This window comes from Ambystoma mexicanum, chromosome 6q (genome assembly GCF_040938575.1).
Source record: "Ambystoma mexicanum isolate Mex_15411 chromosome 6q, UKY_AmexF1_1, whole genome shotgun sequence".
Taxonomy (NCBI): Eukaryota; Metazoa; Chordata; class Amphibia; order Caudata; family Ambystomatidae; genus Ambystoma; species Ambystoma mexicanum.
In genome coordinates this window covers 1,131,792,406-1,131,864,494 of record NC_090937.1, presented here as the reverse complement: position 1 = coordinate 1,131,864,494, position 72,089 = coordinate 1,131,792,406, and positions in this window count along the sequence as shown.

The window sequence follows — 72,089 nt, the reverse complement described above, 5'->3', positions numbered from 1 at the left end:
CAGACAACCCAATCCGGGAGAGGGGAGGCCAAGGGTGGAGGGTTACCAAAATTCACAATATCCAGGGTACTACGGCCAAAGGGATAGTTGCCATTCCTGTGATCCAACTAGATCTGAACAAAGGCCCCCATATCAGCCGGAATGGGTGTCCCAACTGGAGCGTCAGGTCCAGAACCTTACACAGGATCTGGGTTGCATGTTGAGGGCTCAACAGACCCCTCAGATGAACATGGTGACTCAGAACCCCACAAACCAAGGGTCAGGCACCCCAGAACAATGACAGGGAGAGAATCCTGGCAAATCACCAGTTCCAGAGGAGCAGGCACTCATAAAAAGCCCCTGGACATCCAGGAACAGGAACAAAAATCTCCAGCCCCTGAAAATCTGCAACTCAGGGAACAGAGGGTGGGTAGGAGAAATAAAGACCTCAAAAAGGCAAATTTTGTGGAGGAAGTTAGTGTCCTCCAGTTTGAAGGGGAAGAATCCTTAGAGGATTCTGGGAAAAAGATCTTCTCCTTCAGGGACGGGGGTACTCCTTCCAAAGAAAAATGGGTCAGAATGTCAAAGTTTGCTTTCAGATTCCCTAACTCCAACACAGAATTATGCCCAAACTACCCCTGTGTCGGAGTCCCAAATAAGGAAATTGACCACCCAACTTGCCCAAAATGCACATTACCTTTGCCCACTTTAGGAGAAAGAGGGTAGATTTTATGCCCCTGTCCAAGTGCAAGGGCAATGTACATTTACTGCGCTGGTGGACACTGGATCCCAAGCTACTCTTCTGTCAAAAAGGGCCTTTGAGCAGCTAAATTCAGGAAGTGGGAGAGTTACCAGATTCCTCTCACCCCTCTTCCTGGACAACTCCAGAACTTCGACAGGAATGAAATTCCTGTTAAGGGGACTGCAGATTTGAAAATAAAAATTGGGCGACACAATGTGAAACACCCGGTCATAGTCGTGACTCCAAAGGGCACACTCTGTCTACTTGGGAATGACATCCTGTGTAGGTTGTCCACCCTAATAGACTGTGTGAACAAGGTCCTCTGGATTCAGACTAAAAGGCCAATAAAATTAAAACAGTGTGTCAATCATGTTAGTTTAAATGGCACATGCCACATGGTTGAACAAAAACCTGATGATATTGAGTTTAATTTCCAGAACAATCAAATACCTGACGTGACAGTAATTCCTGTAGGACAACAAACTGGTGATGGGAACTCCTCTCCATTCCTGAAAATCAACCTTCCTCCCAGTTTCAAGTGGCATTCCACACTGGAAGGAAATACTTTGAAATTATAAACCAATTCACAATCTGAAAATCCCAATTCTATAGTCAAAAGTGATGAGAAACCAGCTCAAAGTGTAGCTGATATTCAGAAAATTAGAGAACAGTTGTCAGTTGAATGAGGGGAAGGAGTCTGTTCTTGCCCGAGTGTGCATGAACAAAAGAGCTTCATCAGTGAAGGCATGTTCCAAAAGCATCCAAAAGATCCAGCCACTCCCACGTTTAAATTGATAGATAATTGGGGAATGGACCTGGAAACTCCCAATTCCAAATATCTCCTGCCTAGCAGGTGTATGCTAAAAATGTCTATAGGAAATAAAAGCATAGAACATAATTGTTTGGTCATGCGAGATGTCCCTGTGCATTCTATTTGAGCAGTGACATTCTCAATCGTTTTGCCATTAATTTAGACCTGATAAATTACAAAGCCTGCTTCCCGACTAGGAGGCAATCCCATGGAGTTTGATGATTCAGAAAAAGCATTTTGGTCAGCCCAATTGCTTCCGTATACAGTTGAAGTTCAAATTGGAGAGGGGGTCACCATCCCAGGACGGAAACGACTATTCCCAGTTGAATTAAAAATTAAAAGAGGACACAAACTGCAAAATCCTGACGCATATGTACCGCTCAATGCCCATCTCCAACAGCAGGGGCTGAGATTAAACCCAACCCCATTAGTCAATGTAGAACACAACACTATTCCAATATTGATGGATAACAGCGACCTTAGGAGTATCACTCTGGGCGCAGGCACCATTATTGGATTGGCGGTTGATGACTGACATTTTTCCATGGATCTAGGAGATTAACTGATAGGACCAATCCCCAATGACTGCTTTGACAATGATAGTGACAATGACTTACCACCAGAAAGGACATTCACCCTGCAAGGGGGGAATTTCCTGGTGTACTCTTCCTGCCCTTACGGTGAAGAAGATGTGACCTGTGACATCAGGCAGGGTGAGGTGATCTTCCAGGTCCACAATGACAGCCTTTCCTACCTGAAACCCTCTGTCCAGGTCCATACTCTAACCAGGGACCTCTCCACCCAGCTGGAGGAGGCCGCGAAGATAACAAAACCCAAAGTCTTTCCAGGCTTCAGGCAAATGGTTGAAGGGTTTATAGTGATTCCCTCGAAAAAAATGGTCGACATGCTAAAGCAACGCATACAAACAGTTGAATGTCAAAGCATCGACAACCTATATTTTATATGTAAAAGTGCAATTTCATCGAAACCAGTCCATCGAAAATATACATGGACTGGTTTCAATGGAAATGCACCTTTATATGTAAAAAGTAGCATTTCCATTCATTTTTGTGTAACTTTAAAATGTTACATGGTGATGTCTGTGTGAAATATCAGCACTGGCCAGCCCCTTGTAAGGTTTTAATTTTTTTTTTAATATTGGGGGTTTCCCCTCCACAGCCCCCCCAACCCCTGTGCCTACCCCCAACCCTAACCCAAGCCCCAACCCTAACTCTAACCCTAGCCCCAACCCTAAACCTAACCCTAATGTAACCCTTAAACTAACCCAAGCCCCAACCCCAACCCTAACCCTAATTTAACCCTTAAACTAACCCTATCCCCAACTCTGAATCCAACCCCAACCCCAACCCTAACCCTAACCCTGGCCCTAGCCCCAACTCTAACCCTAACCCTAATTTAAGCCTTAAACTAACCCAAGCCTCAACCCCAACCCTAACCCTAACCCTAGCCCCAGCCCTAACCCTAATTTAACCCTTAAAAAAACCCAAGCCCCAACCCCAACCCTAACCCTAACCCTAGCCCCAGCCCTAACCCTAATTTAACCCTTAAACTAACCCAAACCCCAACCCCAACCCAAATACTTACCATTACATGTCGATGGAACCATCACATTTTTTTCAACGAATTGGCCATTCGATGGAATGGTATTTCGATGAAAAATATTTGATGGTTTGACATTCAATGGTTTGGGTTTAGATGGAATGACTGGATACCGGTTGAAGAGCAAGTCAACCGAGCTGATGCCTGTGAGACTCCGTAGCAAAAGCGAATGTTGAAACAGGTGTTCTTAGATTTTCAAGATCTCTTTGCGGTGGACTTGTATGACTGTGGTCGACACTACACCAATTCCCACGGACCCTGGAATGACTCCAGTGTTTGTTAAGCAATATCGCTTGCCTCTTGCATCCTTGGAGTCCCTGACGGAAATCATCAAAAACTGTGTCCCGTGGGATAATTCGTCCAGTCCACATCACCTTTAATAATCCGGTGCTGGGGATTTTAAAGCCGAACAGCCAGTGAAGACTCTGTGCTGACCTTAGGGAGCTAAATAAATGGGTCCGCATGTCCCGATGGCCTCTCCCATGCATTGACCATGGACTGGCCCAGATCCAGGGGTCAAAGGTATACACTGCCATTGACCTGACCAATGGGTACTGGACTGTGCCTCTCAGTAGGATGGACCTTTACCTTCGGTGGCAGCAGTAAAAGTGGATCCGGACTCCCTTCGGATACATCAACTCCAGTAACACATTCAACATCTCCCTACATAAGGCCATGCCCAACTTGGGTGAAAGGAGTAACCTGGCTTATGTGGATGATGTCCTGATAAAAAGCTCAACTGTGGAGGAACACATAGCGGAAATCTGTTTTGTTCTGACCCAGTTGAGGGCTGCCAGAGCAAAACTATCCTTCCAAAAGGCACAGTGGTGCAGGACCTGTGTCAACTTCCTGGGGCACAAGATAACTCCTGAGGGTCTCTGTCCCTAGGAGAAGAAAGTGGAAGCACTCTTAAAACTGAAAGAACCCACAACTCTGCGTGAGCTAAGAAGCCTCTTTGGATCTATTAATTACAGTAGGAAGTTCATTGAGGATTACGCAGAGATCACAAGACCCCTGATTTGTCTGTTATAGGGGGGGGGTCCAGTGGGAATGGGGTCCAGAACAAACCGAGGCAGTAACGCCACTCAAAAGAAGCCTTTCACAAGTGCCTTGTCTAGCTTACCCTGTCCAAAACAAGGAGTTCTTCTTGGAGACAGGGTTCTCGAATACACGCTTGACCGCAGTATTATATCAAAAGCATGACAAGGTCAATAAAGTCATCTGCTATGCAAGTAAGACTTTATCCTCTGTGGAGGAAAAATTCAATGATTGTGCGAAGGCACTCCTGGCAACGGTGTGGGGAACACATCATAGTGGAGACTCCACACCAGCCTTTGCAATACCTCCAAAGTGACAGAATCTGAGCCCGAAATGTGAATAATTCCAGAATTACTTCCTGGATTCTTTCAATGCAAGGCTTTCCTGTGGAGGTCAGATATGGCCAAAAAAGAAGAGTCCCCTCGCGCAAGGTCTGGCTGACTTGCATGATTGTGCCAGAGAAAACTGTCTGAGGGAACAAAGTCTTAAAACCCAGGACAACATGAAGGCGTACCTGAATTCCCTGCACAAAGTCTATGAAGAAGACAAGTGCGAGGGAATGCCCACAGTTTATGTGGACGGGTGCTCCTACCATGTTGACAACAAGGGGGAAAAGGAACTGGTGGCCGGCATTGGGTATGCTTTGGTGAATGATGCCTGCAACACTCCGCTGGGTACAAAATCGGTCCCTGCAGTAGTCAGGTGGTGGAGTTGATGGCAATTTATCAGGACATCCTCACTGCCGTCTAACACTAATTCCAAAAACTGGTCATAATCACTGACATATTGATGATCTGGTCTCCTCTAGTGGGATGACCATCTATTGGAAGAAGATCAAGGATCATTCCACCATAGAGGGGCCAGACAAAAATGGAAACGACTTAGCTGATCAGCTGGCCAAAACCAGAGCCATCCAGGGGTATCTCCTCGAGATCGAGTCCCTGCTGGGGGAAATCAAGGTCACTGCTATCACTAGGTCCCAGACAAATGCTCACAATGAACTCTCAATTGCCCAGTGGAGTAAGGAGACCCCAGATGCTGATTTAATCACGGCACAAAAAGAGGTTTGTTAGTAAGGAGATCCATATCTGGCTGTGACCAGTGGTTGCTCCCTATCTCATTCCGAAGCCTGATGCTAAGTCACACCCATGATGCGGACACAGCCTGTCATCGGGGGTTTCACACTACTTTAGAAATCTTGAGGGAGGTTGCAAACTGGCCAAACATGGGGCAGAACCTCAACCAATATTTGAAGGGGTGTCTTGTGTGTGCACAATTTCAGCCAACTTCATTCACACACCGAGCTCCCGTCCAGAAGAGGGAGATGACACTGCATTGGTCAAATTTACAAGTAGATTTCATTGGGCCCGTGATTTGCTCCTCTAGGGGGAACAAGTAAATGTTAACCAAAACATGCTTCTTTACTAAATGGGTGGAATGTCTCGCAGCCCCAAATTGCAAGGCATAAATAGCAGCTGCCCTGATGATCAACAAGATCTTCTCACGTTTTGGCCTAGCCCCAAAGGATTGAGTCAGACCGAGGTAGTCACTTCACCAGCGAAGTGACGACATAGATGTGGGAGATACTTGGGGTAAAAATGAAACTTCACATTGCATACTGCCAGTTCTCTGGTGGTGGAGTTGAGAGGTACAATCGAAAAAACTGTGAGCATTCTAAAAAGGTTTGTGGCATATTCTGGGCTAAATTGGGACATCCGATTACATCTTGTTCTGATGGCCATCAGATCTACACCTTCTTCTGAAATGATGACTGGATGAAGGATGGTGCTACCTCAGCATCTGCTCTATAGAACACAAGAGAAGACAACGATAACCGCCTCCACAACTGATGAGTATATTGAGAATCTAAGAAAACACTGTTAACATGCTTTTGGACAGGGTATGAATGCTCGATATGATTTAAAAACAACCAAAAAGGAATACCAAGTAGGAGACAGGGTCTACTTGTACAATTTCCAAAGGAACCAGACCAAAGAACGTAAATATTTGCCAAGCCGGCGGGGTCCTTTTGAAATTGTAGAGAACATTTCACCTGTTGCCTACAGAATACGCATCCCCAAAGGCGAACTGACAGAAGAGAAATTAATCCATATTAATCAGCTAAAGAGTTGTCACTCTAGGCACACTTTGCAGCAAATTGAGGTCCCAAGGGGGAATCAAATAGAGGAGACATCTGAAGAATAGGAACCAGACAAAGAAGAACCAGAAGGGAACAGATAGATTTATGGGTATAATTATGTAACAGGGAGTATTTTTCTTCATTGTCAATTGTCATTATTGAATGCATGTGTGTCCCACTGCTGTCACAGTTAGTTGGAAAATGTGGCTTGTTTATTTTATAGATTCATACTGGTTGCGTCTATTCATAAGCAAGGAGGACCTCCCCGGGGACCTGAAAAGGAGAAGTCGAAGAAGATCTGGGCCTGTCGCTCAACACCATAAAGGAAGATCCAAGAGAAAGCTGTGGGTGTTGCTCCATACTACGAGAGACAATGGGAGGATTGTGGCGTACCGCTCCTTGATGATGAAAGGACTACACCTGATGGACCCCGTTTTGTCCACCTGATGAACCCCGCTTTGCCCCATTGATTAATTCCACTTTCCCATACTCTCCATTGATAAGGAATGTCAGTAGAGTCGGAGGAGGAGATTTGTGGGATATAGTTACCCACTCAGCAGTACTTCCCACATCACCAAGCTGCACTTCAGCAGAACCAGCAAAATGGCTGTGCTGGCTCCTGTGAGCACCAGTGCACCCAAACTTTGTTTGCAGTGACAAAAGGATGGCTGCACTGTTTTGCCAAAGTGCCATATGGCAAGTGGAACAGGGAGCACCCCGAGAAAGGTTACTAGGGTGTGTTCCTGGTTGTCTTAAAGGAATGGAAGGAAAAAGCAGTGCTGTTTTGTTGCAATCCCAAAATTCACATTGAAAATGGGAATATTTCACCTTTAAAATTATGCCGCTCTGATGCTATTTTGCCCTGTTTTCATCAAACTGCTTTTATCAAAAAGACCCTGTCATGGCAGGCCATATTCACATTGTGCTCCATCAGAAAAGAGCCTTATTCCTGAATGACAGGTTGTGCCAGCCAAACCTGAGAAAATCAACAAAAAGCTTTCCTTCAGCTATACAGGAAATGTTTCAATTTTGTTACAAAATGTCAAAAAATCACTGCTTGAAAAGAAAATCATAGTTTTCTGTGCACATGTCAATTTCATGAAGACTTCTGCCGTGTACAGACTGTTATGTAAAACAAACTGACTACTACTTCAAAACCATGTGGGAATCTAGATGAAAGAGCAACACCAAATTTGAAAGGAATATGCTAGCTTTCACCACGTGTCGGAATGGGCTTTTACAAACCAGTGGAAAAAAATGCCTGTTTTAAAAAGTACCATGTTGAATGAAAGCTTGTCCGTGCCTAGCAATGTAAAGGGGTTTGTTGCTAGGGAAACATATATGGGCTGTTTTATTCAACACGCTTGTTTTGATTCAGAAAAAGATAAAAGAAAATACAACTGTTAAACTGCATGGGCTGGCTTTTGCAAGCTCCCAAAACAGGTTATTCCAGTTGGTCAGAGCTAAGGCTTCCTCAAAAGGGAACCACCATAAACTTCCAGGACACCTGGATGATAATCGCTAGGTTGGAAAACTTTGATTGACCAATACAAAGAAATGTCACATACTAATGAGATTTGAGTCTGGGCTGAAGCCATCTTACAATGGAACTTCTAGGACATGGATGAGTGAAGTGGAAAATCACACTTCCTTGTGACTTTTACCAGAAGCTTCAAAGGAAATCTCAGTGACAACCCTGGGTTGAGGGGCTAGCCTTGGAAAGGCATGCCCATATATGGGGAACAATATTGACATTTGCCTCCAAGTAATATTTATTAATAAAAATGTTAAAGACTTTTATCGCTGCAGCAGGACTTTGCAAAAATGTGAAAGTTAACCGTTTAAATGTGATTTTATGGGCTTTAATTTAAGATGTTATAGACTTCACTGACACATGAGGAATATAAATGGCAAAGAATTGGGTATGTATAGGATGCCACTGTCAAATTGAACACTGATATGCCTAATAATAATATATACACATGTGTAAAGTTATAGAAGGTTAAGTAATATAATCCTCACTGAAAAGCGTGAAGAACTGGTAGACGGCGAAACAAGGTCCCCCAACTGTGAGGATTGGACTGCTCTGCTTCACATACAATATGTAATTTGCCCATGTGATTTGTTAAAGTGCCACAAATGGATAAATGTGTAAATTAGGTTACGACTGATTTTTCGCAAAAAGGACTGTGGGATGTTTTTTTACCTCATAAAATGCAACCTCATAAACTGGGACTCCTCCTCGAGGAGGCAACCAACATTGATTGTCCTATCTGCTTCTTGGAGGTAGGCCTAGCTCAGTTCTGCCCACCAATAATTATGTGATGTCACCATTCTCTACAAATAAGAGTGTTTGACAGAGCTTCACACATACTGTCTCCTGAATTTCTTGCGGCTGCGTTCTTGATCTGCACCATTAATCTTGCTGATTCCAGATTTCACTATAAGGCCAAAGCATTGCTGAACCTACTCCAGCAAGGCCAAAGCATTGCTGATCCTGTCCCAGCAAGGCCATTGATCCAGAAAAACCCTCTAATATCCCATTAAAAAATGGAAAAGCTGTGGTACCTTTTGCATCATAAAATCAGACCAGCTTGCTGCCCACTACCTGCATGCCCGCTGCAACCCTGCCATCCAGCTGTCCTTGCCATCCAGTGACCAGAATTGCCCAGCTGTTTGCTGTAAGGCGCGCCCACCGTTTGGTGACCAGACACAGTTGGCTGTTCCATAATTCCAAACCTAAGCGTGGAATGTGAGTATCTCCCCATCACAGAGAAACACATAGAGCCTCATTACGAGTCCGGCGGTAACTGTGCCTGAAATTCCGGCAGGTTACAGCCAGACTCGTATTACCATTCCGCCTCTGTGATTCCCGGAATTACCGGGGCATTGTGACACCGGTGACCCGCGAATTCCAGAGGCGGAATTCAGTAAATCCCCATTCCCATTGAGTCCCACAGGACTCAATGGGAATGGGGAAGTGGAAACACCAGCACCATCTCGTGATGGTGCTGGTGTTTCCACGTCCACCTGCAGGCGGGTGGTGTTAAACACGCCTGGTTAGACCTGGCAGGAATGACACCTCCCCCCTGCAGAACTCGAGATCACCCGGTCCGGAAACAACGGTGGTGGCGAGTTTACCGCCACCGTTATTTCCAGACCGGGTGACTCGTAATGAGGCACATAGTCTCCCTATCTTGACCCTTTTATCTGTATTACACTCTCTAAGAAATCCTATTTATACCCTGGTAACTTGTTAAAACTGTTAGAATTCTCTGTGCACCCTGTCCTTGATTTCTAAGTGCTAGCGCCATCTCTCTTTTCATTTCTGTCTGGTTTAAATCCTAAGCCCTTAGTTATATTTTGAGTAATCAAACTAATTTCCAGTTAAAGATGAGCTCTGCAGTGATAAGATTGACCTCGCGATTCAACCTTGGAGCTTACTGTGTTCCTCTTTAACAATATAGTCTAGATAATTTAGTTAAGTAACATTTACCTTTCTTTCAAAACCAAAGTTTTCATTTTAACTGCTCTATTTTCCTAAAACTGAATCTGATTCCACCTTGAATATCTCATCCAAATCTTCAGCTCTCACCATTCTTTCACTTTGATATTGTCCCTGTGATATACATCTGTCCTCCAAACCAAAAACCGCATTGCGATTTTCAGTATTTCACCCGTTTTTATAAAAAAACGTGTGGGTCATTTTAAACGGGAATTGAGAAAATTGCAACTTTCCAACATGTCATTCTACTGCAGCATGTGCTAACTTTCCACTCATTTTCGAGTGTATGCTTCTTGTTGATCCATTGCACAATGCAATTGCTGGTGTTTCTGCATTCCTCTTGTTGGGAGAAATCATATTTGCCTCACAAATTTAACCGTACATTAATTATTTATTTGGCCATTTCCGAGTGTCATTTTATGCCTTTGCAAAGGGTTTAAAATCTGTTTTTTCCTCACATTCTGTGAGGGAAGGTCGGATTTTGATTCTGTTTTCTGCTGCTTATTCCTGACTACCTGCTGCTTCTATCCACTCAGATTCTGAGCATTGGACAGAGCAGTGACGTGACTGAGGAGCTGCTGTAACAACAGGATTCAACCCGGTTATTACTACTACAACAGACCTCCTCAATTTAATTACGGGTGTCCAACTACACAGCCCTGGTTTGAGAAAGGCATTGTAGACTTGCCGAAACACGTGTTTCTAGAGAGGGCATTTTTTGTTTAAGATAAATCCAGAACTGAATGTAACAATAAACTACAGTTCTGGGATCACTGACCATCAAGTGTGGCGCATATATTTGCATGAGGATGTTTCCTATGTTCATTATATCTTACACAGATTACCGGAAAGGGTTAATACCTATCCATTTAATCTGTTTCTCTTGGAGCACTGTTTTGCTCCCTTTTCATTAAGACTTGGCTGGTGGCAGTGGTAACTACCCTATTTTTCCTACCGCGGTTATCTTAAATAACCTTGGTATTGTTTTAGGCTATCTTGGTAGCCTCAACTTAAACCCACTAGACCATATACTTTTTTAATACATTTCCAGCTGGGTTTATTCGCCATTTCTTTTTGAAAATGTCTTTCTCGTGTTTTACTCTGCGTGCCATACCAGGTTTCTTTCCTTTGTTCGCCGTCCTTTCGCGGGCTTCTACACAGAAGCCCTCCTTAGGTGCCTGAAAGTCTGGGTAGGCAGGATGTGAGGGAGGGGTTTTAAGACCCCTGCCATGGATTCCCTTGGTAACCCAAGTCGCACTCCTGTTTAATTGGCTAAATGACTGTCCCGTCAGGGCAGTTACCCTGCTGTGTGATTGACAGCCAGGCTGTGTGAATGGCGGAAAACTGCATAAAAAACAGGTCTCTGGGGCTGGAAAGGTAGAGTCGCCACGGGAACGAAATAACTGATGAGGAGCTGACAGAAGAGGATCCCTACAATGACTGAACCACCCGGTGAAGCCCTGCTGCAGATCCGAATCTTCAGACACCAACGACGGAGAAGATCTACCTTCTTCTTCCCCTGAGCTGGTGGACCAACCAGTTCACCCAAACTACAAGCCAGGACTCCCTCCTCTGGTTGAATTTGCTTTACAGAGCTACAGTGAACCGGATAGCTAGGAAGGTCAGACCCTGCTTGTTTTTTAAGGAACACACCTTTTATTTGTTGCTTTGCTCTGCTGCTGGATTCTTCCCTGGGCAGTGCAGGACCCTCCAGTCTTCCTACTTCATGTCAGTCCGACAGTCGCTTCAGGAACCGCGAGCCTGCAGGACCTGCCAAGAACGTCCGCCTCAACTACAGCTTCTTCTCCATTTAAAGGTACTGTGCAAATCTGGTTGTTCGTTTCGTTCACCTGCGGTGAAGGTGTGAAACCTTTCGCCAATCGAGGGCTTGTCCCTCTCTACTCTTTAAACTAACTTTTCTGCCGACCAACTTCGTCCGGAACTCTTGGCAAAGACTTAACCACGAACTACCCTGAACTGTGTGATCTTGAGCGAAAGACTTTTGTCCTATTGACTTTGGCCCTAAGCCTTTTTGATTTGATTCCCTCATTGTAGTTCCTCTTTCTAGATTGCTCTGCTTACTTACCTGTTGGTGCTGCTCAATTTTAGTCTAACTTTGTCTTTCACTCCCTTTTAAATTATTGGAGTGCCATTTTGCTCAGACTTCATTTTGAGCTTAACTTGTCCAGAATCTATTGGGAGCGTTGTGGTGTATTAAGAGTGTGATTTTTCAACTGCTTTACTTTCGTGAAATGTTTTACAACTGATGTGTAAATAAATGTATATTCTTTTACTCAGAAACCTTGAGTCAGTGTTTGTTTGAATCATAGTGATTGCTGTCCTTTGTGTAACGATTGATACTGCTCACTTGCTTTTGAGATAAGCCTGGCTGCTCAGCCATCACTACCACTTTACTGCATAGTTCAGGCTTGTACCAAAGGTGAATGTGTACTGTCACTTGTAGTCTTAATAGTGTGTGGTGTTCCCAAAGGGTACTGCATATAATTCTGCCTAACATGTACCATCTCAAATTGAATCTGCATAAAATAAAGAGAAAGGCAACTCAGTTTTGCGTTACATACTTGGCTGAGACCAAGGTGTGTGTCATCCGATTGAAATCCTTAACAATCTGCACCGTAATTCTAAGCCCACTCGTCTGCACCAATGAGTCACCGATGCAATTGAAAAACCCAATGCCTAGTAGTTGCCACCCAAGACATTGCTACCTAATAGTAATTTAGTTAATGTATACTTACTGCCTGCCTATGTATTGTAATGTAATTGTAAATGTACTGAATTATGCCAAACTTCTGTAACTATGCCGTGACACCTAAGGGTTTGGGCGTATAACAAATGCAATAAATAAATAAAACAAATAAATAAACATGTGTGCCAGTCGATCGATTAAAATCTGCCTATGAATTCATAACATTTTAATATATTGGTACACATGTCATGTAATATATTGGTACACATGTCATGTGTATATACAATGTAATTAGCACATGTTCCCTCCTTAAAACAATCAAGCTAGCAAGATTAATTTGTAATTTATATTGTCGAAGAAGGAAGCTGACAAAAAAGGTGGGATGGTTTTGGTTATAGACTTTTATTTCTGTGTGAAAAACCGTCCTTACTGTCCCTAACTTGTAGGAAGGGTTTTCCTGGCTCAAACCTAATACTAAAAGGATCTGTCAGAATGTATGTCAATGTAAATCCCACCATCCTTACCAAAAATTCCTCTTTCACGGAGAATGGCTCCCTTCTCCTTATTCTTGGGTAATGTTCAAATGGTTATCTTCTTAAATCAAAGTTACTAGGGGAATGAATCCCTTACCCTGGCTTCCAGGTTTCATCCAGTCTTTGCACATCATAACCTCAAGGAGACTGGCTCCCTTCTCTCAGTCCAGCTCCTTATACTCTTTAATAGAACTAGGGGGAATGTCTCCATTCCCCTGGTATGATTTGGTACATTTCACAAAAATGCAAGGGGGAATGACTCCCTGCACCTTGCTTTTTGATAACCTCTCTTACTTCAAGACTAAGAGAATGCCTCACTATGCTTGGCATGCTTTTGGCACAGTTGAACACAATGCCAGGGGGAATGATTCCCTTCCCCTGGCGTCTTTAGCTTACATCTCAGTTCACATCAGTGGTTTTCCTTCTCCCACTGTAATGAGGAACATTTCCTCTGATGCTTTCTATTTCTAAGTTTGGGTCTCAGACCTTTCTCTAGTTGTCAGTGGTTTCCTTTTCAAACATTGTCGTGGATGATTTCCTCTGATGCTTTCTGTTTTAGTTTTGGGTCCCAGACCCTTCTCTGGTAGTCAGTGGTCTCCCTTCTCCCACTGAAATGTGGAAGATTTCTTCTAATGCTTTCCATTTCTAGTTTTGGGTCCCAGACCCTTTTCTGATATTCAGTGGTTTTATCAGCGCCTCTGGGATTAGGAAGCATTCCCCAGATCTTCCTGCATCACTGGTTCCCTTCGTGTCCCCACCGGACCTCCTGTACCCCTTTTTACCTTCATGCAGGTTCAGGCACTGCTCCTATTTTTTCAGGGATGAGTCTTCAACTCTGCTGCTTCCAGGGGGCTTCTCCTTCTGCCAGCAGGATCCACAGCATTCTCGTGGATCTCCCACCTTTGCAATCCTGACATCTCTGTGGGATCCATTCATCCACTTGGCTAAGGTTATACCACTGCTCTTCTTTCCAGGACAGAGGGGTCTGCTCCTGCAGAGGCCCCAGTTGACTCTTGCAGTGCCTCACCGGCATCTGGTGCTTTGCCTGCTCCTGTCGGGATTCGTATCTGCTAGGTTCCTCGCTCTTTGAAGACAATGTCGAGTTCGTCTTCAGTTCCCTTTATGTAAGACTGGTCCCGCCTCCGCCTATCATCAGAACCTGAAGTGCATGATCATGGGGCACTTCATGATTCGGTGAGCCAACTTGTGGCAGTACTTGTAGGTGTAATCTTCATACTTCATACTTTCTTCCTCATCCCAATCCTTCCTACTTGGTTGGCTTCATTACAATGATATAATACATATGTTTGCTCCCTAAGCAAGATTTGAAGGTTATGTGTAGGAATAGGAAATGTGCGGGGTTGATAAGAATTCCAGGGCTGCACACCAGATAATCATCCTTCTCACCAGAGGGGAATTTCCTCCCCATGAGGTCCTACAACATTAAACTACCCCTAAGGGGAATATTGAGTAGCAGCCTCACCTCCCTAGCCTCATGAGAAGGGGCTACCCCTTGGAGAAGTGACTCCACCTTGTGAATCATCACAATATGCACTGTTGATCATGTTGTTTGTATATACATTTCAGATATATGTGTTAACGTTGGTATGTGTGAATTTTGCCATTGCGTTAATTCCAGCAGATTTATTTGTAACATATTAGTGCATACACTAATGATGTGTGTTAAATATGTGTTAAAGCAGGCATGTAGTACTATGTGAATTATCCACTGCGTAGATATGGGTGGTAGATGAGAATGTTTATGTTTAATCTCCATGTAGATATGTTAATGTATACATGTATCAAAATTGTAATTGTGCTGATTACTGCATATTATGCTGTGTCAGTCTGGAATTCTCTTTCAGTCTCACTTCATGAAATTTGCATCAAGCCTTTGAAAAGACTTTATACAAAGGAAGCATTGTTTATTGTGATGATTCCTTCCATGAATTTTATTTTTATTGATCTGAGAAATGTATTTCATGGTTTGTTGTTGTTAGTGTAACCTTTTTTGCATTTTCCACATTTCAATTTATATTTAAGTGCTCAAATAAAATATACGTGAATACATATCTTACATGAATACCTACAGAAAGCATGAGCCTCAGACATTCATCAAATTGCTAGGGTAGTCTCATTGTAGATCTCTGGTAATGTGTGGTTGTGGACCTCTCTCAGCCTTCATATTCCCTCCCCCAGATACAGAATACTGAACTAGTACATGATGATTTTTCCAATAAACACAAAACGTTGGAAAACATTTAAATTTAGAAAAGTAGCACGGTGGGATGTTTCATCAAGCATTTCAGTTCACATGTGGACCCGCCCCTTTATCAAGCCCTTGAATCCCAATACATTTGATTGAACCGCTATAAATGTAATGTCCCCAAAATGTTTTATATTCACTTTATATAAATGTGATAAGAACCCTGCTGTAGTATATGTGAGATTTGATAGAGATGTATCTGAACCACTATACATTGAATTCAACCCACAAAAAAAATGATATGACCCCAACAAATATTTATATTAAGTTTATATAATTTTGTATACATTTGATAAGAAGCCCAATGGATTTGATATTAATAGGTATATGTATAAGGGCGGCTCTAAGTCTATCACACTATTAAGGATGGGGTCTCACAATGTGTTTAAATATCTATTATTGTAGGTCTTGAAAACATGTGCGCTCTTCAGATTTCACTGGGTCAGCCAGCGTGATATCAAGGAAACTTCCACGATGAACAGCCACAGTTACAACAAGGGAAAAACAGCCCCCAGCACCCCCAGCGATCCTGATGATAGTTATTTACCTTACTGCCTTAGGAGAAAATATGACAGTCGTGATGCAATAGACGAGACTCAGACTTTGATGGCAGACCATGAACAACAGGAGCTCAGTGAGAACATGGTTACAATTTCTATGAGAAGTCAGCTATCCTCTCATAGTCACTGTCATGGGGTGGTCTGTTGGAAATGTCATGGGCAGACCCAAGAAAACATTTTAGAATTAAAATAACCAACATATAGAGTACCTATGTATATGCTCTCACAGTTCATTTAAAAAAAAGTGATTACATGCGATACTAATGTACAAATTAACAAACAAATGAGTGACTAATTTGGCTGATCATTGATCTTTTCAACGGAACACATTGTGTGATTTATAGGACAACTATAACAGTTTTATAATAATCATTACATTTGTCTTTGGTTTATATTACATTCACTTTCTCTCACCCTTCTTCTCACTCCTTTTTGAGTTCTTAAGTTTCTATGAATTTGTGGTGATAACAAGATACACCCTTTGGGTCTTCTGCTTTTCTTAATATTTTTCCCTCATTTATGTTGTATTATTTGTAGTTTCTGTCCCTTGGATTGATGTCCTTTATATTAATTGGTTGATTCTGTATTATTTTGTAGATGGTCATAAATGGTTGCCATTTTAATAAATAGTGGTATAAATATATCTTTTTGGAGTTTCATACCAGTAGAATGACAAGCGAGAAAATGTCCACTTATAGCAAATAAGGTGTACACATGGGCCTCATTACGAGTTTGGCAGTAAGTGGTAAAATTGACGGTAACTCTGTTAACGGCAACTTTACCACAATGGCAAATTACAAGTGTCCGAAAATTCTGCGGTAATTCCACCGGCGGAGTTACCTCAGGCGGAATCAGAACCAGCAGTAAAGCCGCCAAAAATCAGCGGAAACAGCACCAGGCCTAATTCCGCCTATGGAATTTCTGCCAAATACCAAAAACCCATTACTGCAAGATTACAAGTACAGAAACTACAGAATTACCTCAAGAAATCAGAGGTAATTCATCCAAAAACCCAGCACAACTACCTCCACATAAAAGGTGGCGGTAAATGCATACAGGTCTCACATATGAAGGCCCAGTTGCACCAGATCCACTCAGGTGGAGTATAAAAGGCCCACACCGACGCCCAACACACATCTAAGCAACATGCAGCCACAAGCAGATGTAGATTACGGGCCCACGCCCCTGCTCCTCTACATCGAGCTACAGCAGCATGGGAAGGAGACAGGCACAACCAAGGCATAGGCGATGCATGCTGAGGAGTACAACAATACCATGTGTTCGAGAATGCCCATGGACGCTCATGGACAGCCAATTAGTCACCTTATACAGACTGGAACGTGCAACCATTGCCAACCTGCTCACCCTGACATAGGCACAACTGGAGAGTGCCATTCCATCAGGACAGCAATCCCCCATGCTAAATCTGGTTGCAGTCCTACATTTCTGTAGCAGAGGTGCCTTTCAGCACACACTAGGGACATTGCATGGCATATCCCACCCCACATTCTCCAAGGTGCTGGACCAAGTTCTGGATGCCCTAATGACGCACACAGATCTGCACATCTCCATGCCCATCACCTAGGCGCAGATCCATGCAGCCATGGCAAGGTTCTACTGCATTGCCCATTTCCCCATGCAGCATTGGATTGCAACCACGTGGCGTTGGTACCACCCCAGACAACAGAACAGGCATACTGCAACTGGAAACAATATCAGTCTATGAATGTGCAGATGACTTGCAATGCCGACCTCTCCATCGGTCACTGCTGTGCCCGATATCCTGGGGCCACACATGATTTAATGGTCCCGAGCAACAGTACCCTGCCTGTGTACCTGGAGATGCACAAAGGGCAGCACACCTGGCTCGTGGGCAAGTAGCACTCAGGCCTTACTGATAAAAGCACTGACACACACCAGGGGCACATTAGCAGTAGCAAAGTGAATGAACCACAAGTCCCATGTTGCAACAACAGCAATTCACAGAATAGGCCAGGCGCCATGACTGACACACCCCAGGACAAGACATGATGACAGTGGGCATCCAACCATGCTAGGCAACACCACACAATTAGGCCAACGCACAACCCAGGGAAGCATTGCCAGGTACCCCATATGCCATACTGCCACACCGTAGTTGGCCAATATTATGCCAATGTCAGAGCAGTGACAGACACCACATGACTTCCGACTCCCACAATGTGTATGCCTGCAAGGGAGCCATTTAGCCCATGTCCCGTCAACCCTGATGCACACAATGTGCAACAGGCCCATCCATTGAGTCATTCACATAGGGGCACATTCTTCAGGACCATTGACTTGTTCCACAGTCCTCACACCACCATGTCTCACACAGTCCATTCCTGTTTTGCAGGTGACGCTGGATACCCGCAGTTAGCATGAAAAACCCTGCTACACCACATGAGACAGCTTAGAATGAGGCGCAGAGGAAAACAAGAGCATGTATTGAGCGGACATTTCGCCTTCTGAAATCCAGGTTCAGGTGCCTACATCACACAGACAGTGCACTGAAGTTCAGCCCAGAAAAAGTAGGGAAAATCGTAGTGGCCTTGTTTGTTTGATTGTTTGTTTGTTTATTGAATTTATAAATCGCACCAGACCCGGAAGTAACAGGGCGCAGCAAGGTTATGCAAAGCTTACAAGGTTACATATTGTACAAAATACAATATACAAGTAGTCAAATTTCACAAAAGATATTACAATATACAATATACAAGTAGTCAAATTTCACAAAGGACGGAATTTTCGCTGCACAGCATGTGCATACGCAGGAATATTGAAATGCCTGCAGATGAGGACAATTACCCCCTAGCTCTGCTGAGGAAGAGGCTGGGGGAGGGAAAAGGGCACCACAGCTCATATGTGGGGAAGCAAGGGAAGGCCGGCTGGTCTGCCAGGAGCTCATGCATTATTATTTCTGACTCTAGAGACGTGACACCCATACATGCAATGAATGCATATGTCAACATTGCATCTAATGAAAACTGTCAAACTGATAAAGATTCAAGTGTGTTTCTTAATGGCAACAAGGTGACCCCATCCCCAACACTAACTCCTACCCCCCACCCCGATCCCCAAGACCAAATCTTATACCTCCATCCGCAATGCCAACTCCCGCCCCCATCCCCATCCCGAACTCCCACCTCCTTCCCCATCCCCAATGCCAATTACTGCTCCCATCAGCGCTTGCGCTTGTCCCCTTGTCTGCAGCCAAGCAGTATTTGAGGCATGCCATTGTGAGTGCCTGGGCAGGTTGCTTGACAATGACCCCTCAGTAGGGATAGCAGACTGTGACCTCCCTGCACGCTCCCTGTACATGGACCATGCTGATATGTATGGCCTTGGCCATGGTCTCATATGACAAGGACATTTGTTCAGCCAGCTCCCGCACCCTCTGGCTTGTGAGGCACAGGCTTGCATTGCAGGTCACTGTGCTATTGAAGAAACAGTCAATTGACTGTGACAACCGTCTCAATGCTCCCTGGATGCAGTCACTCATGCATGGCCTCAGTATGCCCCAAGTGTTTCTTGAGAAATGGCGTGTATTTCCACCTGCCTCTGTTCCATGCAGTCCAGATGGTCCCAGATGGCCTGGAGTGTGGGGACAGGCACTGGCCATGGTGAATGACCTTGGTCATGTTCTTCATGCTGCCCTTGACAGCGAGCATTCATGTCCTGATCATCAGAAGAATTCCCTGCATAGCGCAGGGCACAGCGGGAACCATGGTGGTATGGTGGTGTGTACAGTGGGGAGAGGCCACACAGGTGGAAGGACTCAAGTGAAAATTGATGGATGGGGGAATGTAGGTGGCTGGATGCAGAGGAGGCACCCTCATACTCCTAGACACCTATACCTGCATTGGCCTGCTCTGATTGCAGGCTGTCGTCCACACTCTGACCCACATGTGCATCTGCAGTTGGTCCCGATGTGGTTGTGTTCTGGCTTTTCTCTGGTGGAACAGATTGAACCCTTGGGGTCTGTGGTGGCCCATGGGTATGTCGGTCTGGACGGCCAGAGTGACTGCCGGTGGCCTGATGACCTTCTGCCTCTTCTTTGGTGGAACACTCCCACTCCCTGAACTGCCTTTCACTGGCAGCTTTCTGGCAGTAGTTGGTGCTGGTGTCTTGGAGGGGCCAGCCTCCTCAGTCCCTTCCTAGGTGTCTTGCATTCCTGTTGGGAAAAATTGACATGTGCGTTAACATATTGGTGATGGGGTGTTTGTCAAATCAACATTCACTGTCACTTTGTCCTCACTCTGTGTTGGGTCTCCTGGGGGGTGGCGTCATGCGTCAGCCACTGTGTACATGGCATACATTGCATCTGGATGGCTAGGTGTGGGTTGGCCAGCTTGTTTTGGTGGTGCATCCCTATGATGTGTTTGGCTACTGGCTATCCTGTCCAGTTGTGCGTCAGGTCAGTTGGTGGCAGGTATCCGTTGGTGCAGTCAGGTGGGTGCAGTGCATTTGCTTGTTTGTGAGTTAGTTGGCCATGTTGTCAGATGTATACTCCTCACTGTGTCTGTACATGGGCCATAGTAGCTGAGGGGCTAGTGGCTGTGATACAACTATCAACAGATTGTGCATCCATGGGCAGGGGAATGTTGCATGTTCGCATGGTGGCTATGTTGACTGTGCATGGGTGCCATGTCAGTGGTGGTCTTGTGGCATCTGGGCCACTGGTTGCTGTAATGTTGGCCTTATGCCTCACATGGATGGTGATTGCTTGCTGGGGGTCACATTGCTTGTTTGCATGGCAGTGTGAGTGTGCGTACATGCCTGCAGGGTTGTCCATTTATCAGTGGATGTGTCACTGTGGTACTCATCAGATTCAGCTTGGCTGCTGGCTCTTAGCTCTGCCTTACCCACGCCATCTGTCCCAACCATGTGCAGTATCCCACTGACCATCTCCTCCCACGGTGTCAGTAGCAAGGGTTATGCTGAGCGGATGGAGATGAGGCTCCTGACCCTGTCGTTGAGGTCATTCCACCTCCTCCTCATGTCCTCAACCTCAAGTTGGACGTGCCCTCCGGCCACCACCTTGTCCCTGATTTACGGCCATATATTGTTTCTGTGCTGTGGGCTGGTTTTCCTGTGTGATGACCCATACAGCTCCTCAGAGTGGGCAACCACTTGCTCTGCAAACACTGTGTGCGCCTGCTCTATGAATTTGGGCTAACGCTGCCTCGGGTTCTTTGCCCTTTCCCAAGATGTTTTGCCTTAACTGGGTGTCTTGATGGCAAGCCTATCTCGTGATATTTGATGGATTATGATTTTAAAAATGGCTGCCGTTGTGCTTCCTTTAATAGGAATGATGAATTTTCGCCGGCGGAATTTCCATCTTTGGAAATTTCGCTGACTTCCATGGCGGTAACAGTAATATTGCCATTGTTTGGTGGAATTACGTCATACAAAAGGGTTGTTCAGCAATAATTCCGCTGGACAGAATTACTGTTACCACCATTGGTATGTGTGTGCCCCCACCAGATTGTAATTATGAGTACATTATGCTGCAACACACAGCGGTGATGCTAATTCCACCATGGTGGAGTTACAGTCGAAATACTGCCATACTCGTAATGTGGCCCTATGTTTTGCAAGAGATGCAATTCAAAACATTTAGGCAAGTGCATCCCAAGATATGACTAATTTGGAAATAGATACTGGGCCTCATTACACGGTAGGCGGTAAGGGTTAACGGTCACCGGTAATGGTACCGGTGACCGTTAACCCTTACCGCCTTACTACGTGGTCCCTTAGCGGGTTGGTACTTTAGCAGGCGTTAAAAACCAACCCGCTAAGGGACATTGGTGCTAATTACGGCACCGCAAATTTGCGGTACCGTAATTAGCACCTTCCACATTCCCATTATGCCCTATGGGGCAAAAATGGGAATGGGGAAGGGCAATGGTGGAAGGGGGAATTACCACCCCGCCAACCTTGGAACAGGGCGGTAAATCCCCTTTCCACCAAGGCGGTGCTGGTATTTTACCGGCATGGACCAAGGTGCTAATAGCACCTTGGTCCACCGCCTACCGTGTAATGAGGCCCACTGTGTTGATGTCATGTTTAGATATGCAACATGGGGGAATGGAATCTGAAGACAATGAATCCAAATCCATGTTCATGTGAAAGATGGAGCTGAGATAGGGGAGAGTGACCTCGAACCCCTGAACATTTGAGGAATGCAGAAGGACATGGAGTGCTGATATCGGACATCTTGCCATCTGATGGGTATCTTTTTAATGCACATATGTGTATCTTTTAGGGCTGTGACAGCTAACCTGAAGATAAAACCATGCTTTCCTGTTTTATCTACAGCCTCTAGCTGATAAAAATGATGGCAATAAAAAATGCTGTAACAGACACTATAAATATTGAGTGTGTTTGCTGTCCAAATCAAATTGAAAAGCTGGGGGAATTGAAATAATAGCCTGTCTAAGCAATTCATTTTGCTAATGGAGACTGACAGTGTTAAAGATGATGTGGACACAACAGTTGTGGCCTGGGTTGATATCATAGCCATTCAGGGCTTCACAGCTATAGTGGTGAAATCTTGTTTAAAACAACACTTTAATAATTGGTGCAGGGGGGTATAAAACAGAAGATCTGCAGCAGGAGGATCATGAATATTTAGAAATAGTGTATGCAGATAAATAATTACATACAATACGCTACATGTTTATCTCCAAATGTCTTGTTAAAAGGATGCATCAAACCCAACCGTCAACCCAGCTAAGGGTTGGAAAAGTGGAAGGACAATGCATGTCTAAAACATTGTGGGCTATACAAGTGGTGTATAACCCCCTTTTGAAAATGAAACAAATGAAGCAGTTTATGCAGAGTGTTAGGCAAGAATTGACGTAGTAACCCTGTGGGAGACTACACAACCCTTGTCCTCTTGGTATTAGGTAACCTACCTATTGGTATAGGTCTGTATTACACAAGTTGGTAGTGTGACTGAGCACCCTCAAGAGGGGTACATGTGAGCTGTAGAGCTGTAGCATTGAAGTTCACCAATACAAGTATCAAAATAACACTTACACTCAATGTTTTCTAGTAAAATTATTATTTATTTATTTATTTATTTATCGGTCAGTTTTAATAAGCATTCTTTAAAAATGGCAATGTGTTACAATAAAAATACACTTCAAAATACTTTCTCAAAATTAAGGCAAAGTAAGTAGATATTGTTTAGAGTTGCTTCATACATACTTCTTACACCCTGAGTTGACTTCACTAACTAGGACATTAATGGCATTTATATATCACTTTTGCACTTTATAAATTCTGAGGTTGGTAGAAAGAAAAGGTTAAAGAAGGGAACACGGTTAAATGGGCTATCAGAGCATGTGAGCACTTTAAATCCTCCAATGAAGTCTAGATAAAAAACCTTTCCCAGCAATATTAAATAAAAACCAATTTATCACCTATGAGGGACAGTAAGAATCAAAGTCAACGGAATAGAAGCCAAAGTCAATTGGGACAAAAATCTATGGAACCGAGGTACTTCTTACATAGTAAAAGTCGTGCACAAAGTTTGAGAGTTTCTTGAAGAAAAATCACTGTAGGGTCACAAGCTGTTACACTTGTGAAAGTTAGAGCTGAAATCAACTCTACAAAGCAGCTATTGCAAGTCCCAAAAGGGAAAGGCAGCACTACAGACAAAGAGATAAATACCCCAATATCAGAACAGTACCTTTGGTTAGAAGAACAGGATCCGGCTGGCATTCTTCTGGTTGCAGGGATGCAGCTCCAGTGTTCCTGGGCCTCAATCGTGGGGACAAGAGGGAGGACATCTAGAGGACTCCTGCACAGCAATTCAAAGGTCGGCGTCAGATACAGGCGTTCTTCGGATCAACGGCACTTTGCAGTTTCAGCACTCAGTAAACACCACCACCACGGATCTTAGACACCAGTTGGGCTTCCTTCACTCCTTGAGTCCTGCATTCTGGTGAGATGACTCGAGTTTGGGTCGTCCTGCTTCAGGAGGGTCCTCAGGAGACTCCTGCAGCTTTCGGCCAGCTTACAGATGTTGTACTCCACTATGGTTTTCCCGACCGCTGGCACTCGTTTCCAGCAGCAGCAAAGAAGTACAGCCAGTTCGGGAAGGTCTCCCAGCCAAGTTTGTCTCAGGGTTAGTTGGTCCCACTAACCCAAGGGAAGAAGTCATCCTTTCTGGAGCTTCTCTTATGATAAGAAAAAATAGTTTCAGCACAGCATCAGGGCTTTACCAGACAGTTCAACGGTCCAGGAGGATGCAGCAAGCTTTGTTCACAGTTTCTTTGTCGGGGGGTTCTTTCCAGTGGTTGACTCTCTCTTTAGTCCAAGAAGCCTCACCTTTAAAGAAGGCTTCTCCCATTCATGCTCATCAGAGCTGTCACTCACAGAGCATGGTGGCTGCCATCCAATCAGGAATGGGTGCATTCAGGGTTCCGTGGAGACAAAGGACAGTGGAGTTTCGGGCACCTACCTCACTTCCTGCCCCTGCAGAACCAGAGGCAGAACCAAAGGCAGGTTTCAGTACTGAAGCCTGCCAAAAGCAAAATGAACAAAGGTGTCAAACCTAGTTTGGCATGCAGAGTAAAACCTAAGAAAGGCTTCACAAACAAGAAATGGTGCAAAAAAGAAGACCGGGGCCATTTTGACACAATGGTCACCCATGGGTGCTATACTGCAGCTGATGATTCAGCCTGTGGGATAAAAGCACAATGGTAGGAAACTTAAACCACTGCCACCAGCCATTTAAAGTAGTGAGGGTAACGTACAATGTTTTACATGAGTAAGTAGGAAAATGGGCAACTGAGTAACTCCCCAGCACTCCACATAAAATGGGGTGCACTGGACCTGCATAGAGCAAAGCTACGTAAAGTCAATTTCACTTGAAAGTTCACCCAAGAAGAGTTATTTAAACCCGTAAGAGAAATCTAAAGGATTTGTCTGTGACACTGCACTGAAGGTGCTGTGTGTCACAATACAAAAAGTAGACGCCTATGGAGTTTGTCAGACTCCGAAAACACAGGAAACACATCATCCAAATCAGATCAAAATAAATGCGGGAGTGAGAAAAAGTGCTCTCTCCAGGGTGGAAATTAAAAAGATCTTAATTTCAGCAAAAGAGCTGGGGGTCTCTAAGGTTGAAGGGAATTAGCACAGAAATGAGAATTCTCCCTAACACTCGATCTCCCCAGACTAAGGGACAGGAGGATTTAATCCACTCCTGGATAAACCTCCTATGCAGTTGGTCTTACTTTCTGTAGAGACCATCAGCATTTTGTTGTTTGCACCCTGACCTTTGTGCTATGGTGAAATCAAACCTTTGGAGGCTGATTAACTACCTTAACAATTTTGGATTCCCCCCCTTCATCTGCATTTACCATCTCAAGAGTTGGTGATCTGTCTGAATAACAAAAGTAGAAACATACAAGTATGCCCTAAACTTCTTCAGAGACCAAACAATGGCAAAATACTCACCTTCAATAGTTGCCCACCTTGTCTCACTGTACTTCAGTTTCCTACTTATGAAGCAGATAGGGTGTCCCTGCCTTTCTCATCTAGTTGACTTCAAAGTGCACCTATCCCTGTGTTCAAAGCATCTGTCTGTACAACAAAGCATTGGTTGTAGTCAGGCGCTCTCAAGACTGGAGCTTGACAAAGGGCTTTCTTTAGTCTTTCAAAAGCCTTAGTGCACTCCTCATCTCACCTGACCTTCTTGGGGAATTTGGGTGAGGAGATCACATTCAAGGGAGAAGCTACGGTCCCATAGTTCTCGATGAAGTTACTATAGTACCCAGTGAGACCTAGAAAGGCTCTCACCTGGGTCTGAGTAGCAGGGGTGGCACAGTCTTGTACAGCTTGTACTTTGCTAGGCAAAGGCCTTATTTCACCTCCTCCGACCTCATGTCCAAGGTAGACCACTTTACTCTGACCAAATGACATTTACTAGCCTTAATAGTCAGATGGGCCTGTTGAAGAGCCTGTGAAACATATCCTAGGTGGTGAAGAGGCTCTTCCCAAGTGGGGATGAACACTGTCATCCACGTGTGCCAAGCAGAAGTCCTCTAACCCATTCAGAACTTGATTCACCATTCTCTGAAATGTAGCAGGTGCATCTTTTAGTCCAAAATACACAACCTTAAATTGGTAGAGCCCTCCTGTGGTGGAAAATGCAGTTTTCTCCTTGGCATGGTCTGTTAGAGCTGTTTGCCAATAATCTGAGTTCAAGCCAAATGTACTGAGGATCTTGGATGAACCAAGGTTGTCCACCTGCGCATCTGTCCTCGGTTAAGGATGGACATCCGTCGTGGTGACTGCATTAAGAGTTCTATAGTCCACACAGAATCTCACACAGAATCCCAACTCTTTGTTTCCTGCTTTTGGCTCTAGTACAGCTGGACTAGCCCACTGACTTGTAGATGGCTCTATAACCCTAAAATCAAGCATAAAGCATCTTTTTGGCTTCTTCCTTTATTTGGGAACTTATATGATCTGACATTCTGTAACCCCTGCTTTTGACAGGGAGGCTGTCACCAGTGAGAATATCATGCTGGCCCCAAGGGGTCAAGCCTGGTGTCCGTGAGAACAGGTAGGCAAACTGATTTAACAGAGCCTTGCACTTCTCCTGTTTTTGAAGACTCAAATCTGAAGTGAGTATTACTCCTTCAATTGTCTCATCTGAGGGTGGTCCCATGAGGCGATCAGGGAGAGGCTCACTCTCCTCCTCCTCTTGATCAGAGGCTAGAATCAAAGCTCCGAGTTCTGGTCTGGAAACATAAGCCTTTAGACGGTTTTGTGATAGACCCTAGGGGCCTCCTTGGGATTGCCCCAGTCCACTAAATAATTTGACCTCCCAAAGTTTACCCAAAACTTTGAAGGGTCCAATCCATTTGTCCTGTAAGGTCCTCTGCCTTGTAAGTTCCATAGCCAATACAAGCTGGTCTGGAGTAAACTCCACCATGTTGGCCTTCTGGTCATGCCAGTATTTGACCAGAGTCTGACCTGCTTTCAGGTTATATGAAACTTGGGTTGATCCAGGGAAACGGGCACAGCAGCGGATGATTGTGAGCTTGGCATCCCAGGTGACCTGGACATTAAGTGAAAGGAATTGCTTCCAGTCCCTTTAGACTTCCTCCGAAGCCTAAGGTGCCACAAGCTCTACATGTGTGCAAACCAGAGCTGCCACCACATTGGGCATGCGTGCAATGGCATGACATCTTTCCTTTGTGTTATTCATCTGTGCCAGGGTGGTGGGCAGTGCAATGTGCTGTCCCATGTGGTGCAGGAGTGCGTCCAGCACCTGACCCAGACCTTTGATGAATGCAGGCTGCAAAATGTCATGCAGTTGGCTCACAGTGTGCTTGAATGTGCCTGTAGCAAGGAAGTGCAGGACCGACAACAGATTTACCAGTTGCGGTATGGCTGTCCTGATGCCTATCCTGCTCCCTATGTCTTCTTGGATCAGGTTGAGGAGATCAGCAATGCCTTCCCTGTTGAGTAGGTACAGGGTACGGATTTGTGTGTCAGTGAGTGTCCATGGTGTGGACCTTACATGAGGTATGGGTGCACACCTTGCGTGACCTCTCCACCACGCAATCTTCCTCCTCATTCTCTCCGCTGCCTCTTGTTCCCTCTTGTGGTCCTCCAGCCCCTGCTGCTTTATGTTGGCCTGGAGCAGCTGCATATTGATGCTGACTGTGATCAGTGGCAGCATGGTGGTGTAGGGAAGTGTGTTTGGGGAAGAAATAGGAGCGGGGGTGTGAGAAATAATAATAAAGGTGAGGGAGTATGGCTTTGAGAAAAAAGAAGTGTGATAATCAAATGAAAAGAAGATGAAAGAAACAATGGTGTAGGGGGATGAAGGAAGAATGATTCTAAATGCCTGTGCTTCCACCAGGATGGTGAAGAGGAGGGGAGTGGGAGAAGGAAGTAAACAAAGAGACTTCTACAGCAATGTCAGCGGAAGTAATCCAGGTTTTGGCAATGTAAACAAATTGAAGATTTAAGCAGAAAAAGATATCAAGAATAGAGTGGGACTTCTTACACATGCGCTGGGCATTAAGAAAGGCAGCACAGAGACATCGACAAATATTAGAAAGAATAAGAATGATATTTTTAGGAGTGCAATAAATGGTATGAAAAGTGAGAGAGCAGGATTTTGTGTGAATAGGTATTTACATACTGAAAGCAAAGAGAAGGAGATATCCTAAAAGGCAAGGAGTGCCAGGAGGAAATATTGTAGGAGAATGCAAACACCCGTTCATGTGGAAAAACGGTGCAACAAAGAGTGAGAAAAGCAAGGACTGCATAGTGGCAGAATTTAGAAGCAAAGGGAGGGAGGGGACATATCGGACCAAACAGAGGCAAAACACGGCAGAAATGGCAAACGCCCTTGTGAACACTTCCCTTAGGAAGGCCGCCCAGGGCAAGAAGGGCCAAAAAAGGGAAAGAACTAGAGAAGGAAATAAGAGGAGGAAGCACCCAACCCGCAAGGCAAAAGAAACACTGGAGCAGCAGTCCAGATGATAAGGTGGGTGGGTGTTAGCTTGTTTAGGTCAGCTCTAGGGCTGTGGATCCAGACCCCTGGAAAGGATGCCGAGGGAGCAGGCACCAGATTACAAGGCATGCAGGGATAAGACAGTTCCTTGTACTCAGGCTCCCACACACAAGGGAGGCTGGCACACAACTGCAGAGGTTCTTCAACACAATGAGTTCCTCGGTACTGCTGAGGCTTGCAGTGAAAGAGACATTGTTCCAACAGCAGGTCACCCCCAATCTTCCCTGCAGGTGTTTATGGAGCAGAGATTGTGTCTGCCCTGGGCTCTCTGTCTTCACCTCGCAACTAGAGCACTCTGGTAAGGACTGCTCTCCCAATAGGATGCAAACAAATTCTTCTTCAAGCGTTTAAGTCCACAGATGAATCAAATCATCTGGAGACCCATTCTTTTAAAGAAATAAAACCCTAGGTGATTCAACAAAAGTTAGTCTGCTTTAGAGGTCCAATCTCTGTTCTTAGAACAAGTGCTCTTTGCCTTCTAGCATTACTCCCAAAGAACTTTGTGCTACAGGAAGTAGAGGGGACCAGAAGGAAAGACAGAGGCAGGGAGAAACAGGATGTAGAGAGCTCCTTCTGTCTACACTAACCCTGTCCCTCGGCTTCTCAAAAAAATCAAAGGCTTTTTGATATGCAGCACTCTGGTATGAGGCCACTTCGATTGTTAATGAGTGTGCTGCCCTTTGATTCATGTTTCCAGAACAGCTTCTGTGGAGTGGCTGTCTCTCTGGGGATGGTGTTAACTACCCTCACAAAAGAACTAAGATCTGCTCACCCCCACTCATCGTCTTCTATCTGCAACAAGCCTCCTTCAGCCACTGCTCGACATTGCCTGGGAGACTGCAACTGCTCCACTCAAACAGCCTTCAAATACATCAACAGCACCAAAAGCCTGGTTCGCTGTTGTCAAACCACCAAAAAAGTACTATTGGCCCATAACTGCCCCCTTGACCTTTTTTGAGCCTTAGAGGCTAGTTAGGTCACTTGCTTGTGCATCTTTTTCCCAAGACACATGTAATGTAATGTAGTAGATTTATAGAGCGCAGACTAAAACCCAAGGGCATCTAGGCGCTGAAAAGGAGTGAACAGTCCAGGAGTGCTTACAGCATCATAGAAAGTGTTAGTACAGATGGGTTTTCAGCATTTTGTACAACTGAAGATAGTCTCCAATATCACGCAGTGACGGTTGAAGCGTATTCCTCAGGGTGAGGGAAAGAACCGAAAAAGAGTGCCCACCCAAACAAGCTGTCTGGCAGCATGACACTTTTAATAGCACTTGAGAGGATGAGTAGAAGCATCTGGTGGGTTGGTCAAGGTCCAGTTTATTTTTGAAATAGGTAGTCCAGTGTTGTGAACTTTTACAAAGAAAATTGTTGTTGTTGAAATTGCTTTGTCATTCCTGTATTCTCACCCACACTGCTGCATTGTCTCTCTTCTGCAAATTCTCTGTTCTGTTCACATGGGTCGGTTTTTGTATGGTTTTTCTATCTAGTTTTCTCATAGACGGTGTGGTCAATTAAAGTATATGTATTTTTATAGAACCTTGATTTGACATTGCATGTACTTTTAGTTGGGATACTTTGTTGTTTAGGCCACTACTGAATCACATTCACATCCCTCTTAAGAGTATAGCCTTCCCTTGGACCACATGACCACAAAAGTCAAAGGAGATATATCTTTTAACTTTGTCTTCTTACCTTTATGATTGGGTTAACTGCTGGCTTGTAGAACTGTGAGGGCTGAGTGGTTGGTGTATTCACTACTCACCCCTATAGCCCTGCATAGCAGAAACCATTTCATCATAGCCAGGGACTCCGTTCAAGAGCACCCTGCCATGTCCACACACCACCTGCATGTCCCTCTCATCACTGCTGACCCTTTAGTGTGGATTGTTTATTGGCCACCAGTGTGGGTGGGGCTGGGCCCATAGAGCAGGTCTGTGAGATTTTATTCCAAGGTGTGAGTATTTACACCACTTTCAATACTATCATTGACATTACCCTTTTGTTTACTCTTTCCTCTGGGATTTTCTGTACTAGTCTTAAAATTATTTTTGTATTATCTCACTGATGGAGTCAAGTCTCTAGGACCCTCTCATGCTCTCATGGGGCTCCCCATGGCTCTTTTCTTGGTCATTGTTTTTTCTCTTTATATACTACTCCCCTCTCTTGTATCAGCTCATCTTTACAGCTTCTCCCATCAGTTGTAAGTTACTGATTCCCAAAGTTAATTCTCCTTCTCATATTGTTCATTGATTCAATTCACTCTTCCTATCTTTTTACAATACAATCCTGGATATTGACTAACTTCCTTCACCTCATTCCATCCAAAACTCAGGTTGTCTTCTATCCTACATCTTCCACCTCTCCATATTTCCCATTATCACCTATAGCTCCCTTTTGTTTCTCTCCAACTTCTCCTCCTTGTTGTATTAACCACATTTTTGCTACTTCCTGTCCGTAGTTTAAATATTCTTTCTAGCGCTTTTTGCTTTCATGGATTCTATTTTCTTTGCCTTATGATTTTAATTGTTCACGTAAGGCAAAAGGTTTTTCTTACGTTGAACCAAATAAAGCCTTTATAAAAATAAGAAAATATCATCTATTTCTTTTCCTCTTTCCTCCTTTCTCTTTTAGAATCTGCCTGCAACCTATAGGTTGTATTGTATACATTCCTTACCTTTCCCCCACAACACTAACACTGTTCACTCATGTTACTTGCATCTGTTTAAACTACATAAAGCTTGTTCTTCATACTTTTCAGGCTGCCAAACCTCTGGTTTCTGCTTCAGTCTCGTCCCAATTACCGCTCAATCTTGCTACTCTTCTGCATTCCTGTCTGACAATTTGTGCCTCTCTGTTCTGTCTATAAGTTGGCTATTTGTCTCTTGTTCTTTCTCTATTCTTGTGACTCTATTTCTAATGCCCTTTCACCTCTTAAATGACTAGTTTGTGATATATGTCTCCAGTTTAATTGTTTTCTGCATTGTATTCAAATATCTTTGAGGCTTAACTCTGCAATAACTGTCCTCTATTATCTCTTTGAACCTTCCTACTTGCACATGAAGATCTCAATCGCAATTCTTTCTTGCTGTCTCTTGTTCTCCTTGCACCAAGTTGGCTTTTGTTCCTTGTTTCTTCTTAATCCCAAACACTGGAATCTTCATCTTCTCTTGATTAGATATTCCTCTTTTGTTGTTTTTTAAACCTTTCACTTTATACTGAAATGTATTTCATGATTATATTAATCAACTGATTTGTACTGGTTTTCATCATTGTTCAGTGTTTTGGTGAAAGACCTTTACAAGCAAACATAATATAAATACAAATACAATATCAGAGTCTGTTCTCAAGGGTGTGAGAATCTGGCATTAGGAGCTCAGATAGTAAAGTTTGAGATATAAGGAAGCAAACTTAACTCTCTTCTCGCATTTATAACATGTTGTACAATTCCCATTAATGGATAGCAAGATGGATATTGGAAATCATAATGCATATGCTATGATATTGCATTTATAATGTGCCTATACACAAGTGTTTCAAGGCGCAACGAGGCAAGGGAGGGGGAACACAGGGGAGACAGACAACAATACTACTAGGCCAGGTTTCATTCAAATTGCGCAAGTGCAAGGGAAGAGGGAAGGGGAAACGTGCGGGGGGAGGGGAAGGGGACAATGCAGTACATGGGATAATAGAATAAATTACTATAAGTAAAAAGCACGGCCAGCAGGTTGCAAACGCAAGGGTAAATGCAGACATCAAGTATCAAGTGCTGGTAGTGGGACTGTAGGGATACAGAAAACAGTCCCAAGTGCGGGGGTTGCCAGGAAAGCAGTGCAGGTGTGCATGACTGGCGGGGGGGCCCTGGGCCCAAGATCAGAGGGTAGCCAGGTAACCAGGGCAGTTTCATTTTCAGCCAGGAGGTTAGCAGGGGAGAGGAGGAGAAAAAGCAGAAGCAAAGAGAAAGGTTTTGAGGTGCTTCCGGAACCGGAGATGATTCTCCTCAAGTTTCAGGGAGGTAGGGAGGCTGTTCCAGAGGGAGGCCCCAGCCGAAGAAAGAGATCTACCACCATCTTGTTGCTTGGAGAAGCGACTGACCTTAAGGGAGTTGGAGGCGGATGAGCGAAGAGCTCAAGAAGGAAGATATTTAGGAAGAGAGAGTTGGAGGTATTGAGGCCCCAGGACCCAGAAGGCCTTGTGGACAATGCAGAGGATTTTGAACTTAATCCTTGCAGCCACTGGGAGCCAGTGCAGAGATTCCAGTTTTGGACAGATATGATCCCTGGGCTTGAGGCCACGGACACGTCTCACAGTCCTGTTCTGGATGAGTTGCAGAGGGCAGAGAGTAGAAGCAGGCAGATTTAGAAAGAGGCTGTTGCAATAGTCCAGCCTAGAGAGACCCAGAGCTCTGGAGACAGTGAGCTTCTGGGGGAAGGAGAGGAAAGGAAGAATACCTCTGAGGGGGTGCTGCTGGTAGTGTGACTTCTTAGAGACGTCAGAGATGTGAGGAGAGAAGGAGAGTGTGGAGTCAAAGATGACCCCAAGGTTTTTGGGCTCACAGGTGGGAGCAGGAAGAGAGCAAAGAGAGGCCGGCCAAAGAGGAAAGGAGAGAGCAGGTGTGCAGATGAGGAGAATCTCAGTCTTACTGGCACTAAGGAAGAGATCATTGGCGGCACACCAGTCTTGGATAGCAGATAGTCAGAGTTGAGAGAGGGAGAAGAGGTGGCTGAGGGTAGCCTGAAAATGGGGTGAGTGCCATCCGCATAGCACTGAAAGGTGGGGCTGAGCATGCAATATGGTGGGCAAGAAGTGGCAGGTATTGGATGAACAGTCAGGGAGAGATGTTAGACCCCTGGGAAACACCACAGTAGAGATAGAGATAGAGGAGAGGAAGGTCCCAAGTTAAACCTGGGATGGGCGGTCAGAAAGGAAAGAAGTCAGCCACGCCAGGGCCTGACCGGTGATCCCCAGATTATCACTGAGATGGTTGAGCAAGATGGTATGACTGACCGTGTCAAAGGCAGAGGAGAGATTAAGTAAGATGAGGACACGGGGGGTGTTGGAATCAAGGTTGGAGAGCAGGTCTTTACGGATGTTCAGGAGAGCAGTTTCCGTGCTTCTGGCAACTCTGAAGCCAGACTGATCATCATGGAGACAACCAACAGATTCAATGTGAAGATTGAGATGGTAGATGGCCAACTTTTCCAAGAGTTTGCCCAGGAAAGGAGTGATGGAGATTTGGCGATAGTTAGCTGGGCAGGACGGGTCGGCAGAGGGTTTCTTAAGAAGAGGATGCACAAGGGAGTGCTTCGGGGGGAAGGGAAGACTCCAGTGGCAAAGAAGTGGTTGCAGAAGTCACCCAGGGCAGGAGCCAGGGAGTTGATGTGGTCCTTGATGGTTTTGGAGGAACAGGGGTGAACCTGTTTTGACAATACTTTCATAGATCAGACTTGTCTAGAAACCTTGTCTGTGGAGGACAAGGGAAAGGCAGAGAATGAGGGAGGAGAGGTGGCCAGAGAAGGGCCAGAGGAAGAGTAGGTAGTAGAGGGAGGATGGGGAGAGGAAGAGAGAGAGGACAGGATGTCCAGAGTTTTAGAGATGAAGTGAGAGGCCAGGGCCGTGCAGAGGGCTTGGGAGGGGGCAGGAGAGGTAGAAACTGCAGGAGGATTGGCCAGCTCCTTGCAGATTTTAAAAAGTTCGGCTGAGTTGCTAGATGCCACGGAGACGCGGGCTTCAATTTAGGCTCTCTTCTTAGTGCGCACAGAGAGCCAGTATTGCCCTTGGAGAAGGCGACAGGCCAGTTTGTCAGAGGATGTACATGAAGCACGCCATTTCCTATCAGCAACCCTGCACTTGTGTTTAAGGGTGATGCGGTCTGAGTCATACCAGGAGTTGCACTTGGCTTTGGGCTTCAGGCGGATCCTCATGACAGGGGCAAGAATATCAAGAGTATCAGATATAGCATAGTATAAATATAAGAAAGGAAGAATTAGGATTGCTTAATTTTGGTTATAAGAACAGCTACAAAAAATGTAAGTATTTACCAAGAGTCGCTGGGTGGCAGCTATTCAGGGGGATTAGTACTTGGCGGGGGGCAAGGGGAAAATCCCTGCCCAAGCCTCCTAGTATCGGGAGACCATCATCTTCCCCACCGTGCATCAGGTAAGTTCACCCATGCTCCCTTTTCCCTCCTTCCACCGCTCCCCAACCCCAATTTCCACAAACCCTACATACCCCCATCCCCTCCCCACTCACCTTGCACTCCTCTGTTACCCACCGATGCAGGGAACACTCAGTGTTCCCGGCGCATCTCCTTCGTGTCAATAGCCACCATGGAAAGGGAGAAGGGACTATGTGTAGATCCCTTCTTCTTGATCAATGGCTGCCATCTTGTTGTATAGTTTTTTTTAAATTGTGTAATGGGAAACACACTATTTCTCAACTTGAAAAATATATATATTTGTATCCTGGTACATTATGCCCGGATACTAATAGCAATACGGCAATTTCTTTATTTTATTTAATTTTGATTTATTTGCACTTTTTTATTTATTTACTTTCTGTGTTCCTTGTATACCACACATACGGTCTGGAAGGTGCCTGACTTCCATTGAGTGGCCTGACCTGCCTGCCCCCTTGACGAGACTCACTGTGCGGTCTGTCCTCTCTGTCTAGAGAGAGCAGTGGCAGGGGTTAGGCTAGGCCAATACCATGTGCATACAAATGTGGGCACATGGTCGGAAGCGAGTGGATGAGCGCAGCGAGTATGGTCTCATGCTCCAAAGTAACACGAAAGTCCAGCCCTTCTATGCTTGTCCTTGTGCAGGACGGGCAATGAACTTGCAATGTTTGTGACTCTCTATGCCCCACTGTATTGTCATGCAAGGAGATAATCACAGGAGCCTCCCACAAAAGATCCAACGTAATGGGCAAGGGCTTTCCCATATCCACAGCTGTGAAATGGAAAAGCCAGCATGTAGATCTAAGACTACAAATCACCCTTTTGTGCTTCAGGAAAAAGCTGAAAACCCTCCTCTTTAAATAACTCCCAGAACTACATCACCGTCTTTATATTGTCCCGTCTCCATGTTATTTCTCCTTGTTGTCTGATGTGTCTTCATGTGGCGCCCTGATGCCTGCGGGCGACCGGTGCGATACAATTAAATAAATGCATTTGATTGGCACTGGGTGAAACTCTTCTGCTTTCTGCTTTTGTAGTGAACCCAGCCCTCAATTTATCTACTACCCCTCAGGTAGTGGATTTCTATAAATGTATTTTAGTAAATGCGCGTTCACTAGTCACACATTCTGTTTCCTGTTATGACTTGATCTCGGAGGTGTAGCCGGACTTTCTCTGCATGCCTGAAACCTGGCTCAGGGACTCATCTGGTCCCTCGTCGTTGAGGCTCTTTCAGATAATTATGATATTAACCGTCTCGACCGTATTACTTCACACCCTGGCGGTGGGGACGTGGTTATAGATCACCCTCAGTCTGGGGCTATCTCACTACCATACATGTGAGAAATCATGGTTTATGATATTAAGATGGAAGCTCTCCTGGTTCTTGCTCGATGCATATTTTGACTATCGACCTCCTAGGATTGACTTATCTTTTGCAACTTGTTATTTGAATTTGCAGCTAATCTTGAAGAATTTGATTATTGTGGCCAATTTTAAACTTAAATTCAATGCCCAATTTCTCTTTCTGCAACTCAGTTCTTTGGTGCTAAGGTCGATCTGGGTCTCAAGCAACATGTTGCAGAGCCCACTCGTATGTTATATATTATTTTGAACCTTGTTTTTTCTATGGATTAACTTATTGACATGTTTCCTGTTTTTGAAGAGTCCTGGTTTGACCAGTTTGATGTTCTTTTTCTTATTCATTCTTCGACTGCACATCTGGCCTCCCCCTCAAGGAATCTTTTAAATGTAGCTGGCGTACATTGGCTAAAGAATATATTGTGTCTTTTATCCATGATCGAGGTTGCAATGTTCAATCTGTACACTTCTCCTTACTTACTCAGGTGTTCACTTCATTGCTGACCACTTTGCGCCCTTAAATTCTTTTAAGCTTTGTGGTCGTCCTTCAGGACCCGGTTTAATGATGGGCTTAGATCCCTCCAACTTTGTCAGAGGCAAGCTGAACGCAAATGGCGCCTTACATATTGTTATAATGATAAGCTGAGGCACCAGCAAATTGGCAAGCAGTATCATCAAGCTATTCGGGATGCCAAATGTGCTTACTATATCAACAAAGTGGAGAGTACTTTCAATCAACCAATGTAATTATTTTCTTTGGTACTCGCTCTCTCTTCTAACTAGTTCTACTACAGGTGTACCCTCGCAAAGTTTGTGTGGGTCTCTTTCTGATTTTCTTATCAGCCCGATTGAGGACATTTATAATAGGATTCTTTTGTCAGGGCTGCGTTCAGATTTTCCTGTCCCGATGCCCAGGTGGCTGATCCTTCTTATACGTGCTCTTACTTTCCTCTATTTACTTCTCAGTATATTTTAGTGGCCCCTATGCAACTTAAATCTGCCTCTCTGCTTGTTCCGATTTCCCTCAGGATTCGTAATGACATTATGCCGGATATTTGCCCTTATAGAACTCAGGCTGTGAATCTCTCTTGTGGGTCGGGTGTTATTCCTGCTGAACTGAAGCAGGGGCTTGTCATTCATTTGTTAAAAAAAAACCTTTGCTTGACTCTACTGTTCTTGCCAATTTTTGTCCAATTTCCTTTCTTCCTTTTTTCATGAAATTGTTAGAATCTTTGATTGCCCCTCTTCTTAGTTCTTATTTGGAAAACCTGAAATTCCTTGACCCCTTTTAGTTGGGATTTCAGCCCCCGGTGGTACTGAGAGTGTTCTGGTCTCAGTGACAGAAAATCTCACACAGATGGTAAACAAGGGGGGGTGGGTGCGCTGATATTGTTCACCTGTGTTTGACTCTGTCGACCACATCCTCTTAGCCTGACTGACTTTGGCTGGACTGTCCGTCCCAGTTGTATCATGGGTTCTCTGTTTCCCCCCGTCTGTCAAAAGCCAAGCACTTGCTCTTTCATCTTTCCATTCTAAGTCTTGTGCCCTCATTTGTGGGGCCCCCCAGGGCTCCACCTGGTCCCACTACTTTGCTTAACATCTATACCAACCAACCTAACTAACATCTATATAACCAACTTCTTTTCCAACTCATTCACTCCCACAGCTTCTGCTGCACCTTCTATGCTGATGACAACCAGATCATTGTTTGCCTCAATTCCACTCAGTCTGGCATAGCGTCTCATCTTAGGGGTTTCCTGGCAGCAGGGGGATGTTGGATGAGTGATTGAATGAGGACACGATGGAGGTGCTGGTGGTCAGAGCTCCCTCTTCATCTACCTCTCCATCTCTTTCATTATGTCCTCCTGCGCTGGTTCCTCTTCCTCTACTGGTTGCCACTGTGAAAAACATGGGTTTCAAAATGTGGTCCTCTCATTCTAGTGCACCTCAAGTTAGTTCCATCTGCCAAGCCAGTCACCTTCAACTGAAGATTCTTTGGAAGGTTTACAATGTCTCTCTTCCTCTCTCCTTGCCCCAGTGGTGCCTTCTCTAGTTCGTGGTTGCATTAACTATTGTAACTCTCTTTTTCTTGCTCAACTGGTCTAGCTCACCCGTGGGCTCCAACTTCTGCAGAATTAGGCTGTGTGGGTCGCTACTGATACTCCCCATGGCTCCCACATTTCTCTGGTGCTCTGCTCCCTCCATTGGCTTGGCGTCTTTGATCAGATTAAATTCAATTCATTGTGCATATTCACCAGGCGTTCTATGATGAGGAATACCCACAACTTAAGTTATTACCGTATATTCCTGGGCATTCTTTATGATCCCAGAATGCTCAGTTATTTTCGGTTTCTCATTTACAGCTAACCAGGACTGTGGTCGGTCTTTTTCCATTGTAGCAGACATACTCTGGAACTCTTTGCCTATTTCTCCTAGAGCTACTGAAGATCAGCTCCACTTTAGGTTCACTCTGAACTGAAGACCCCCCTTTATTAGATACTCTGGTGTGGGTTTTACCTCTATCTGTTATGTCCTGAGCACCAAGATGCCTCTGGTGGATGTACATGTAACATAACATACTCCCCTAACTGGCGGGCGGGGGAGGCATTACCGGTCAGGTAATCCCTGGGGGCTTTGCTCGGGCTTCTAACTTGTAGTTTCTAAATTCAAGCCCGGGGCATTAACTGACCAGTAATCTCTCCCCTAGCTTGGGATGTATTGCTTAAGTTCAACTTGCATAAGCGGTTCATGCTCAACACCTTCATTAAGAACAAGATGGTGTGAGCTGGATTGGAGACACTGCCATGCATTTTGACCAGAGAGGCTACTTTATTCTCGCATTCATCCCTTCCATTCCTGCCATGTTCCATAACCTGGTGAAGGTCAGGTTGCTGCACAGCAGGGGTACGCTTGGACTCTATATTCATGCTGCAGGAAAAAGGGAATGGGTGACCACAGGATGCTGCAGTGAGTTTTGCTGGCATTCAGGCTTCTGTTAGAGGGGTTTATGAAGGTAGATTTAATTCAGACTCCCAAGCACGTGGAATTGATGCCTCACAAGTGCCCTTATAACATCTCACCATCTAGTGGTAATAGGCAGAAGGTGCAGCAGTGCCTGTTCATTGAAGTAACCATTGCCTACTGTTAGGCGCCCTATTTCAATCTGAAAGCTTCTACATATATCAATTTAGCTACTTAAATATTTGCTTTTTCTCAAAACAAAAACCTAATAACAAAATTCCCCCATCGTGTTTGTACTGTAGCACAATGCAGCACATTAGTGGGAGAAAACAACATCCTTATTTAGAGATTAAAAGTCTTCTGTAGGTCAGCCTGCATGGTTCATAGTTTTTATGACCATAAAAGTGGTCTGATGTTTGCACGAAGTATGGAAAAGGGTTATGAGAGCAGATTTGGAACGAAAGGAAAGATAATGTCAACATTTTACATTTCTCTTTTACCTGCAAAAAAAATTGCTGGTGCTTTTGTGCTGTTGCCCCAGTGACTAACATGAAGTGTATTTCAGCATTTTTGTTAACCATAACACTAGAAGAGCCAAGGACTTCTAAAAAAAAAAACAAGGGAGGTGATAATATTGGTAGATAGATGTAGCTGCATTGTCACACATGTGAAAGCAGAGGTGGACTCAGATATGCCAAAAGATAGTCAACACTTTAAACATGTTTGATGAGTAGGTGGTCAAGTTGCAAAGATTTGAAAGAAAAGCATAAACTGGAACCCAATAGTTGCACTTACAGAACTATTCCCAGTGAATATTCTTGCCATTCTTCACCTTTATGTAAGTCACTTGTTCCAAACCAATGGTTCTGTGGCAGCAGAAACCTTGCAAACCGCATTTTCAAATAGCTTGAAAGCCTTCATTAACATTATGTTGAATTTCGTTTCCTTATACATTACCTTCTAAACCTTTGCTCAGGACATCCAGACAATCACAACGGGATTCTAGTTCCTATATCACTTCCCTAATGTCTTGAGGGTGATTGACTGAAGACACCTCAGCCTGTTCATGCAATCTCAAAACACAGCTTTCTATTAATGTTTAAATGATGCACTTCAGACCTACTGTTCATGCAGTGTCATGCAAACTCTCCTGGCTCCGCACATGACTTGTTTATCCTTAGGAGCAGGAGCATACATGATACTATGCTCGCTCATGATACTATGGCACTGTCATGGCCCAGGGCTCTCAGCCCAACCATGTCCTTCTTTACAGGCAATCTTCTGTCTCTCATCAACTTCCTTCCTTCTCCTGCCACTCCTCTGTCTGCCACTCCTGTAGCCCCTTCTCCACCACTGACGTGTGTACCCCTTCACTGTACCCTACCTCAGAATACCTTCAAAGGTGGCAACCAGCTTCAGCTAGCTACTCTCAATTCTCGCTCTGCTGGTAAACACTCCTCTGATATTTGTATCCTTCATGAAGATGGTGACCTTGACATTCTCGCTCTCACTGAGATGTGGTTCACTGCCAGTCTGTCATATTTTAGACACGCTCCTCCCTGAGGGCTAAAGGATCCTCTCTAAGCTCAGGCCTAAGCATTCGGGAGGCGGAGTGGCATTGACCTACTCTGATTGGGTCCCAGCTACTATCATTCCGACTCTTCCGTTGAATGCTGCAGGCTTGGTGTCTCTCCAACCCTCTCATTGACACTCGCCTCAATCTACAGGATTCCTGGTCCAGTGTCCCTTTTCCTCTCTGAACGGTCTGACCTCACCTCTTCTCTTCTTGCCTCCACCTCCAAAGTTCTCTTCTTCAGAGACTTTAATATTCACCTTGACTTTCCTGTTTCGGCCCATGGACTCTTCCGCAGCTTCTGTGACTTTCTTTCCCTTGTCATTCATACCTCTGGACTGACACACTCAGCTGGACATACCTTGGATACTCTCATCTCAGCAGATCTCCGGATCTCCAACCCTCTCACTACATCTCTCCCCTGGTCTAACCATGCTCTCCTGTCCTCTCACCTAGATATTTTAGGCACCCTGGATAAGCCTCTGCCTACACTGCCAGTCTCCTTCTCTGTCACCTGACCGATAAAGTGTCAGTTGTTGCTTTTGCTGCCACTCTCATACCCCTCCCACTTCTGCTTCAGACTCTGACACTGACTCAGCCCTTGCTAATCTTCACCTCTCTACCATGAACACCCTGGACATCTTCGCCCCTGTCATTAGGATCTGCATGAAGCCTGCCTCCAAGTGCAACACCTGGTATATTTTTGACTTAGCCTCTCTGAAACGCAAGTACAGAGTTGCTAAGTGGAAGTGGTGGGCATCAGGTACATCTCTGACAGACTGGCCAGCTGCTTTCTCCAAAGGCAATACAGACACTCCATCCGCTTGAAGAAGAGGGCCCTTATCCAAGCCTGCATCTCTGGGGGCACTAACTATCCAATCCCACTGCAGTGTCCACTTCTCCCCTACCATCCTTGAGCCTCTGCACCTCCATGGCCTCCCACTTATCAATCAAAACTTATCACATCCTGTCCTTACTCTCCTCTACACCACTCCCTCCTCCCCCAAGTTCTTAGGCCTCCTTTAGCCCCCTCTCCCCCTCCCTTCTAGTCTCCTCTTTCTTGCCCATAGCACCGGATGAGGTCTCTGGACAAGTACTCCCTATGAAGGTCTCCTCAAACAGGTGCTCCCCTGCTCCTCCAGAACTATCAAGGACAACATTGCCTCCCTTGCGTCAGTCTTGGCCGATTCTGTATTCACTAATTTGCTACTGGATCCTTCCCCCCACCCCTAGAGCCCTCCCTTGTGCATCCTCTCTTCAGAAATCCCTAGGCCAACCCCTCCTGCCCAGCCCAGCTAACTACTGCCCTATATCCATCACCCCTTTTGCTCAAACTGCTAGAGATGCTGGTCATCCCCCAACTGATCCAACACATTGAATATGTTGGTTGTCTTCACAACCACCAGTCTGGCTTCAGAGCAGCCAGAGGCACGGAAACTGCTCTAATGAACACCTGTGATGATCTGTTCTCAAATCTTGATTCCAACTCTCCTTCTGTTCTTATTCTTCTGGATCTTCCCTCTGCCTTCGACATGGCCAATCATGCCACCATGATAAATCGGCTCTGTGACACCCTCGGCATCACAGACCTGGTACTTGACTGGTTGACCTCCGTCCTCTACAAATGACCTTCCTAGGTTCAACTGGGCCCTTTTTTCACCCCATCTCACTGACCACCTGCAACGTGCCTCAAGGCTCTATCCTCTTGCTGTGGCTCTTCTAATCTAACTTGCCCCTCTGGCCCACCTGATCTCCTCCTTCTCTCCTCACTTCCACTGCTATGCAGACAACACACAGCTCTCCTTCAAGCTTCTCTCTATTTCCTCCTCTTTCTCCTCTCTCATGCCTGACTGTATGACTGTTATTCAGGCGTGCTGTGATTGCAATGATCTCTGCCTTAATGTCAGTAAGACTGAAATCCTTCTCATTGTGACCCAGGCTCCCTCCTTTCCTCCTACCCTCTGGCCACCCTCTATGATACCTTGGTGTCATCTTTGGGTCCTCCCTCTCCTTCTCTCCTCACATTGCAGACATTGCCTAGAAGGCCCACTATCAGCTGCACCTCCTCAGAGGCATGCTCCCTTTCCTCACCTTCCCCAGAACCTCAATGTCCCCAGAGCTCTGGTCCTATCTATGCTGGACTACTGCAACAGCCTCTTCCTCAATCTTCCTTTATCCTCCCTTCGTGCCCCCTCAACTAATCCAAAATAGGACTGCAAGACTTATCCTTGGCCTCAAACCCAGGGACTGCATCTCTCCAGTCCTAAAAGCTCTCCACTGGCTCCTGGTTGCTGCTAGGATCAAGTGTAATTCCCTGTGCATCATCCACACGGCTTTCAGGGGCCTGGGACCCCGCTACATCCAGCTCTCTCTCCCTAAATACCCCCTGTTAGAGCCCTTTGGTCCTCTGGCTCCAACTCTCTGCAGATCAGATGCTTCGCTAAGCAGAGAGTGGGGATAGATCTCTCTCCTCCCGAAGAGCCTCCCTCTGGAATGGTCTCACTGGCCCTCTCAGGCTTGAGCCAGTTCTCCTTAAGCTCCTCAAGACCCTCATTTTTTCTTCTTCATTCCCTCTCTCCCTCCCCTGCTAACACCCCTGTCTGCCTTGGTTGACTGTCTGTCTGGTTCCCTATGAGTTCTACAGGGCACTACCCCCCCCCCCGCAGTCAACCCCTTTCCTCATACTTAGCACTGGGACTCTCACCCCTGCATCCCTTGCAAAGCCCTGGCAGTTGCCCTCATGGCCCCCCCTTAGGACTCGCCTAGCCCATTGACCCTCTTATCCCCTACTACACCCTTCCTTTCACTTGTACTCCCTTCTCTTAATCTGCTCTCACTTTCCACCATAGCACTTTCCATGTACGGCGACCTGCACTCCCCTCTCTCCCTCACACTTCTTGCTACTGCACTTGCACGATCTGAATGTTTATTCCGATTTCTCTCTGCAGGTGAACTTTTAACATCCGTGCTGCATCTGCGTTCACTTGCAGATTTGCACTACAATGGGCTTCATGTCTCCACCAGAAATGCAACTGAATGTACATTTGGTCCCCTGAAAAGTCCTTTTCGATGCTGACATATCTCTGGAGGTGATTTACTGCACAACCCAGAAAATGTAAAGCGTAATGTAATACTATGCTGCATACTTCACAACCCTTGTCATTAGAAAACAAATCCCACTGACACCTTAGTACGAAGTGCATATTGAAAAACATACCAAATCAACAGATGAAGATGAAGATGTGTATCTACCGGGCTGATGATAATGAAGGAGATAGTGCCTGAAATAAGGCCATTTACAAATGTAATAGCAAATCAAATCTTCAATTAGTACATGCCCAACCAACAACAATTGGCGCTAGGCAAAACCACGTGTACTATTAACTTGGAACGGCATTTACAAGGATACAATCAAGAGAATGTAAGGTTTCTCATATTCGGCAATGGTGTTGTTAAAATAAAGACTTGCTGTTAAAACAGTCCCAAGTTTGTATTAATGAGACTGCTGTAATAAACATTGCATGTCTCTCCGACAACTAACAATTGCGCCTGCCCCTGCGGCAGGAAAAACTGTGCCTGAACAGTTGGGTGCTCACATTACCGAGGAGAATTAGAAAACATTGGATAGAGAAGCTGCCAGCCAACAATCGGAATGGCCTAGAAGGGACCACCTGCAAGATGGCCGTAGACTTTTGGGAAATGACAGGGCTATAACAAGGCAGTTACATGAAGCCACAGTAACTGTTGAACGGATTACCACATCTAACGATGGTCTAATTTTAAATCGGAGAAACATTCTCATGCTCCCACATTGCATACCCAAATTGCGCAATATCAACTCAGACGATATAAAGATAGTTCAATTTGTGGATGAAACTAGATTAGACTGGGTGATGCTACATCTATCCTCCCTACTGATTAAGAAAACACTGTTTGATGCCATGCTAGGCCTGCTTCCTTTAGGATTCGAAATTACCGAAGATCCAATTGAAAAACCTATGGAAGGAGTCAGAAATGAGGTGATATGATACGGAGGGTGTGGGGGCCGAATGCTGATCAGACCGCCAGGAAACCTGCACATGTGGTGCAATCTCCCTTAATACATTAGGGAATAGTGCACCGATTTCCATGATGCAGGAAACCTGGCTGCTGCTTTTAAAAATAACAGTGGATCTGGCAAGTAAAGCCTCTAGGAAGGTCATGGACCAACAGGAATTATTCAGACGGAATCATCAACCCAGGATTGGTCATGGCTTCCAGGAACACTAGCGCACTTGAACTATAATTAAAAGCCAATGAAGTATGCTAGAAGCTCTCTTAACATTGCTTCATGTAACATGCAGGGCTTCACTCATGTTTTTAATGAGGACGCCTCAATACTATGGCAGCATCAAATCATATGCCTCCAAGAAACTTGGCTAAATGTGAAACCAATTTGTTATGGATTTGAGTTCTATTGTAATCAAGCGAAGCAAGGGCCGACAAGGAGACCCTCGGCAGGTCTAATGACATTAGTAAAAATGGGCCAAAACCTAAAAGTAATTAGATCAGAAAATCTGAACCCACTTTGCCAAAGAACAATTTTGAAATGGGAGACGGAAAATTTGTCCTCATTTACTATGATTGTCCTGGTCAATCTCTATTGGAACCCGATGGGATTGAGGACGAGGAGTTTGTAAATACTGTGACCTCATTAATAGAGGAAGCCTACACTAAAGATGACAACCCAAAAAACATAAATATAAAAGGTCTCGATGAAGATGGGAAAATACAATAGGGTTTCAGCTCTCACAAAAAAAGCCAAAGTATGGGCAATGGAGCTTGAGGAGCGGAACACAGCCATCTTAAATGGAAATTTAAAGGGTGATATCCCAGCCAAACCGACATGGACCAGAGGAACACAGGAAGCAGGGCTAGACTATTTTTATGTCTCCGGAAACACCAATAAAGGTTGCATGTCGTTGAGGGTGAAATACATGGCCAACAGTGACCATTGCCTCCTAACCTTGAACTGGACTAGGGAGGTCTGTAAAAATTTCAAAACAATTAAAGACCTGGTCCAAATAAACCAAGGTGGCACCAGACTGAGAATTCGTAGGAGAGCAGTCCATCATATAGTGGAAGTCTATCGGTTAGGTACTGTAGATCATGACCCAGGACTGGAATATCGAGGACTCCTAATATAATTTGAGACACAGAAGAAAAAGAACATGGGGCAAGGGTTGAATAAACTTCATATATAGAACAATGAAGTTAGAGAAGCAAATAAATTGTATCGAGCCGACCTGCGGAAGATCAACCGACTGGGACCCCTCGAGAAAGTCTCACGGCAGAAAAAGAGAATGCAGCAATATAAAAATTGGCCAATCCCTACAAAAATTATGAGAGCTGAAGCCAATGCAGAAGATATACTAAATATAATTGTGAAAAGGAACATGAGAGACCTATGGAGGTTCCTCAACAAGTATTCCAGTCGGCAGCCATGACCTTGGGGGTTACGGAGGAAAAGTGGGTGACTCACTTTATTAAACTATTTGCAGGAACATAAAAGGCACCCAGTTCAAGGTTCCCGCAAACTAACAGGAAATGGTTGAATACATTTGACAGAGAGGACATCGGTCATCTCATTAAGAACTTAAACTCTTCCTGGGAAGTTGGCCCGGATGGACTTACCAATGATATTATCAAAAGCAACCCGGAAGCATGGGAAGATCTATGTGTAATCCTGTTCAATCGAGTCCTAATGGCAAGATCAGTACCCACCTCATGGAAATCGGTGCTAATTGTCCCAATATTTAAGAAGGGCGATCGTGGTAATCCATCCAGCTATAGACCAATCACCCTGCTAGACCCATTGGGGAAAATCTTTGCATCAATTTTACTGAAGCTACTAAACCAGCGGGCTAAAACCTCCTGTCACGTAGATGATAGACAAACTGGCTTTGTGAAAGGTGTGGGCACCACGCTGGACATTTTTTTGCTAAACATAATGAAGAGGAGGCCCATTAGAAACAAAACAAAAATCAATTTGGCGTTTGTTGATTTTGAGCAGGCCTTCGATAGCATTCCTAGAAGTCGATTGTGGGACAAACTGACAGCCTGGGATTGTCCCCGAGATCTTGCAGAGGCTATCAAGGTCCTGTACACCTCTACCTGTGTCCAGGTTAGACTGTCCATGAAGGGGACAATGTTAGGGAAAATTCCAATTTATAGGGGGCTATAACAAGGCTGCCAACTCGCACCGTCCCTCTTCAATATCTATTTGTTGGATTTTGCAGCGGTCCAGGCTGGGATCCAATCGTTTTCTCTGCCGATTTATGGACAGCACCTCCCGTGGGTCATGTATGCAGACTATCTGGTGATAATGGACCAGACACCCATTGGACTCCAGAGACGCCTAAATCAACTAGCAAAATAATGCAGGAGAAATAGGCTAAGTATAACTGTAAAGAAAACTAAAATCAGGATCTTATAAAACCCCTGAGGAAAGAAAGGTCCAAGGTTCAGATGGTGTATAGGTAAGGAGAGATTGGACTGCATAGACTCCCTAGGTGTGTCGGTTAATTGCAGTCAAAAATGTGGATGGAGTTAGTAACGCTTAAATGCAAAAGACTTGCTATCCAATAAGGTTTCCATAAGTCTGACCATAACCTTCTACAAGCAGACAGTAATTCCCATCCGTACTTACAGAGCAGAAGTGGCATTGAAACTCCCACCACACTTCTGGGAGTTAATGGAAGGTTACTTTTGAAATAAAGTTTTCCACCTTCCCAAAAATCTGCCTATGCCAGTTATTAGATACAAATTGGGACTTCAGTCGATCCACTCATCCATTCGATGGAAATCGCTGGAACTCTATCGGAAATGCCTCGAAACAAACTCATCGTCCCCATTAGAGAGCTTGAAGAACAAAAATGGTAGGGACAGCAATGCCATTATTGACCAATGGAAGCAAGACTGCAAAGCCCGGCTAATCGAACTGGATCTATGAACCGAAACATTAAATTTAAACCGAGGTAAGGTGAAGACCCAAATTATGAGGCTCTACTGGATAAGGACAGAATCCAGAATTAGTTCATACAGCTCCGCTCTGGCACTGACACGGGAGAAGAGAGCCGTTAATGAAGTCCCAGTATACCTCACCAAGTTTCTAATCTTAAAATACAGTGATATGTTCCTGAGATTGAGATTAAATATATTGCCGACAAGAAAGGTGTTAAATAACCAAAGGCAGGCTGAGGAACAGGGTCCATGGTGTAGACATTGTAAATCAAAAGACATAAGGGAAACTCTAAAGCATCTGATGGCGGAATGCTAACACCTGCTATCATATAGAACAAAACATTAAGGGCCTTTAGTAAACCAATTCAAAACATTGTCAAGGGTGGAATGGTGGGACATGTTTTTGATTGGGGAAAATACAACATAAACACAATTCACACATGGGTGTCCTGAAGTACGTGAAAACTGAAAGACGGGTGGTTTTTAATGTGCATGCAATGAAGAGGGCTGGTCAAAAATATGACAGTTGTTAAACATGCATTTACACTGATACAAATACATTGGGAATTTGTGAATCTAAATGTGGGAGTTTTACAAATTGATTAAAATGCGGCAATGATTAAAGTGCGGCAATGAACTTTGACATTTGAGAAACTGATTCTGCAGGATTTCAGAGGCCAGAGAATGGGTAAATAAGTAACTTCAACCTTCGCAGTCAACTCAGCGGAAGGAGCCGGCCATGTGGTTTATGCTTTGATAAGTATCATATACGGCAGATGTAATCTCCTAAATGCATGAGAGCTTGGCATTGGGGTTTCGCTATTTTTTTTTGGCTAACAGTAAAACATGGGGTGAGTCAATACCCAAGGCTAAAATAATTGAAACCCCAGAGTTTGAATTGTATTTTCAGATGTGCTGTGTGTGATGAAATGGCAGTTATTTAGACGAGAATATTTCAATGGAACCAGTGACCTGAGGAATGAGATAGTTACCGCTAATTCTAAGAGAACTTGTTTAACCAGTCTTCTGCATATCGCTTGAAATATTTATGTAAACCAAGTGCATTTAAAAGTTAAGTTAAAATGATCTTCGCCAGTTATTACTAGTAATGAATTATGATTGCATACAAATGCTTAACTGAATGATAATATCATGGCCCACCATGGACACATCCTAAAAGGAGGTGCGTTCTACACATGAGCTGAAGATGGTAACAGCTACCAATGAGAATGTAGAAATTGGAGATAGATGGGATTTCTTTGAAGAGGTTTTTGTCAAATCACATGTGGGGGTGGATTGCTATAAAGTATCTGGAAGTGTTTTAACTGTTGCAAAATTGTACATAAGATGTTAACTGATGATTTATTGATTGTTTAGTTTGGTTCTAGAGCACCATCTAACTGCTCCTTGGATGATTGTACAATAAACTTGCTTTACGTACAAAACGTGCACTACCTTCTGTGGTGGTGGGCTCTCTTTGGTTTGGATTTGTATTTTTTTTTATTTATTTGTAAAGCGCGGCCAAACCCTGGGGCAGCTGCGCGCTGAGAGCTTACAAGTTACACAGGCTACACAGACCATTCTGTACATAAGAAGGTGCGATACGTGATCATATATATGTACAGACATTATGACAGTTGCTATACTAGGATCAATATTACAAAAAATTATATTACTTTGAAAATTTTACATACGACTTGTGGGTAACAGGGACCATAAGGTGGGCTACTGGGAGTGAAGAGCCATCTACTGTGGTGAGGCAAGGATGAGGTCTTGCTCAGTGAGCCAAGTCTTGACCTTACTGCGGAAGAGACAGAACAAGGGTTCTTCCCTTATGGAGATCGGAAGTGCATTCCTTTTTTTTGCAGCAAGAACTGGGAAGCTTGCTCCACCAGACCGTTGTTGTTTGAATTGAGGGATGGTAACACAATGTGTTTGTGATACTCTGCTGGGTCTTATTGGTAGGTGGCGTGAGAATGTGTCGCACAGATATATGGATGCCTGGTTGTTAAGGCATTTGTGGGTGAGTGAGAGAGATTTGAGGTCTATTCTTTGTTTGATATTAAGCCATTTGATGTTTTGTCTAGTTGCGGTAATGTGTTCTTTCCTGTTGCACGCAGATCGGATGACATTGTTTTACATGACTTGCATGTTATTAATGTTATGCTAGAAAGTTTCTAGGTAGAGCCCATTACAATAGTCAAGCTTGGACAGTACTAATGCTCTTGCTACTGAGATGCAGTTAGTCATAGTCAGGTAAGGTCGGCAAGCAGTAATAAGCTTGCAGGTGTATGCTGTAGAAGATGCTAGTGCATTTGTTTGTCTTGTGAGTTATAGTGTTGAGTCAATGTACATTCCCAGTGTTTTGACGTCATTAGTTACTTTAATGATGTTATTGTCATTATTGAAGGATTTGTAGGTAGATCCTAGTTTCTTTAATTTTGTTGGGGAGCCGAGGAGGAGTAACTCAGTTTTGTCGTCGTTTAGGCATAAACCATGTTTAGCCATCCAAATTTAAATTGTGCTGTAGATGTCATTGAGAGTTTTACTGTCTATAGCGTAATCACCAGTGATAGGGATGAGTATCTGGGTGTCATCTGCGTAATTGGTGTATGTGACACCCAGATAGCCAAGTATATCAAATAGAGGTTTGGTGAACACGTTGTAGAGAGTAGGGGACACGCAGGATCCCTAGGGGACACCACACATCACTGGTGTGGGTGATGAAGAGGCTGTAGGTGCGAAGACTCTCATCGATCTATTGCAAAGGAAATATTTAATCCAAGCATTGGCTTGATCTGAAAAATGAGCAGCAGAGGACAGATGTTTACATAGGATTTCATGGTTTACTAAGTCGAATGCCGCTGATAGGTCAACGAGTAATAGTAGGGCAGATTTACCTTTATCTTTGATGATCTGAATTTGTGTCTTTAAGTCAATAAGTGCTGCTTCTGTCCCATGCCTAGGTCTGAATACGTATTGTCTTAGTCCTAATAAGTTGCGTGTTTCCAGGTAGTGCTGTATCTGGATATATGCTGCACGGCCCAAGATTTTTAGTAGAATTGGAACAGTCGTGATAGGTCTGTAGTTTGAGGGGTTGGTGGGATCTAGGGATGGGTTTTTAGTAGTGGAAGTACCCAGGCATTTTTTAGATTAGTATTACTGTACTAGAGTTTAAAGAAGCATTGATGAATGATGTAATGAAAGGGGCGAGTATGTTAGCTTCCTCTTTAATCAACGCAGCCCGGCAAGCATCACCCTTACAATTCGAAGGTTTGAGTTTAAGTATGATCTGCTCGACTTCTTCTGTGGGGGGTATTAGATGTCAAATTAGAGGGGAGGTCCAACGGAGTGGCATTGTCAATAATGTTTTGATTAAGGTGCGTAATGGGCCCGCCCCCACAAATTTGGTGAGACAACCAGGAGCCCAGGTCTTCTGAGACATTGGGGATCTTCTGTCTGCACCACTCTGCTGCAGCACCTCACTGTGAGGGACCAGTCTCCCACGCACAGTGAAAAAGATGTCTGCGGATGCCATATTGGTTAAAGGTACGTCTGCTCCCTGGAGACATGGTGCGGTGGCCCAGCTGTGCAGGACGACTTGACAGAGCACCACATCGGAGTGCTTTGGGTTGACGTGAGTGTACTTTTGGAGGTAAATGCGGTAATAGAGGGTTGTTCCTTTGATTTAAGGGGTTTGGTAAGGTTAGACTTGGAGTGCATGTGTGAAATGAATTGAGGTTGCATGGATTTGAAAAGTGGATGTTTTGACAGAGTTATTGAACTGTTCTATGTTGTAAGACCCTTATATATATGTTTTACTTAGTTTGTTATTTTAGAGTTGTGAGGTGGTATCCTACCCTGCACTCCCAGTGTGAGGTTTGTCCGGATACCCTTTAGTTTGCTTGTCGGTTGGCTGGAGCCCTCACCTGAAGGTGGAGTGCCATCTTATGGTAAATCCAACCGTAGATACCTTTCTGAAGTAGGCCCTTGACATTCTTTTGTATTAGCTGTGTGGGCAGAGACTTCGCCTTGATTTTCTTGGTTGGTCAAAGTAGTTAAAGGGAAACTTCCTGTAGTCAGGAAAAGGCAGTTTGTAGTAGAGAAGGCCATACTAGTTAAAGAAGAGAGAGCGAGAGCAGCAGTGCTGTTGTGAAAAGCATCACACTCCTCCTATGCTTGAGAGGGGGATATATCTCAGAAATATTGGTTGGCAAGTGTTTTTGATATGATACTGTCTTTTGTGTAAGAGTGAGAAGTAGAATTAAAGCAAACAACAGTATTGCGGTAGAAACAAATACAGTGTGTGATTGTGGGGAGCGACTGAGAGGGTAAAAGCGGCAAAGCAATCCCCCTCTCTCTTGTCTAGTACAGTATTTCCTCCCTAACCTAAGCATTCCTGACCCAGGGTCAGTAGATAGTTCATATTGACCCCTACAGTCTAAGATCTGATATTTACTAGAGATGATGAGCAAAAGGCAAATTGCCTTCTCCAGCTAGACTCCCCCAGTGGCTTCCAAATTTCCCGATTCTAACCAGTGGTTTTGGTTCTTATAGGCATAGGAACCAGTGGCTTGCAAATATCCTGCTTCAGTCAAGATGTTCTGTTCACGCTCACTCTCTCCTCTACCTTGTCCCATCCTTGTTGCGTCCTTCCTTATTTCTAATCCACTCACTTCTTCTTAGTCCTCCCACTTCACTTCTGATCCTTGAATCTTTGCCACTCTGTCTGTTTTCCCTCCTAACAATACTACTCCCCCATCCTTACACTATTTACTCGAACAACACTTTTCACACTAACACACACACTCAAAGTGGAGTACCACCTGCACTCACTAACCAATGCCCCAGTTTCCCCTTATTCTGGCCACTCTGGCCCAGTCGTCCCCTCCCCATATGTAACAGAAACAGGTAATGTTACAAGTAAGAGCCTACGCCGCCCCCCCCCCACTTCCTTTGCACAGATCTGCCACAGAACTACAATGGCAGCACCCTGTGGGTGTATGTTTGAGTTTGTGCTATGGGTCTTTGCTCCTGTGGCCCCACTGGTAAGTACTAGTGTGGGGAGACTAGTGTCCCCTTAGAGATGTTGACTGGTGGTGTAGGCTCTTACCCACCTTTGACAAGGCCAGGCTATTTGCCTTCTCACACACCTTCATCCTTTCCTTTGACTCCCCCGCCCTCCATCCTTGGTTGCTATCTGGATGATTCCCACACTCTTAAAAAAAGGTTTCCTATGACTCCTGAACTTCTATAAGACATAGGATGAAAAGTGGAAGTCTGTGCCAAGCAGATATTCTTTGGGCAATCTTGTATAATAAGTATAGGCATTGTGTCTTCCTGGTGTATCATTTGAATTGTTTCATGTGCTTGAGGACACAGGTTCATATCTTCGTGAAGGAAATGATTTGGGTCAACTGAATGGAGGGTAGTTCTTGCTCCATGAGGACGGCCCAAATGGAAGTTCTCTTGCTACCTGAGTCACGGAGCATCCTGAAGATGGCATGGAAGTGACAGCAAGGTGGAACATGCAGTTGATGTCCCATGGCATACATACTGCAGTGGTTTCCAGTTCTGGACCCATATCCTACTTGTAGAACAGGTCTGCAAGGTATTCAGGATCTGTATTCTCTTCAGTTTATCATGGTTTGACCTTTTATCCTCAGGATCTGGGTTGTATCCCTTGCTGAGGAGCCCAATTTCCATCAGCTCCTCTTTTGTGTATTCCAGGAAAAACAAGGCCAGGAGCCCCTATTTTCCACAGGTACGACTCCTTACAATCTCTCAGGGTGATATTCAGGTCCCAGTGTCTGCCCATTGAATGGAGTAGTGACTCTAGGCTTGGTTGCAGGGCTTGGAAGGCTAGGGCAGGGTGTCCGTAATGATGAACTTTCTTCTCGCACCTTTACCAAGGGTTTGAGGTTTTGTAGTTTCTTTAGCCCTCCACTATCCCTTGGGGCTTATATGGCTCTCTGATGCACATTGGTAGTGTGAATCCTTTCCTTGAGTGCTGGTTCATGAAGTTGCCAGATAACTTATGAATGTAGGGGTGCAGTGAGTCGGTGAATTGCTCCAGGCAACATTTATTACACTTCCTCACATTTCTGTTAGTCAACCATTTAGTTAACATATATCTCACTCGATATGACCGTTGATGTTGGGTTTTCCCCTGTCTTAGAGATAGATGTCTCAGTCACATGATATGATATGATATGATATGATATGATAGTTTATTTATATAGCGCCTATACACAATGTGTTTCAAAGCGCTTCAAGGAGGGAGGGGACATAGGAAAATACAGTTACATTCAGCAAAAGTCCTTGAAACAATACAGAATGTGAAAATAACTATCATAATAGGCCTGTCGACATTTCTGATAGTACAAGTGCATAGAACAAGTAAGGCAAGGGGTGATGGAAAGGAAGGAAAACAGAGCAAGCAGTAACATTACTAAGTCTGACGACAATTTACGCAGTGCAGGTGGTAACAAGAGGCGGGGTGGGTGGGGGGGCAAGTGGACGGAGGGGGGAAGGAGAACAAGACACGCTACTGAGCAAAAAGTCAGTGACAAATTGAAAAGTAGGGGAGGGGGGAGGGGGAGAACAAAAAGGGGGGGGACAGACAAGCTGCTATCAAGAGTCACGGAACAGATGATAGGAGTAAGTGCTAGGAGGCGGAAGTCTAAGAGGGGGAGAAAAGGAGGGGGAAGTAGGAGGGAAGTTGAAGAGGACACAAATGAGGAGGGGGTGGAGCGCAGAGCAAGAGGGGGGGCAAGCAAGGTGAGGGCACACAGATACTCACGGGGGGTCAAACAGAATCTCAGGGGGGCAAACAGACACTCACGGGGGGCAGGGGGCACACAGATACTCACGGGGGGTAGGGGGGCAGAGGGGGGCACACAGATACTCACAGGGGGCAGGGGGGCACACAGATACTCACAGGGGGCAGGAGGGGGGCACACAGATACTCACGGGGGCAGGGCGGGCACACAGATACTCACGGAGGGGCAGGGGGGGCAGGAGGGGCACATAGATACTCACGGGGGAGGGGGGGCACACAGATACTCACGGGAGCAGGGGGGCACATAGATACTCACGGGGGGCAGGAGGGGGGCACACAATACTTACGGGGGGCAGGGGGGCAGGAGGGGCACATAGATACTCACGGGGGGCAGGAGGGGGGCACACAGATACTCACGGGGGCAGGAGGGGCACATAGATACTCACAGGGGGCAGGAGGGGGGCACACAGATACTCACGGAGGGCAGGAGGGGCACATAGATACTCACGGGGGCAGGAGGGGGGCACACAGATAGTATGCAAGACCAAGAACACTATATGCAATAGTGTTCTTGGTCTTGATCCAATCGCTCCAATTCCCCTTGCTTCAGTTTGTTATATGTTGTTCTTCCATCCAGATTGAGTGCTTGAAAGGTTTCTTGGGATTACCCCGTAAGTGATGACACAATATATTTGGCCCATTGATCCAGGTGCCATCTCGAAGCCTCCTCGAGCCCCCCGTATCTCACAAAAATATAATCTGGGTCTTCCCTATTGCCCAATTATTTTAATAGGCCTGGCAGGACTGTAGGTTGCTCTCTTTGTACTGCCATGACTCCCTGCAGAGAGATAAGGGCTTCTTGATGTTGGAGACTGATGGTTAGATGGCCCACTACTAAGGCCTTGAGCAGATCCTTTATGAGGTTTGAGGGAGTACCAACATCACAAAGAATGAGTTCCTGGCAACTACTACGGTTTCTGCCATCTCTTTATCCTTGTTTGAGGAAGAGGGTTTTCTCAAATGCTGGAATGTGGGTCTAGTTTCAGTACCCACAACCCACTTAAACTTGCTCAGGGTTGTCTTAGAAGACAAGTCCTCTCCCAGAACTCTTGTATGTTGTCCAATAGGCTTTTCTTGTTTTCTAGATTGAAGATGCTGGTTTTCTCTGACAAATTGGCTGGTGAAGTAGGGCAGGATGGGCCTCTCAACTCTTAGGAGCTTTCTGATAACAGTGATCAAGGTTTAAGAATTCAAATTCCTCTCCTATCTCACAGATTTCTCTGTCCCAAGGTTTGGTAACAGTGATTACCCTGTAGTCTCCTTTTTCTGAGATCACATCAGTGTTCCCTAGACATAGGCCAACTTCTTGTTCAGGGTCCAGTGAATCCCACTTAACACCATGTGTCATAGATGGCACAAGATTTTCTCAGAGACTCAGGGGTGATTTCACTGTTTTTATTGACTTTACAATGGATGTCTAGTCTTCCCCTTTCCATCCCACATCTTTTAAAACACCTCCTCCATAACCCAGGTTTGCCTGGGCCTGCATTAGGAGATAGCACTTATTGAACCCTAATGTATACAATCTAATTGTACTAAAGATGAGGGCATATGGGCAGATAACATTCTCTATCAAAACTCATTCAGGGATTTGCAATTTTTATAGGAATAGGGAACAGTGCCTTGCAAATAATCTGCTTCAGGAAACATTGTCTGTTCACGCTCACTGTCTTTTTTTCCTCATCTCATCCCATTCTCCACTTTCCATTCTACCCTCTTCTATTCCCTCCTCCCACTTCTCTTCTGTCCCATGGATCTTTCTCACTCCCTCTGGTACCCACCTCCACCTTTAGATGTTGTTATATACTCTCATCTGTCACTACTCCCTCTTAATACACTACTAAGCCTCCCTCCAACTACTACTCTTCCCTAAAACTACAACTCCTCCCTCCAACTACTCCTCCTCCATTCAACGACTAATCATCCCACCAATTACTGCTCAAACACTCTCCTCTCACTCTGTACTATTCACTTCATTTGCTATGTCGGAAGTGGCCTCATTCCAGTTTCTGTCTCTGGCTGTGTCAGAGGTGCAGCTTGATGCAGTGATTCTGTGATTGTGAGGTTCTTTCCTCTAGCTGATACGAGAGGCTCTGCGTGACTGAGAAGAGTGAGAGGATTATACTGGGAGGTGATGGGGAGAGAGGCTGGAGGAGGAGTAGTGTGATGTTGGATTTTGTGAGACAGACGGGGAGGTGGGAGGAGTTGTGAGCTTAAATGGAGCCAAATAATAATTAGTGGGTGCGGTGCACATCATCCTATAGGATGGGGAAGCGCCTGCGTGGGTCCGCCCATGCTTCCGATAATTAAGAAGAAGAAGAAGCACATTGTGAGACACTGAGCTGAGCAGAGCAGTGGCATTGTGAGAACGGTATAGAGAGAGCTATAGAGAAGGGTAAGGATCCCTTTGGCTGTTTGTCCTTGTTGCCGGGGTCCAGTATGTTTTTCAACTGCTGGTGAAATCGAGCAGTTTGACTCGTTTGTGTGCGGAGGTGAAGGTGAAAGTACTCCCACTCTTCCGCTTACTCCTTGCTCTGCTCAGCCTGATGCACTGAAGCGCCAGAAATACCCAGCTGGAAGCACACCCTGTGACGGACGGACTGACTGACTGTGGGCGTATTGCCTTTGAACTCCGACACAGGTTAAGTCCTGGGGTGTTTGTGAGAGCTTCTAGGATTTGAATCCTTGCATGGGCAGGATTTTTGAAAGCCTGTTTATATATTATAAAACACATATAATTACCTTAAATCTAGACACGCGGATGTTTGGCATATGAACTGCCTTTAAGACATTATTTTCATCTGTGCATGAACATCCTTGCGAGTAAACTTTACAGCTGCGGCAATCTGTGTAGGCTGCAAGGCTGTAAGCACAACAAACGAATGAAGAAAGAGTTCCCGATAGCCGGATCTGCTTACCAGATAGATTGGCTGTCTGTGTTGGGACTGTTTCTTGAACCAGCCTGGAAGTCCCCTACGGGTATGTTAATGTAAATAGCTGAAGCATCCGAACTGTGGGATTAACCTTTGATCCCGGACGCATACTATGACAAAGAGTTTTTTTTTCAACTTGCTTAAGAAGATTTACAAGAGAAGGCACGTGTGTGCTTTAACTGACTCGGACTTCTAAAAACGGTGATTTAAATATTGTGCGCTTCTGAAGTCCTCTTTAAGTGCATTGTCACGGCTGGAATCTCCCACTCAACCTGCTGTGGATTTGTGCTTTCACACCCATTCATTTCAATGGGCCTCTAACCCACCCAAAAAAAAATAGGGTGTTTTCACCCGCTTTTGTGACACAAATGGTTGAGAGCTATGCAGAGCTGAACCACGTGGCACGCCCAGAAGATGTTGGAGGCTCACTGACTATGTTTAAAGTGGACTTTTATCATTTTTGTTACAGTTAATGCTGCCTGTTGTTTTAATACTTTCGATATGCCTACTTTTCTACAATATCACATGTGCAACGTGTGAGTGTGAATGAAAGGAATTGCCTATACCTTGAAGTCGGGCATGCCGGCTAATGTTGTGGTAACTCGCACCTCGGTACTTTTAAAGGTGGTGCCTAATAAATCTTCATCCACCATTGCTTTAAAAAAGAAGCTAAGCGGACAACCGCTTAAAACCCCCGATTTGGGGTGTTTGGCGGGTGACATTCGCGACTTTTGTTTACCAAGATGCGAGTCTAATGTTTTAACAATGGTGAATCCTGTAAACAATTTGGCTTTAATTAGCCGTACAAACTCTGTGTTAGACAGTAAGGAACCAAAAGTGGTTAACAAAAATATGTCAATGACAGATACAATAATAATCAGCGAAGTAAGCACCACGCAGATACAATCTAAGACAGCGCCGTTGATTGATTTAACAACTCAAGCAATCGCTTCTGCTACAGACCCTGTATATACAACCTTTCCGATGGTCCCTTTGCTCAATGGCCAAGCCACTAAGCAGGGAATGGTCATTCCTAATATTGCACCTCCCTGTATATCCTTCCTGAATGAGACGTCTGGCTTTGAGGCTGCAGAGGTGTCTACATGCCCTTCACCATTAACAAATGACCATATTAATCCAAATAATGGCAGCTTATATTGCTCTCCGAGTTTATTCGAGAATCACACGCATATATCGGGAACGTAATCCTCCTCGTTAGTGCATCCAACCCCTCGCAGGATACAAAAATCGTTAAAGCCAAACACCCTTTCCGAGCCTTCTAATTTAATGATATCACATACCCCACTATTAGAAATTACTCTTAGTGCAATGAACAACTCGATCATGTCCGTATTCAAATTATTTGAATCTTTAGATCTGAAACTTATGCGGCAAACAGAACAAATAAATCTGATAGTTCAACAACTTAGTTGTCTTAACAAACGTTTGAATAATCCCATGCCACAAGTTAACTCGCCGGAGGAGGCACCACAGGTTCCTGGAGTGATGGATTTGTGTCAGTGTAATTTGAATGAGTGTGAGAAAAAGAAGAATGTTCAAGGCCAATCTGTCCTCCCAGCATTTCCGTCGATCATCCTAACAGATGAACCTACGTCGGAAAATAACCCCTCCCTGCTGTTGAATGTAGATTCAGATCTTCAAATAATACCTCCTGCTGGAAATGTACCGGTAAAAGCATGGGTGGTAGATAATATGTTTAACACTGAAAAGCAGGATAGACTTATTCCATCTGAGGAACATTTTGAGACCCAAAGAAGGGCATTGCTCCATCTGAAAACAAACTCTAAACAACCATTCAGGCGAGTAGCAATATCTTCGAAGTGTGGTCCTAATGTAGGTGAATCCCTACGGTTAAAATATAACAGCTTGAGAAGCCAAAGACGGCCTCAGTCTAGTGTGGTTATGCCGGCAGCAGCCCCTTCAGATTATGTGCCGCTGAATGAGTTTGTCTCTTTAATTGGGGACGCACAGTCTGGGGGAAATCAGAATGTCTCCTTTCCATTACAACCACTAGTTGTTCCTTGTTAAAAAATGTTGGCCCGACAAATGTATAAATCGAGAGGTTACTTCTGGAAAAGTGCCTGTTGTGCCATTAGTAAATGCCACAGTGACATGCGAACCTCAAATAAACACACAGCAGAGCTTCCTACTTGTCGACACTCACCCTGTCAATCTGGAAAAATGAATACCCTTCATTTTGAATGATAGACGTAACTTGATGGCCGTGGGCCAACCGTCTTATGCACCAAATTATAGAAATATAAACTGCTATGCTTGACCGACGAGCGGCCATTTTAAATGTAGCAAGAATCGCCATTTTGCTTGTTAACCATTGTTCATTGCTCATCTGTCTAAAACTGCTTTGCAGCTTGCAATTCTTGCGGATTCTGCTTACTCTGCTCAACTGTTTGACATTGTTGTCTGAATATGAAAGGACAATGTCGCGGGACTGGAGAGTTTGCTGAAACTCCTCATGAGTAGCCCAGAGAGGAATGCCCACGCTCCCTCTCTCTAGCCTTGGGAGGAAGCTGCAGGGCATTTGATCACTTCACAGCTGCCAGCCAGTCTCGTATGATGGTAGAATATGTTAGAATAATACAGTTAAAGGCTTGAATTATGCTTTTCTTACGGCCCCCCTTCGCAAAACCCTTTAGAACGTGTCGGCTCCCAGGACACGAATAGTACCTCATAGATAGCAAAGCTTGGAATGTGGCTCTTCCCCCGTGTACAGATTGCTTCCAAGAACAGAACCACTGTGTTCTAAAAGATGCCTCCGCACTTTCTAAATTGCACATTGTTACTAGAATAGACATCGAAAGCATTATAATCGTCATACTTGTTGGATATGTCCATCGTCATCCGAGTTCAAAGGAACCTAATACAGAGGGGCGTTGAACATGACTTTGCTGATTGTATGATATGCATTTTGTATATATGTAACTGATGTACGTAATTCGCTCTCTTGCGTCCTTCGAGGTCTAGGAAACTCACGTCGTGGGGCGTGAGATCAGAATTGGCCAATTGATACTATCTTTTGCTTGCAATAAACCCTAGCATTGGGAATTTGAAACCTTGTGTCTGGCGCATCTTTTAGTGTATGGTCATTGCCTTGTTTCCATAGCACGAGGGCCCCTTTCAACCCGAAAGATATACTCCTCGATATTAGGGCTGAGATTCAGAGATCAGTTGACGAATATCTCAAATTTAAACAAACATTCCCAGCATCTAATCATATATTGCCAGACCTGAAGGTGGATGCTTATAAGCAGGTGGTGATCACTAATTGTATGACACTGAACAAACCTGCAAAACTAATCAAATGGCGATGTGAATGATAAAATGCAGAGAACCACTTTCAATGCTCCGCAACAGTTAACATCTACAAAATCCAAACACTCATTATCCCCTAACAATTACCTTCATTTCATACTGAAGTGCCAGCATGCCCCCTACTTACGTTACAATTTGAATAGGACTAACGTGATGGCTATCTTCAATGAAATCGAAAGTCTGAGAGACATTTCGTCCACAGACATCTACCAAGTAGAATTCATAACTGAGGAAGATCTAGGGCTGGTGAGACTGTGGATAGTTTTAAATCTTGTGCGCAACACGATCTGGCAAGCTAGAATGGAGTTGTTTACAATGGGCTTTCTTCTAGCTGTCGATCCTATAATTTTGAGCTCCTCCGAGGGAAACAAGTCTGGGTTTCCCCAAGTTGGTACCGATATTGCAAGATTTCCGAAAATATATCATGCACAGACTGCAGGAATGCAGTCTAGGCAACCTCAGGGCCCACTATCTGATGAGTCTAGGGCCGGCATTTTTCCCTCATAACAATCGGGGTTAAGTCAGCAAGCGATAATAACTCTGGCTAGTTGGAATACCTGTGGCTTTATGCATCTGATCTGCCCAAGTGCCGTCAGTCTGAGTAAATTTGTTATAGTCGCTTTTCAGGAAACTTGGCTGGTGGAACAGCCCATATGGGATGGATATGATATCGCCTTTGAACCAGCAAAAAAAACCTGAGGTGTTGACCATCTTCGGGCTTGATGGTAGCAATTAAATTAGGGCAAGATCTTTCTATTTTTCCATGGGTTGCGCAGAATATCTCCCTACAAATGGTCAAAATGAAATATGAGGCTGGTATGGTGGCACTGATTAATATCTATTTCCCAAACCCCTGTTATAACTAACATCATATTGGCAGGGGATTTGAATCTTCAATGTTCCGAAAAAATCAGTTAAAGATCCTGCTTGCGAAAAGTGGTGGTTACTGATGGTTGATCGAGATATGACCATGATTAATGGAGCCATTAAGGGTGATGTTCCTGCTTGGAATACCTGGAGTAGAGGTTCAAGCAGCTCGATTATTGATTACATCTATACTGATAGGTCCACATTTCACAAGGTCGCTCAATTTAGTATTATATCACAACCATTTAGAGACCAGTTGTTATCGCTTGCATGGAGTTATGATACTGCTTCATTTAAAGATATACAGAGAAACTACCCCTCGCAACTCACCATTAACAATGCAAGAACCGGGCGTGGCCAGCGAGCGACCGATAAAGACGTGAGCTCGCGGAGATTCTGGAGCCACCAACTATATCCTGAAAAATTCTGGGGACTCTGGCCCGAAACACCCTTAAAATAACACATGAGGGTAGCGGAAATCAAGCGGAACAAATGCAGTAAATCTGATTCCAAATTGAAGCGCAGAAGCAAAGATAACTGCACTGCGAAAGAAGTAACGTAGCCGCCACCAAAACTGAAACAAGATGGCCGACGGCATAACTTCCCAATGGACACCACCAGAGGGAGTGGCAGCCCGCGAGACGCGGTGGGGAGGAAGTGACTGCGCGCCAAACAGAAGTATCACGGACCCACCTGGAGGCGAAAAGACGCTGACACCGAGCGACCAGACGGTGGAGGGGGGAACAGCGCTGAGGCCCACACGGATGTGACCCGGTGCCCGGATGCGCTCTTCCCCCCCCCGACTGCTATCTTCGCAATACCACTCCAGCAGCAACCCCAATCCAAGGCGAGCCGAACGACCGAGGGCGCTCCGCTTAGCGTCGATCACCTGCTGACCCAGGATGGCGGACGGTGGTATGGAGAGCAGAGAGCTGAGACCTGGATATCGAGGATCACGAGGCGGTAAGGGGAAGGGAGGGTGGGAAACGAACAGTGGAAACACCGAGACAGAATAGACTATCCGAAGATCCCTCCCCGCCTGCCCTTTCCCCGCCGTCTATCACATATCTTATATCAAACCTCCTTGTCGCCTCTCAACGACGACCCTCCTCCCCCGATTCCACTGTGTGCAGAAACTGAACGTGGGATAAGCTGCCCACCAAGAGTGCCTCCCGTGTAGAGGACGAATCCTGAGAAATAGTGTAACTCCAACTAGGCCTCACCTTCTCCCTCCCCGGCTCCAACCAGCCCACAGTGAGGAGGTGGAACAGAAACTTCTGTCTAGAAAGACACAAGGAGGAACACAAGCACAAAACGCAGGAGAGGCAGGAAAGAAAGCCAGAAACACCATCCAGCTACGTGGAAACCTTGAAAGTGGCAGGTAATCCCCCACCTAGGGCTGCACTGGGCACAGAGGCAGACATGGGCAAAGACAAGGGCAAAAGAGGCACAACACAAAGCAAAATGGTGCAATATGCAGTACCCACAATGGCCATAGACCCGACACAGGAGAAAACCATGGCTGCTGAAGACGAGGAAGCCGAACCCTCCCTTAAAGACATTATGAATGCCATAGCCAATTCCAGAACCTCCATGGAAATAAAAATAGATGGCATCAGCACAGAGGTATCCCTCCTGCGCCATGATCTGCAAAAACTCACATCTCGCACAGGAGAGGCGGAAACTCGCATATCCAATACGGAAGATGGTGTCCGGAACATAGGACAACAGATGACCAGGATACTGCAACGTGTTAAAATACTAGAGGAAAGGGTGGAAGAGGGAGAGGGCCGCTCTCGGTGAAACAATATACAAATCTTGGGGCTGCCCGAGAAAAGCGAAGGCCCCTCCATGGAGCTATTTATTGAACAACTGCTCATGGACCTGTATGCCCCGAAGACGTTCTCAAAACTCTTCTCCATTGAACATGCCCATCGAGTCCCAACGGGCAGGCCAGCCCCTGGGGCCCCACCCCGCACAGTGATTGCCAAGATTCTAAATTATAGAGACCGAGACACAGTGCTACAAATGGCAAGATCCAAAAGCCCTATAACCTATAACGACTCTAAAATCGCCTTCTTAACAGACTTCATGAGGGAAGTACAAAAAGCATGATGATCCTTCGACCAGCTTAAAAAAATGACTGCAGCTGCAAAACATCAAATATGGCCTCCTGTTCCCGGCACAGTTAAAAATATATCATAATGGCACAACTGTGCATTTCAATGAGCCTAAAGAAGCATGGAACTGGGTGGAACATAACCTGGAAGGGGACTGGGGTGCGCTGAACAGACGGGAACGCAAACGGATCAGACCACGTCCGAATGGGCGACCGAACGCGCAGCCAATACAAGAGCAAGAAGAACTACTACCGAGAGAAGCCGACTGATGTAAATAATCACAATCAGACCAAAACATGATCACTGATAACTACAAGGAAACCCAAACCAAGAAACCCGCCAACAATACACCAGCAGATTTCCCCACAAATCAACGTAATGGTGGCCCAAAACAGGCCCCCCTCCAGAAAAAGTGTCAGAAAAAGCATCACAACAGACTGGGAGACACACAGACACAGTTATACAAGTGTCCTATCCAGCATTCGTAATGCTGAAATAGCAAGAGACAATATACAAATTGACTAATTGTTAGAAAGTTGGTTGAATGGGCGACAGATGCTTCAGTTGGGGAAGGAGTATAGGGGAGTTGGGAGTTAAAATTGTTATTTTATGTTCACAAAACATGCACGGCACACCTGCTCATATCAGAAAGAAAGGGCAAAGAAGAATTCCAGACTGCATCAAAAGAAAATGATGTCATACGTGGAAACCATGCTCTCCGAAACACAGAATACCAAGAAAATCACAATGCCTCAAACAGAATCCAACACTAGAAAACTATCCCTCCTAACGTGGAATGTAAATGGCCTAGGCAACAGCATCAAAAGAAGACTGGTCACACAATGCCTAAACAGGCAGAATCCAGATATAGTCCTCCTAACAGAAACCCATCTGGCAGGAGCAATATGCCAGTTCTTCAAGAGAACTAAATATCGCATAGCAGTGCATGCAGGATTCTCCATGGGATCGAAAGGAGTATTAATATTGATAAACATGAAAAACCCCATCATGGTATCCAGCACCCTCGAAGATACAGGGGGAAGATATGTACTTGTACAGGGCACCTTATGCAACCAAACCTTCGCCATACTAGCGATCTATTCACCCCCAGCTCTCATGACAACCCGACTAGAAGATATCACACCAATAATAGCAAATAACACAGCTGACACACTAATAATAGGTGGGGACTTCAAAGAAGTAATGAATATTAACATGGACCGAACGCACATAAGAGGAAGAAACCCAGCGGTACCAATCAAACTATCTACCTTTGCAACAGCACTAGGATTAAGAGACGCATGGAGAGATCTCCATCCAACTGAAAGACAATACTCGTTCCAATCAGGCGCACACACATCATTGTCTAGGCTGGACTACTTCTTTCTTCCTGCTGTGAATATGCATAAAGTAGTAGAAGCAACCCTACTCCCATGAGGGATATCAGATCACCCCTACTGATCCAGCTGGAAACTGAAAGGCCTCAACCCCCACCAATCTGGCGACTGAATCCATACTACTTAGGCCTTCCTGAACTAGTGAAAGTAATTCAAGAAGCAACAACCACATACTTTGAGATAAATCAAAATTCGGTATCCGATAATGGGATACTATGGGAAGCATACAAGGCAAGCTTGAGGGGAGTGATCCTGAGCTGGACAGCAGCATACAAAAAGCAGCATAGAGAAGATGTAGAAGATGCAGAAACCGAGGTGCAAAATACAGAAGTACAATACATTAATTCAGGAACATTTGAAGACAATAGAGCCCTGATCCTAGCGCAAAGGAAATTACAGAACATAACCTTGACCTGTGCAAAACAAGCACATAGAACAATGAGAGCCAGGCTATACAAGACCGGGGACAAAGCCAGCAAGATGCTAGCATGGCTGGAGAAACGAGATGAGGGGCACCTTCAAGTCAGAAGAATAAATAAGGAAAATAAAGAGCAAACCTTGACCGACTCAGAAATCGCAGAATGCTTTGCAGCCTACTATGAAACACTGTACGCCGCCCCACCAACCCCTATAGACCCTGCCATACTGGAGGAAATCACCCTCCCGTCCCTAGATGATACTCAAAGACTGAATTTAGAGGCAGAAATCACAGAAGAAGAACTGACAACAGCCCTATCCCAACTACAAAACAGGAAAACTCCCGGACCTAATGGCTTCCCAGCGGAAACGTGGAAAAAAATAGGGAGTAGTGAGGTAGCATCACACATGCTCAAGATGTTTCGAAACGCGAAGGAAACAGGGATTCTCCCTCCAGACCTAAGAAAGGCTTGCATAGTGGTAATAAACAAAGAAGGTAAACCACCAGAAGCGTGTAGTCCCCACCGACCGATCTCGCTTATAAACACAGAAGCTAAAATCCTAGCGAAGATACTTGCAAATAGGCTGCAAAAGGTGATAACGACCCTCATCCACCCAGACTCGGTTGAACATCCATAGGCAACTCGTTGCCATTGAAAGAGCACCAACACTAAAAGCGACACTTGCGCTTCTCATCATTGACTTTGAAAAAGCTTTTGATTGGGAGGCTCTGTGGGTCATAATGAACAAAATGGGATTCGCGACCAATTTATGAGCTGGGTCAAACTCCTATATAAAGCCTCGACAGCTGTGATTAGAGTAAACGGATGGTCCTCACGCAGCATTAATCTAGGGAAGGGAACAAGGCAAGGATGCCCCCTATCCGCACTGCTGTTTGCGCTAGTGATTGAACCCCTGGCAATAATGCTGAGGGATACACAGTCATGGAAGGGATTCCACTGGGCCCAGGGATGGGAGCACAGGGTGTCCCTATACGCCGATGACTTACTCATCTATATGAGCAATCCGAAAGAATCATGTCCTATTGTCACTCACCTACTGAATAGATACGGGTCATTTAGTGGGCTGAAGGTAAACTACCACAAATCCATATTATTTCCAATTAAGGGATTAAACGAGGCAATCCCAAATAACTGTCCATTTCAAGTAGTAACCACACAATTCAAGAACCTCGGTGTGTAAATAATGACTGATCTTACAGACTATGTCCCCAAAAACCTCTACCCGATCATAGATAGATTAACTAATGATGTGAAGCATTGGATGGCCCTCCCTCTAACTATACTGGGCTGAGCGGCCTTGTTTAAGATGCTAGTTCTCCCGCGCTTTCTATACATCCTGCAGAATGCACCACTATCCATACATAAAACAGAATTCTCCAAAATTGATGGAATTCTTAGGAAATTGGGGTGGGGAGGTGGCCAAACTCGAATAGCCCTGCACACGTTGCAACGCTCCACATGGGAGGGAGGGATCCGACTCCCCCATCTTCAGACATATTATTGGGCTTCCCAGATGGCAATAGTAAATGACATCCTACACAGCAACCCAGAGCAGCCAAATATTCGAGCAGACACACGAGCAAGACAAGGATCCTCCCCACTAGAGAGCCTATACCAACATATACCACGACAAACCCCAAACACAATCAAAGCTCATAGAACACGGATATGGAGAGATGTACATAAACATTTAGGCTGGGAGGGGAAAATCACACCGGTGCAACCACTGTGGAGTGATAAGCACCTCCCTGAACTTAACAGGGTTCCGAAATTGGCAACCTGGGAAACAGCTGGGATCTCCACGACTGGAGACATTATACAAGACGGTGCAGTGCTGTCCTTCCAATCCCTAAGAGAGAAGTTTGACCTATCCATGACAGAACATTTCCACTACAGGCAGCTGGCACACACGCTCACAACATATACAGAAGATCTGCCTGATATGCCTGACTCCACACCAATAGAGAGAAACATTGTACTTGAGCGAATACATAATAAGGTGACCTCCACAATGTATAACGCGATCTCCTCATTTGCAACACCAGAGCTCCACGGTTTGAAAGCCAAATGGGAACAGGACGTAGGACTAATACAACCAGAAGATTGGGTTACGACTCTTATGTATCCCAGAGAAACAGCCATATCCAGCTCAAAATACTACACAGGATATATTATCCGAGAGAGGATTTATACCGATGGGGGAGAGCAACAAATCCCAACTGCCTTAGATGTGGGCGAGAGAGAGGGACCTTCTTCCACATCCTATGGGAATGCCCATAAATCCAAACCTTCTGGCAGAGATGCTGCAACAGACTCAACAGTCACCGGCCAGGAAATACCAAGGACCCCAAACTACTACTACTGGGAATAGAGGAAGACATCGCTCTATCTTGATTTGAAAAGCTTCTATTCTCAACAGCCACAGGCCTACCAAAAAGAAATATAGCTGAGCTATGGGGCTCACCCTAATACCCACAACATAATCAATGGGTAACAGATGTGGACGCATGCATAGTAATGGAAGCCAGAGTATATACCACCAGAGGCTGCCCTGAGAAAGCACGCAAGATCTGACAAAAAAGGGAAGACAACTGAAGACAATAACTGACAAAGCATAACCTGTAATGAACTGCCGTATGGACTTGTACCATAACTTTCATATGAGATCATGGTTCACAGATGATCTGCAGAATTATCTGGACAAATACCCCCAGGTGCATGCTATGCAATGTAAATGTGTATACGTTTCAAAGTTTGTATGTTTAATGTATTGAGTGAGTAATGTATTTCAAAGCCAATAAAAAATGTTTTTTAAAAAAAACAATGCAAGAACCTGTTTTCGCTGGACAGAGGCATCCTTAAGACACCTGAATGATAAAATCTTATGCAATCGGTCTTCCTTAAATTGGCCAGGAGAACTATATAGTGCTGCCCTCCAGATTTTTAAAGTAACCTTGAACTCAGGTGTCTACCAGTTTTCTGTGCGAAAACATAATTACAATGCAGAGATTCAAAAACTTAGGGCCTTGATGAATCAACATAAGACATGTGCATGGTTCTTACCGCTGGCTGTTAGAGTTACAACTATTCAGTCAATAAAACGTGCCTAAAAGAACTGGATTAGATTCCAAAAGAGTATGCTCTATCAAGCTGATGGGGAGTCAATGCTAAAGGCAATTGTGCGTAAAAACACAGCTGAAATCTGGTCTCTTCTTAATGCTGCGAGTAATGCGAAGCAAGTTCCAGTGCAGATTAATGGTGTACTAGATAATAGGTGGGTGTCATATTACATGGAATTGTATGCCTCTTCAGACTCTTAGCCAAGTAGATCCATGACTGAAATTGCCAGTAATCAGTGCATGCGTATTCAGGAGACCGAGGTGCTTGAGTTTATACTTAAATCTTCTAACTCTAGAGAACCGGGCGCAGATGGCCTCACTAATGTAATGATGAAACGGCACCCGCAATCTTGGGCACAGATTCTGTTCAACATCTTTACGCATGTTTTAGAGACTAACATTATTCCACCTTCTTGGCAATCCTCTATAATTGTACCCATTTTAAAAAAGGCGATCGGACAGGGTTTATCCCGGGGCTGGGAACTGCAATCAATTTATTTACACTAACAGCAATTAGTCAACATTATCATCATTTGAAAGCACCTTTGTATTTTGTTTTTGTTGATTTTAGGGCTGCTTTTGATTCTGTCTCCCAATCCCTGCTGATGGCTAAACTGATTAAAGAAAAGTGTCCTACCTAACTCATCAGGTTAATTGAGGCATTACATACTGATACCAAGCTTCAAGTAAGAGTTGATTTGAAGGGATCCCTGTCTGCAGTCATTAAGACCTTTCGTGGGCTACGACAGGGATGCATATTTGCCGCCATATTGTTTAATTTCTTTATTTCAGATATTGGTAACGTGTTTGAAGGTCTGTTATCCGATGCTCCAAAATTGTCTGGAAAGATGATCTCTGCGCTTTTATACGCAGATGACTTAGTGTTGTAGAAAAAAATCTTCTCACCATTAATCTTGGAAACACTAAGGTTATGATGTGTAATATACGCAAGGGAGTTAAAGAGGGAACTATTAAGCAGCATTTGAAAGGGCACGTTAAGGATACGGCTCTTGAAGTTGTGCCGCGATATATATACCTAGGTGTAGTCATGTCTGGAGCAAACAACATTGACTACTTATTGAGCCTTGGTTACAAACTAAATACTATGCTATCGCAAGCAACAATCATTCAGGCAAAATATGGCAAGTTTTTCAACATGCCGACTGTAACCTATTTCAAACAAAATTTGACTCCAGTCCTTTTATATGGATCGGAGACGAAATTGGTCATCAATGAGAAAATATGGGCTAGATTTTAAGGTAAATTCTGGAAACAAATTCTGTGTCTACCCTCATGCATTCCCTTTGTCTGGATAAGGACAGAATTAGGCCTGATATCCTTGTCCGCTAGATACTTGTGGCAGGTTTTGGCCCTTTTTAGCAAATTTATTTTAGCATTAAACTCCAAGAAGCTATCTAACTTTCTTTTTGAGTCCAATGACGTGTACATACGCCAATGGCATGGCCTTGTTATAAATGCTATGGCTGCTGCTGACGTCTCTTTGGATGACCTTCTCACACATCCGAACAGAGCAAAACCAAATTATTTCAATATGATTGGCGTATCACAAGAGAGAAAAACCTCACATATTGTGACTTTCCTAAAAATCAATTTTTGCATAAAAAGGCTGGCCTATGTGAATTGTATTTGCTTAAATCGCCATCTCCCACCCATAGAGAACAATTCATGCGACTAAGATTCAACCTATGGCCAACCAAAGATCTTCAAGCTAGACGGAAATGTATATTAGTGAAAGACAATTTGTGTCGGTTTTGCGAGGTTGTTGATCAATCAGAGACCCTTAGACACATGATAACAGAGTGCACAATGTTGAGACAGAAAAGTGAACAGCACTTTAAAGAGGTCTTTCGGAATTTTAAAAGCTTGACAACAGAAAGTATGTGGTGGATGATTTATTGTGGTCAAACGACAGCAGTAAGAATAGCAGTAATTGCTTTTTTTAATTATTTAAAGTTATATGATGAGCAGACTTTAGCACTAAAAGTTTACATTATCGTTCCTTGTATGTTTGGGTTTTACTTTTACGTGTTGAGTATTTCTAGGATTTTTTTTTTATTTAATTACTGGGATTCTAAAATGTCTGTTTTTTTTTTTCTCCTTTTTCTTGTATGCGCTAGTGCTTGACTTGGGGTGAACGGGGATACCAATGGGCCGTGGGAGGCATGTAACCATTGCCCAGGAGACGGTGGGATTTAGGACCAGGTAGCTCGTAATTCATAGAGTCAGGCTGTGGGGGCCTCTGCAATGGGGGAGGTGGATGCTTGAAGCAGGTCCAGCAAGATTTGGAGGGGAGGCGAGGCTGTTCTGTTCGAACACCAGCTATCCCCGGCGAGTCTGGGAGGGAGGAGGGGGGAGACGACCTTGCAGCTCTGAGCCTGTCTTCCTGCACAGGGCAGTGTATCGTACCACTGGCAAGGGGCAGGTGACAACACTTGGGGGCTTCTGGGTTGTGCACATATATTTAAATTAGTGAGAATATAAGCTGGGTGACTTTGTCATTTAGCACAATATTTCATAACAACAGTTGACATACGAACATGAGGTAGTGTTAGAGTGGTTGGTGTGCAAAAGAGGGCAATACATATTATACCATGATACAGTCTGGCTCCAGTCCCTTGGTGGGCCTACATACATTTCAGCGGTTCATTATTACACTATGTACAGTGGCTGTCAAAAAGCTATCACATATCATATGGCCACTCTTCTACACAATAGCAGCAAACGTTAGTCAACGCGACAAATATCACAAAAATGGTTACCACACAATACAAGGTGCCTCGGGGGTGGGCAGGGCTAAGGGATGCCACACAGTCCAACTTTGAGGGCTTGGTACAGGGTCAGGGCATGGAGTATTGGGCGGGTTTCAGTTGCTTCCTAATGAGCCTGGTCATGACTGGGGCAATGATGTACTGTGGAAGGTTAAACGATACAGTGTTTATTTTGTTGTTTGTTCATGTCTGGTTGCTCGTGAGAACAAGCTCTCAGCTCTCAGCGGATCTACCATGAGGTGGAGCCCGGGGGAAGTGCAGGCCTCTGTGAACAAGGGTCAGGCTGTAGCTTTCTATGTGTGCAAGTTGTTCTGCCTGTGTTAGGTTTTAGCGCCTTTGGCAAAATGGAGTTGTCTAGTACAAAATGGTGTCTTTGTTGTGTCATATATGTGGTCGTGCAGCCTAACGTGTCAATCCATAGCCACCTCGCCTCCCGGGCCCTGGGGCTGAGTCTTCACCTGGGTAGGAGATGTAGTCTAGAGGAGGGTCCTATTGATATGCCCTCCCCTACATTTCCCCCTTTCGTTACCTAAGTAACGAATACCGTAATTCCCCTAGCCGCTCGCATTCTTTTTCATCCATTATTGCTTCTTGCCATGCTGGTGTCCCCTTTATTGGCATCCACGCTCTACATACTCCCGGGAGGCTTTCTCCCCTTCTAGCATACTCATCTGGCGTGCAGGTCATA